This window comes from Aegilops tauschii, chromosome 7 (assembly GCF_002575655.3).
Source record: "Aegilops tauschii subsp. strangulata cultivar AL8/78 chromosome 7, Aet v6.0, whole genome shotgun sequence".
Taxonomy (NCBI): domain Eukaryota; kingdom Viridiplantae; phylum Streptophyta; class Magnoliopsida; order Poales; family Poaceae; genus Aegilops; species Aegilops tauschii.
This window is the reverse complement of record NC_053041.3, coordinates 571830696-571902784: the sequence shown is the minus strand read 5'-3', so window position 1 is coordinate 571902784 and position 72089 is coordinate 571830696. Positions and strand designations below refer to the sequence as shown.

Sequence of the window (72089 nt, the reverse complement as noted above, 5' to 3'; positions counted from 1 at the left end):
ATAGGAGTTCCTTACGGTTACGCGGGGAAGATAAGCAGATACCTAGACTCAGCGAAGCAGAAGTTCAGCGGGATGAAGTCTCACGACTGTCACGTGCTGATGACGCAGATACTTCCAGTTGCAATCCGTGGGATCATGGACGCGCACGTCCGTGAAACGCTATTTGGCCTATGCAACTTTTTCGACGTCATCTCTCGGAAGTCGGTTGGCGTGAGGCAACTCAGAAGGCTACAGGAAGAGATCGTGGTGATACTATGCGAGCTTGAGATGTACTTCCCGCCCGCATTCTTCGACGTTATGGTGCATCTGCTGGTCCATATCGTGGAGGATATCATCCAACTCGGGCCGACGTTCCTGCACAGCATGATGCCGTTCGAAAGGATGAATGGTGTCATCAAAGGATACGTTCGCAACATGTCACGTCCAGAGGGAAGCATAGCCAGGGGCTTTCTGACCGAAGAGTGCAGCTCCTACTGCACGAATTATCTAGGCATCGAGAACCCCGTTGGTCTGCCGGTCAACAGGCACCTCGGCAGGCTCGCTGGATGGGGTCACCGTGAGGGTCACCGCGAAATGCATGTCGACTTCGAGGGTCGACTCGACGACTTTGAAAGAGCAAACCTAGTCGCGCTACAACACATAGACGTGGTCGATCCTTGGGTGGTAGAGCACAAAACCTTTATTGAGAAGACGTACAATGACCGAGGCCAACAGAGGATGGACGGAGATATAATGAAAGAGCACAACTCATGTTTCATGCGTTGGTTCAAGCAGAAGCTTCTGTCGTACCCTTTACATGAGGATTCTTCCGCGGAAGAACAACTCATATTCACCTTGTCACAGGGCGCCGAGCACAACCTGATGACCTATGAGGCGTACAATATCAACGGCTACACATTCTACACCGAGGACAAGGACATGAAGAGCGATGGTTATCAGAACTCCGGGGTAACGATGGAATCCTACACCGGTAACGACAAGGACAGATACTACGGAAGGATCGAGCAGATCTGGGAGCTGAGCTACGCTGGAGAGAAGGTCCCAATGTTCCGTGTCAGATGGGCCAAGAGCGTCATAAAAGAAGACCGGTATTTCACCACCATGGTTATACCCGAAGCCAAATCCAAGACCGCGGGCGCGAACGTCACCGGGAAAAATGAGCCATGGGTACTGGCTTCCCAAGTGGACCAATGCTTCTTCATTACCGACCCGTCAAAGCCCAGTCGTGTTGTCGTGAGGAGAGGCAAAAGGAAGATCATCGGAATGGATGGAGTCGCCAATGAGTAAGACTTCGACAAGTACGGCGACCCGAAGATGGAACATGACGACGACGATGAAGTATCAGCATACACCACAAGAAGAAGCAGGACCACCCTACCTAAAGGACGTCCGTTCAAGAGAAGAACTCCATTTACGAAAAATAAGGGCAAGAAGATTGTGAACAGATAGCTAGCTAAGATCGATTGTATTTAAATTGTAGCCTTCATTTCTCGATTGTATTTCATGGGCACTTTTTGAACTCATGAATATTTTTAAATTTCATGGGCACTTTTTGAATTCATGAATATTTTTTCAAATTTGATGATACTAATGGAGTTCATATTGATGATATTTTCAAATAACAAATTTGATGATATTTTATCATATTCATAAAAAAATTATTACTGTTTTTATAAAAAATTATTACTGTTTTTATAAAAATATATTAAAAACATACTAATGGCGCACCGCTAGGGGGTGCGCCACTGCTATAAAAAAACATACTAATGGTGCACCGCTCGGGGGTGCGCCATTAGTACTTCCCCCTAGCTCTAACTCGCCCGACCCCTTCGTCCCTCCCTCTCGCCAGATCCACTCCCCCCCCCCCCCGCACGCTGCCCCGACCCACGACGCCGCCGCCCCCGCGCCCCCCACCACTGCAGCTCCGCCATCGCCGACGCCTCCGCGACCTCGCCGTCGCCGACAGCCTCCCCGCGTCGGCCCCTGCCCTGCGCCGCCTCTACCTCAGTCCGGGCACGGGGTGCAGGACGACGACCGCCGCCGGCCCGCGAAGCACGTGGCCGCCGGCCTCCCCACGACCAACCGAGGCGCCCAGGAGGACCGCCGCCGTCTTCCTCTTCGACTACGAGGACCCGGACGAGCTCGGACGCCCTCGAGCCATCCCTTCGTCGCCGCCGCCGCCGCCGACCCCGACCCCAACCCCGACCGCGACCCCTCCGGCGACCGGCTACGCCCGCCCAGGTACCTCTCCTCCTTCCTCCTTCCTCCCTCCCAAGGTTAAGTCAGTTTCCCCTCTTCTACAACTTTGTCTGCCTCCAGAAAATTAAAAACCGAACACAAAATTCAGTGATAGTTTCAGACCATCCGGAGTCACAAATCATAAAATAGACTTTGTTGGAATTCGTTGATTTCATGAGAACTGAATTTATGTTAATTAGTCAGAAGTCATAGCATTATGCAAATAAACTTTGCCGAAATTGGAGCAGCTCTCTTATGAAGTTCTGGTGAAGGGCAGCAAAAACTCTGCATTCAGTTTTCAGTCATAGGAAAACAAAGTTATCCACAAAGTGTTTTTCTGTTTAACATTTTGATGGAGTACAATTGTTACAGTACAATCAGAATAGTGTATGATTGTGCCTAAAGTAGATAATCTAAAGATACAGACAAAATAATTAGGGGAGCATGTGTGAATCTCTGACAGCAATACAAACTAAGATTCAATTAAGACTAATTAACTGCATTTGATGTCACTATATTCTCTGAATAACTTCAGTTATGATCTGTACTGGAAAACTTCAGTTAACACTCATTTTTCAGTTAACTCCTTACAGTTTAGATCATATTTTGATTGTCAATAATAGTGGACTTTTAAGGCTTTTTTAGAGGCAATACTAGTGGATTTTAGGCTTTTTACAGGCAATAATAGTGGAATTTTAGGCTTTTTTGGAGGAGTGTGTTTCATGCTGGCCTACAGTGATGAATTAGTCAGAGGATTATGCCTTAGGATTGTGCCAAAGTTATCCATTGTATCTATTTGCTTGTCCTTCAAATAGGGGCAAGACTGTTACAGAAAAATTCTTGCAAGCATATTGTGATTTACTTGCAAGCATATTGTGCCTTAGTTACAGAAAAATTACTTGCAAGCATATCGTAACTATTTTCACTCTGCCTGAAGGTTTTTGACTACAGAATCTGTGGTGACCCACACTCTGTTGGTTCACAGGGTGCTAGAGCTGCACTTAACTTGCTAAAATCATCCCCTTGTTCTTACTGGTTATAGAAATTCATTGCTTGTCCTATGTTTTCTGTCAGGGTATTGTTCAGGAAGCTTCCTTGAGTTTGTGTCCTTTAATTTGTAAATCTGCAGTTCTAGCCACATTTAGGATAAGTTGTTGTATATACTGTCATGAAGTTCAGCAAGAACAGGGCATCAACAGGCATGGATTAAGCTGTTTCTTTGCTGTAACATACTGTATATCACTCCACAATGAAATACGGTACATATTGATGTGCTTTGTAAAACTTGTTCATGTACTGAACTACTAATGCCTTGTGATGCTCTGAATTACTTGTGATGCCTCTGAATTACTTGTGATCACATTGAGAAAGACTTGTAAAGATGATGATCATCTTTTACAGAAAACAATTTCTGTAAACACGTCAGTAACTTTGCTAGTTTGCTAGGTTTTGTCTCCGACCATCGTCTCGTGATGATTTTGCAGGTACCCCGAGAGGCCCTTGAGTTTGCTGGAATGTCAATTAACTTCCGTTCCGGCAAATTTGGGTACTCCATATGTCCTATTTTCAGCAAAGGTCATGCTGAAATTTTCCGTGAATTTTAGCATGACTTTGCTAAAAAATAGGACATATTGGGTACTTGTGACTAATGCATGGGCCGGGGTCTTAGTACTTAATTAAGTAGGATCAACTGCCCCTTTATTCTTGCTGCATTAAACCATAGGTGGCAATAGAGCCAAGTGATTAGGCCCAACTTAGAATTCTCCTTCCCAGCTTAGCTTTTAGGGTGCCTTGGCGTCGACAAACCCTAAATTACAAAACCTTGGCTTTTAGGGTGCCTCGGTGTCGATAAGAACCTAAATGATGAAAGCTTAGGCATTTAGGGTGCCTCGGCGTCGACAAACCCTAAATGATAAAAGCTTAGCTTTTAGGATGCCTCGGTGTCGACAAACCCTAAATGATGAGACCATGATCTTGTTCCTTGACAATAACCAACTTTTTGACCAAACTTTTTTCCTATTTAGAGCGAAACATGGCCCACAACGATGAGGCCGGCAGTTCGGGCGGCAAGCAATTCTGGGAGCTGTCCCAGGAGCTGGAGGAAGAACCTCACCGCTATGAGGACGCCGCGGAAGACACCGATCCTGACTACACAACCCCTAGTGGCGTCGGGGATGACACCACTGATGGTGCCGCCGAGGATGCCACCACTGATGATGGCGGCGCACGCACAGATGGCAGCCAACCGAAGAGGCAATGGAAGGACCGGCGCCCGAGCGTGCTCGGCACCGTCAAGGAGGAATTTACTGAAGTGAACTCAGACGGGCATCCAACGGCTCCCAAAGAATTAGTCAAGGGGTACTCGGTTCAGCTCGGGTGCATTCTCCGGAGCACCGTCTCGATCAACACCGAGAACCTGAGGCATAAGGACTGAGGGAATTTGCGCAGCCTCCTCTTCACGAAGCTGCACGAACGATACAAGTTCCCCGCTGACTTTGCAAACACACGCCTCTCAGGGAATAAAGTGAACAGTGCCGCCCTCACGAGGATGACCACGGCCCTGTCTACTTGGAGAAGCACAGTGAAGGCAATGATTGAAAAAGGTGATAATTATGAGAAGATCAAGGCGAAATATCCTTTGATCAGCGAAGATGACTACAAGGAGTTCAAGATCAAGTGCGAGAGCACCGCAACCTCCGAATCAAGTCAGTGGGGGAAAGAAATGAGGCAGTTGAACTTAGGGGTCCACCAACTCGGTCCTGGCGGTTATGGAGTGGCGGAGCCTATATGGGACAAGGAGGACGCGGAGCGTGCCGAGCAAGGCCTACCGCCCCGCTTCGAGAAATACCGTGACAAGCAGACCAGGAACTTTGTCAGGGCCCGGTACAAGGAGGACCCGATAACAAAGGAGCTTACCACGGATCCGAAGACCAGGGCGCTTGAGCTTGTTCTGGTAAGGAATACACCCCCGCGTAATTAGCTCCATATGGTTGCATTCTAATTAATGAAGCCAAATTTCTAAATGGTTCACATTCCTTCCGCAAGAGGCTGAAAGCAGTAGCGCGGGGTCGTCTCAGAGCTCCCCTTTCGACACCCCTTTAAATAGGGCGTTGAACGTAATGAAAAACAAGGATAAGCTCAGTAAGCCGTCGTCAGCTGGTCGTGTGGCCGGCAAAGACTTGTCCACAAAATGGTTGTCATACTATACCGCTGGTGGCGAAAGGAGAAAAAGACCAGCTTGGAAAGCCAGTCGCGCGAGGTTCAAGAACTCAAGGCACAAGTGGCGCGGATTCCGGAGATTGTCCAAGAGCAAGTGCAACAACAACTGGGAACGACGCTCACCGCCATGGTGCCTACCTTGATTCAGGGGCTGACGACGTGGATTGTGGGCGGCCAACAGGGGCCTCCCCCGGTTCCCAGCTTCACGGCCAGCAACTCGCACAACGCGCAGGCGGCGCCATTGGTGTCTCCGGTGGAGGCGGTATTCGTGTCTCCGGCGCCGGCACGGGCATTGGAGCTTAATGCACCCGGGTGTACGCCGGCCGGCACCTTGCCAGCAAGCGGCCCCTCCGTCAGTTGCACGCCCGCCGTTGGCGGTGCCTCGACATTAGCCGAGCTCGACGGCATCACGGTAACTAAGCCTCTCGGCCATTGACTTCATCTCCTTGCCTTTGACTGGGCATCCCTGACGCCCTACATGTTTTCGCAGGGCGCCGCCGACGTTCCTTGCACTCTCCTGCACTTCGTGGGCGGCGAGTTGGTCGATGTCGCCAAGGGCAGAATCGTTCAACCGGGCAACCGTGTGTTCCACGGTAATCCGATGCCACCCACCTTGTATAGGGTTGAACTGGTTCGGGTGCTGCCAGGCTGCGACGAGTTGTTACCTCCGATTCGACCCACTGGGGCCGACGAAGATGATGTGACGACCCTCAGCGCCTGCGTAAGCTAGCCCCTGCTTTGGCCGAAGAGCCAGATTCGTTTGGGGGCGGGGGACACCACCCCACAGACAATACCGCCAGTCGTGCCAGCGCCAAGCCATGGCAAGAACGCCGCAACGCTACCGGACATGCCGGACATCCCTATGGCACAGGATCCGGACATGCATATGGCACAGGATCCGGACGACGACGACGGTACATTTACCAACGTTGATAAGTACTTTGCCGAACATGGGTATGGTGACGAGTTCTGCGGGCCTCCTTCTCAAGAACCCAACCCTGAAAAAGACAACCGCGATCTAGCTGGTACGGCGGAGAAACCCAATTGCAACAGGCGTCGTCTGGCGTTCAGTTCTCAGGAGACGCCTCCAGCTACCGCCTTCACCGAGCCTCAGATAGCTGAGGTGCGAAATATTATCAGCCCCAACACGCTCAAGAAGGCGGTCTGTGAGCAGAACTCGATCCCATTACAGCAGATCAAGAAGAAGGGACGGAAACGAATGACTAACAAGGGCGCCGGTGCGAGCCAGCCGGCACCGAGTACGATCCGTGCTCAGGACGGGCCACCTTCACCTAAGGATATCTTGAGGAGGGTGCATGTGGCGGGTAGGGCGATGCTACCGATAAATATGCTCAATGCTCCAACCGGTGCTATGCGGAGTCTGCATGACAGTGTTCTTTCTTTGGAGAAGCGGCATCTCAGAGAGAATGATGTGGCATACCCGGTTTTCGTGGCCAAGGTGCCAGAGGGCAAGGGCTTTGTGGATAGCGCCGTCGGGGGTACGATCGTCCTGCGGTTTGATGATATCTTTGCTATGTTTAACCTTCATCCGCTGCACTACACCTTCGTTCGGCTGTTTTCGCTGAGTATGGAGATGTGGATCATTAGAGACAAGACCCCGGACATTGTGATAGTCGACCCCTTCTACATGCGTGCCAAGATCTTGGGCAGCGCTGGGGACCGGCAAGTCGCGAGTTCACACCTCGAAGGCGTCATTCTGGCAAACCCAGATAAGGATAACTTCCTCGTGCCTTACTTTCCTGAGTAAGTCATCCCCTAACCGCCCCGTAACATATGATTTCTTAGATTTCGATCGTTTTTTTTCTAACATTCCGAGTTCTGTGCAGTGACACACATTGCACACTCATCCTCTTAAGCCCGAAATATTCCATGGCCACGTATTTCGACCCGGACCGTGACTCCAAGATAGACTACACAAATATCAAGAAAGTTCTTTATGATGCTCTCCCCGGCTACGCCGCATCTGGAGGCACCTTTAAGAGGCCAGTTTGTAGGTACGGCAGGCGATCGTACGGGACCATAATCACCTTCTGCTACCAAATAATCTCAAAGATTGGGCCGCAAGCTTGGCGGCAATCCAGGACGCGGACGTCCGACAAGAATTCTTTCGCATCCAGTCGGAGTTTGCAAAAATCATCCATCAAGATGTCCTTCGTACCTCGGGGCAGTTCTACCTCAAATATCAACCGTCCAACAGTGAGATAGACACAACACTACAAATGCAGGCTGACAACGCCCGCGACTTCATGACCATCACGAAAGACGGCGGCTTCATCCACGCTCCGTTCCCATGAGTCGAGTCGAAAATAGTGATGCTATGTGTAGTTCTGAAACATCAATTAGCTCATGTTGTAATTAAACTTTAATGGACTTGTATGTCTCTTTGGTTTGGACGGTCATTCAACTTAGATGTAATCGATGCTATTTATTAGTAGGACCATGAATCGTGCTATTAATGTCTTGCTTTTCTCTTCCGATCCTTTTGTTGCATACTTATATATTGCTTATGTATTGTCTGTTGTTTGGCTAGTGCATAGAGATGCCGTCGTATGTCGTGTACAAGGGTAAGGTTCCCGGAGTCTACGACGACTGGGAGGAGTGTCGGAGACAGGTTCACCGTTTCAGCGGTAACAGTTACAAAGGGTACACCACTAGGGCGGAGGCGGAATCTAGATACGCGCGCTATCTAGCGGGAGAGAGGAGGGAGCGTTGGAGGAACCGGATGAAGACCTGTTTCATCGCGATGATGCTCATCGTGATGACCGCAGCTCTCTTCTATGTGATGGTAGTTTAGATGATCGATATCGACTTGTAAGGTGAAGACAAACTCGTTACTCGCGGTCTCGAGACTTGTAATGTTCTACCTTTGGTCGGTCTTTTGAATTCGGAGACTAATATGATGAATTGTATTCGGAGACTAATCTTCTATTGTATTCGATGAATCTGTTGTTGCTGTGTGGTGCTGTCTATATTCTGTACAATAATATATTTTGTAACCTGTGCAAATATCAGAAAAGAAAAGAAAAAATCCCTAATATTCATACTAATGGCGCATCATCCCAACGTGCGCCATTAGTATGCCAAATGATACTACTGGCGCATCACCCCACAGTGCGCCATTAGTATGGCAAAGCACATGTGTAAATATCGCCCCCTGGGAGGCACACTAATGGCGCATGTTGGTCTATACTAATGGCGCACGGCGTGATGCGCCATTAGTATACCAGATACTAATGGCGCACCAGTGGTGCGCCATTAGTATTTAATACTAGTGGCGTGGTACTAGTGGCGCACCAGTAGTGCGCCATTAGTAGGCAAAACTGGTGCGCCACTAGTAGGCATTTTCCTAGTAGTGCATGCATACGAGTATAAGGCATGTCTACCTTCTCTGTTTTACAGAATAGAGAACCAAGACTCAAGACAATAACAAAGTCATTAAACAAAGGCTCTGGAACACCTGTGAGTCTGACTCATACCTTCTCCAGCGGTGTCCCTGTCGGCTCAGGTTTTGCACACTCATCAAACTCAAGGATACACTTGCTCCCGGGCACCCTATTAAGTCCACACTTAAGCAAGTGATTAAGATCCTCTCTCCTAGGGAACTCAACCTGTAAACCTAATCCTCCAACATGACAGGTGACCAGTGAAAAGACTCAGACACCAGCCATCTGAGTTGCTGACATACCTGTTCCTCTGTCAAAGTCCCTTTAGTAACCCTGACCAGACCAAATTTCGAACTCTTCGACATGGTGGTCACCAAGATCGTACGTGGAGTTTCGAAGAATATAAGCTTGGTGTTACACACACCATAAATATTAACGACAAGTGTGGGTACCAGAAGCAACGGTCAGATGAGTGACCAGGCTTCAGGCAAATGTCACACAACACCGTCGTGCAATCAATGACAAAGTGGCCAGGCAACCCACAACGATAGCAGGTCATCTTTTCTTTCTTGCGTGCCGCCTTATTAGCCCTCATGTTTTCAGCTTTGTCGCTACCTTTGTCGCTCATCCGATCTCTGTCATCGGTATGCATCGTGACCGGCACAGGCACCGCCACCATCGCAGCGTCAAGCAGAGACGCCGTGGAAGAAGAAGCAGCGGAAGTGGCTCCCACCGTGTTTGCCGCCCCACCGTCTGCCTTCGCCGGTTTGATTTGTTGGTTGTTTCGGATACACCTTTGGAGGAAAAGGGCGACGTGGAGGAGGGTTTCTGCCATCCCCTCCCCGGCCACCCCTTTGCCGATAATGAGGTCCTGTTGCTCCCTCAACAAACTCGCCGGGAGGAGGATTAAAATTACGCTGCCACTGGTTGCTGCCGTATCCTCTACCGCCTCCATCATTCCATTGGTTCCAACTGTTCCGGTAGCCCTGATAACCACCGTCGTTACCACGTCCAAGTCCATAGTTGCCACGGCCGTTGTCACCCCGTCCGTGTCCCTGTCCATAGTCACCGCGGCCTCCGCCACCGTGAACAACTCCGTCACCGTCCCTGTCCATAGTCACCGCGGCCTCCGCCACCGTCAACAACTCCGGAATCAGCTCTGCCCGCGCCGCCGGGTGCGCCTCGACCACCGCCAGATCCCACATGTGCAGCGGCGCTCTGCCCACCATCAGCGGCCCCGCGGCCCGTGCCGTCGCTGCCGCGAGGTGCAGCAGGGGGCTGTGGAGGCTGCGCTGCCCGGGGAGGCTGCTGGGGACCGCCACGTCCATCCATCGCCGGCGGGACTCGCCGTGCTCGGCCGATCAGAGCAGGGAAGCCAAACGTCGCCCCCGACGAACCCTAGTCTGTCTCTCGTCGAAAGAATCAGCAGTATGATCTGCTGCGATCGCTATCGAGGAGAAGCCAGACTCAGGCGTAGCGTAACCGTATCGGCCCGGGCCGTATACCCGGTCGATTCCGGCCCATCCACATGTCGCTCACTTTGGGCCGTATACCCAAGCGGATTGTTTGAAAAAAAACTACCACTTTAGGGGTTTTGGTCCACGGAACTACCACTTTTTAAAAAGTGACCGAAAACTATCAAAAATTCTTAATTTTGTGACTAAAAACTACCACTTTCAGATAATAGCCAGTTTAAACGATTTAAACAAGTTGACTGTTCAGTTGACCGTTATTACAGGTGGGACCCACACATCATTCTTCTTCCTCCTCTCTCCATCTTTTTTGGCATTTTCACAAATAGCTTCTGTGCATCCCGACTCCCCGGCGGTCATCGCCGGAGGCTAGAGGGAGGCCGGAGCCGTGGTGCTGCTGCTCCTTGCCGCTGACCACGAGTTCCAGCTCGAAGGGAGGCCTTCTTCCCGGGCACACGGGGTGCCTCCCGGGCGAACACGAGCCGGTGTGCCGCGTCCAGCTGCACGCTCGCCGCCGTTGCCACCTCCACCATGGCCGCCAGCTCCTTGCTGCCCGGCGAGGCGTCCTCCATCGCGGCGAGCCCTTGCTGCTTGTCGGTCGTCCTCCACCCTCCGTCAGGTCCGGCCCGACCGCGACCAGCCACCGCCCCTCCGTCAGGTCCGGCCCGACCGCGACCAGCCACCGCCCCGTCGTTCGTTGGGTTGCTTCAGATCTCCTCCTCCACACTCCACCACGCCAACCCCTAGCCCGCGGCCTCGCCGCCCGCCTCTCTCCCGTCCAACTCGGTCTCCTGCCCAGCTCGCGGGGCATGGCCTCCTGATGAGTAGGATCTGACCCGCCCGCCGGCGCCGCTGCTGGGATCGGGATCGGGATTGGGATCTCGCGCAGGAGGGACGGGATGGAGGTCTTCGGCCCCGTCATGCTCCGGAAGCTAGACGGTGGTGAGCCGGAGGCCGAGGACGACCTGGACGGCGGCGAGATGGGGGGACGGGTCCGGCGGCGTCGATCTGCAGCGCGGGTGGCGCAATGGCGAGTCCCCCCCGGCATTGACTTTTCAGCCACATCAGCCCTGACGGGTGGGCCAGTTTTGTCAGTTTTCTGTTTAAATCGTCTAAAACCATCATCAACTGAAACTGGTAGTTTTTAGGGACAAATTAAGAAATTTTTGGTAGTTTTCGGTCAAAATTTTCAAAGTGATAGTTCTGTGGGACGCCGACCCCAATTGTGATAGTTTTTTGTCAAACACTCTACCCAAGCGAGGCCGGCCCACCCGCCGAGGACGGCCTAGCCGCGCCTAAGAGCAAATTCAAACGTTCTGTCCTCGTGGATCTGAACCCGATCGCCGGATCCAGCAAGGAAGACGCCGCCGGCGGCGCCTGCCTCCGATCAGCCACCGCCCGTCGCCCCTTCTTCTTCCGGACTACCTTGGTCCAAGAATCTGTCTGACCAAATCGAATAAAGTGAGTTTTGGTAAACATACCTTGGGCAAAGGATCCTTCCATGGCCGGACTGCCGACGCCGCCGTCCTCCGATGTACGACTCACCGGATCATCTCAATCTTCTCCCTGAAGGCAGTCCATCCCTTGCCGGATCGCCCGGAGGCAACACCTCTTCGGCGATCGTCGCCACCTCCTCCCAAGCCCAATCAATGGACACTGCAATGAGCTAGCAAATGATAAAGCCGCTCTCATGATTTTGGTTGTCAATCAAACTAGTATAGGCTGAGCAACTGAAGTATCTGTATAAGAAGTTAAGAACTACCATATGGTTAAAGATTAGAAAGAAGGAGAAGAAGGCTTGTTTAAATAAGAAGCCCAAGTAGAAGGTAGACAAATAATGATGGGTAGTTAATTTAGACTTCATTTGTTCAAAAAAATCATACTTCAAGCATAAAGATGGACGTGGGCACTGGGATTTGTAATGGCTACTCGGCAGCACTAGCACATGGGCACATTGCACATGACCCATATCCTTCGGATCATAACTTAGGGGCCAAGTCCTATATCAAGACATCATGGTATCAGTTACCAGTCAAGCAATAAAAGAAAATCTCATGAATGAAGCAATATAAATCATACTGCGCCTCATATTTCAAGACAGAGAGAACACTTCTTTCAGTGTGTTGATCTCCCTCATTCATGCATCTTCTCTATCCTATGTTCTACTCCCAAATCTGCTACGAAAAGAAACAAAGCATTTTCCTCTTCAGCATTGATCCCAAGAATCAGTTTAGCATAGCACTAGCGATCTATAAATCTGGGAGTAGGAGACATTTGGTTTTAATAACCTGTTTTGTACATGACAAAAAATGTGAGGAGCTCAGGATCATTATGGGTCTTGCGCCCACGCAAGACTGTCCAGATCCAGATAAACAGCACAACAGCTAACCAGTTCGGGGTTCAGGATGATACGGCCTACAGCTGCATTTATGTCTATTTCGTACGATTCAGAAAGCGAAAAACAAATTGTATGATATGGTCTTATCTTATCATGCTAGTTGTACAATTCAGTACTGTCTATATTTATTTTTCTATCAAAAGCATGGCAGAGGTTATTGTTTTACTATACCAGAGTGGAAAAAAAGAAGCCTTCTACATACTCACTTTGGAAAAGCGATGAAAAGTACATTTTGCAATCATAAAGCGTGTCAGTCACGAAAATGGTTCTCGGAATATTAATAGTTGTGACAATGTTGCTGCATATATACCGCATATCCAAGAAAAAATTTAAAGAATGATACAATTCATTCAAAATTTAAAGAATATTAATAGTTGGGACAATGGTTCTCAGAAACGTGTACTTTACAGTCTTGAAGTATTGGCTTAGCTTAGCTTTGCAGATCAACATCACACAAGTACTATCATGTGCAGAAAAGTTTTCGGATTTTTTGGCGCAACATAAATTTAAAGAATTATAAAATTCATTCAAAATTTAAAATTTGACAAATTTATGTTTCATCAAAAAGAATCATAAACAGTTTATACAATGAGTGACACTTATGTATAGTTGATCTGCAAAGTTTCTGTTGAGGAACGTAGTAATTTAAAAAAAATTCCTACGCACACGCAAGATCATGATGATGCATAGCAACGAGAGGGGAGAGTGTTGTCCACGTACCCTCGTAGACCGAAAGAGGAAGCGTTAGCACAACGCGGTTGATGTAGTCGTACGTCTTCACGATCCGACCGATCAAGTACCGAACGCACGGCACCTCCGAGTTCAGGACACGTTCAGCCCAATGACGTCCCTCGAACTCCGATCCAGCCGAGTGTTGAGGGAGAGTTTCGTCAGCACGACGGCGTGGTGACGATGATGATCTTCTACCGACGCAGGGCTTCGCCTAAGCACCGCTACAGTATTATCGAGGTGGACTATGGTGGAGGGGGGCACCGCACACGGCTAAAAGATCAAATCAATTGTTGCGTCTCTAGGGCGCCCCCTGCCCCCGTATATAATGGAGCAAGGGGGGAGGTGCGGCCGGCCAGGAGGAGGCGCGCCAGGAGGAGTCCTACTCCCGCCGGGAGTAGGACTCCCTCCCTTCCTTGTTGGATTAGGAGAAGGGGGAAAGAGGAGGGAGAGAGGAAGGAAAGGGGGGGCGCCGCCCCCCTCTCCTTGTCCTATTCGGACTAGAGGGGGAGGGGCGCGCGGCCCTGCCCTAGCCGCCTCTCCTCTTCTCCACTAAGGCCCACTATGGCCCATTAAGCCCGAGGGGGTTCCGGTAACCCCTCGGTACTCCGGTAAAATCCCGATTTCACCCGGAACACTTCCGATATCCAAATATAAGCTTCCAATATATCAATCTTCATGTCTCGACCATTTCGAGACTCCTCGTCATGTCCGTGATCACATCCGGAACTCCGAACAACCTTAGGTACATCAAAACTCATAAACTCATAATATAACCATCATCGAAACTTTAAGCGTGCGGACCCTACGGGTTCGAGAACTATGTAGACATGACCGAGACACGTCTCCGGTCAATAACCAATAGCGGAACCTGGATGCTCATATTGGCTCCCACATATTCTACGAAGATCTTTATCGGTCAGACCGCATAACAACATACGTTGTTCCCTTTGTCATCGGTATGTTACTTGCCCGAGATTCGATCGTCGGTATCTCAATACCTAGTTCAATCTCGTTACCGGCAAGTCTCTTTACTCGTTCCGTAATATATCATCCCGCAACTAACTCATTAGTTGCAATGCTTGCAAGGCTTATAGTGATGTGCATTACCGAGTGGGCCCAGAGATACCTCTCCGACAATCGGAGTGACAAATCCTAATCTCGAAATACGCCAACCCAACAAGTACCTTTGGACACACATGTAGAGCACATTTATAATCACCCAGTTACGTTGTGACGTTTGGTAGCACACAAAGTGTTCCTCTAGTAAATGGGAGTTGCATAATCTCATAGTCATAGGAACATGTATAAGTCATGAAGAAAGCAATAGCAACATACTAAATGATCAAGTGCTAAGCTAACAGAATGGGTCAAGTCAATCACATCATTCTCCTAATGAAGTGATCCCGTTAATCAAATGACAACTCATGTCTATGGTTAGGAAACATAACCATCTTTAATTAACGAGCTAGTCAAGTAGAGGCATACTAATGACACTCTGTTTGTCTATGTATTCACACATGTATTATGTTTCCGGTTAATACAATTCTAGCATGAATAATATGTTGGGGATCGTAGCAGAAATTTAAAATTTTCTACGCATCACCAAGATCAATCTATGGAGTCATCTAGCAACGAGAGAGATGAGTGCATCTACATACCCTTGTAGATCGCGAGCGGAAGCGTTCAAGTGAACGGGGTTGATGGAGTCGTACTCGTCGTGATCCAACTCACCGATGACCAAGCGCCGAACGGACGGCACCTCCGCGTTCAACACACGTACGGAGCAGCGACGTCTCCTCCTTCTTGATCCAGCAAGGGGGAAGGAGAGGTTGATGGAGATCCAGCAGCACGATGGTGTGGTGGTGGAAGTAGCGGGATTCCGACAGGGCTTCGCTGAGCGCTGCGGGAGGAGGGAGATGTGTCATGGGAGGGAGAGGGAGGCGCCAGGGGCTGTGGTGCGGCTGCCCTCCCTCCCCCCTCCTATATATAGGCCTCCTGGGGGCGCCGGCCCTGGGAGATCTGATCTCCAGGGGGGCGGTGGCCAAGGGGTAGCTTCCCCCCCAAGCCAAGTGGGGGACGCCCCCACCCCTAGGGTTTCCAACCCTAGGCGCAGGGGGAGGCCCAAGGGGGGCGCACCAGCCCACCAGGGGATGGTTCCCCTCCCACTTCAGCCCATGGGGCCCTCCGGGATAGGTGGCCCCACCCGGTGGACCCCCGGGACCCTTCCGGTGGTCCCGGTACAATACCGGTAACCCCCGAAACATTCCCGGTGGCTGAAACTGGACTTCCTATATATAATTCTTCACCTCCGGACCATTCCAGAACTCCTCGTGACGTCCCGGATCTCATCCGGGACTCCGTACAACTTTCGGGTTACCGCATACTAATATCTCTACAACCCTAGCGTCACTGAACCTTAAGTGTGTAGACCCTACGGGTTCGGGAGACACGCAGACATGACCGAGACGACTCTCCGGTCAATAACCAACAGCGGGATCTGGATACCCATGTTGGCTCCCACATGTTCCACGATGATCTCATCGGATGAACCACGATGTCGAGGATTCAATCAATCCCGTATACAATTCCCTTTGTCAATCGGTACATTACTTGCCCGAGATTCGATCGTCGGTATCCCAATACCTTGTTCAATCTCGTTACCGGCAAGTCACTTTACTCGTACCGTAATGCATGATCCCGTGACCAACCACTTGGCCACTTTGAGCTCATTATGATGATGCATTACCGAGTGGGCCCAGAGATACCTCTCCGTAATACGGAGTGACAAATCCCAGTCTCGATCCGTGTCAACCCAACAGACACTTTCAAAGATACCTGTAGTGTACCTTTATAGTCACCCAGCTACGTTGTGACGTTTGGTACACCCAAAGCACTCCTACGGCATCCGCGAGTTACACGATCTCATGGTCTAAGGAAATGATACTTGACATTGGAAAAGCTCTAGCAAACGAACTACACGATCTTTGTGCTATGCTTAGGATTGGGTCTTGTCCATCACATCATTCTCCTAATGATGTGATCCCGTTATCATTGACATCCAATGTCCATAGTCAGGAAACCATGACTATCTGTTGATCAACGAGTTAGTCAACTAGAGGCTCACTAGGGACATGTTGTGGTCTATGTATTCACACATGTATTACGATTTCCGGATAACACAATTATAGCATGAACAATAGACAATTATGATGAACAAGGAAATATAATAATAACCATTTTATTATTGCCTCTAGGGCATATTTCCAACAGTCTCCCACTTGCACTAGAGTCAATAATCTAGTTACATTGTGATGAATCGAACACCCATAGAGTTCTGGTGTTGATCATGTTTTGCTCTAGGGAGAGGTTTAGTCAACGGATCTGCTACATTCAGGTCCGTATGTACTTTACAAATATCTATGTCTCCATTTTGAACACTTTCACGAATGGAGTTGAAGCGACGCTTGATATGCCTGGTCTTCCTGTGAAACCTGGGCTCCTGGGCAAGGGCAATAGCTCCAGTGTTGTCACAGAAGAGAGTCATCGGGCCCGACGCATTGGGAATCACCCCTAGGTCAATAATGAACTCCTTCATCTAGATTTCTTCTTGCGCTGCCTCTGAGGCCGCCATGTACTCTGCTTCACAAGTAGATCCTGCCACGACGCTTTGCTTGCAACTGCACCAGCTTACTGCCCCTCCATTCAAAATATACACGTATCCGGTTTGTGACTTCGAGTCATCCAGATCTGTGTCGAAGCTAGCGTCGACGTAACCCTTTACGACGAGCTCTTCGTCACCTCCATATACGAGAAACATATCCTTAGTCCTTTTCAGGTATTTTAGGATATTCTTGACCGCTGTCCAGTGTTCCATGCCGGGATTACTTTGGTACCTTCCTACCAAACTTACGGCAAGGTTTACATCAGGTCTGGTACACAGCATGGCATACATAATAGACCCTATGGCCGAGGCATAGGGGATGACACTCATCTTTTCTCTATCTTCTGCCGTGGTCGGGCATTGAGCCGTGCTCAATTGCACACCTTGCAATACAGGCAAGAACCCCTTCTTGGACTGATCCATATTGAACTTCTTCAATATCTTGTCAAGGTACGTACTTTGTGAAAGACCAATGAGGCGTCTTGATCTATCTCTATAGATCTTGATGCCTAATATATAAGCAACTTCTCCAAGGTCCTTCATTGAAAAACACTTATTCAAATAGGCCTTTATACTTTCCAAGAATTCTATATCATTTCCCATCAATAGTATGTCATCCACATATAATAAGAGAAATGCTACAGAGCTCCCACTCACTTTCTTGTAAACACAGGCTTCTCCATAAGTCTGTGTAAACCCAAACGCTTTGATCATCTCATCAAATCGAATGTTCCAACTCCGAGATGCTTGCACCGGCCCATAGATGGAGCGCTGGAGCTTGCATACCTTGTTAGCATTCTTAGGATCGACAAAACCTTCCGGCTGCATCATATACAATTCTTCCTTAAGAAAGCCGTTAAGGAATGCCGTTTTGACGTCCATTTGCCATATCTCATAATCATAGAATGCGGCAATTGCTAACATGATTTGGACGGACTTTAGCTTCGCTACGGGTGAGAAAGTCTCATCGTAGTCAACCCCTTGAACTTGTCGATAACCCTTAGCGACAAGTCGAGCCTTATAGTGGTCACGTTACCATCCGCGTCTGTCTTCTTCTTAAAGATCCATTTATTTTCTATGGCTCGCCGATCATCGGGCAAGTCAGTCAAAGTCCATACTTCGTTTTCATACATGGATCCTATCTCGGATTGCATGGCTTCAAGCCATTTGTTGGAATCCGGGCCCGCCATCGCTTCTTCATAGTTCGAAGGTTCACCGTTGTCTAACAACATGATTTCCATGATAGGGTTGCTGTACCACTCTGGTGCGGAACGTGTCCTTGTGGACCTACGAAGTTCAGCAGCAACTTGATCTGAAGCTTCATGATCATCATCATTAACTTCCTCCCCAGTTGGTGCAGGCACCACAGGAACATCTTCCCGCGCTGCGCTACTTTCTGGTTCGGAAGGGGTGACTATCACCTCATCAAGTTCCACTTTCCTCCCGCTCACTTCTTTCGAGAGAAACTCTTTCTCCAGAAAGGACCCGTTCTTGGCAACAAAGATTTTGCCTTCGGATCTGAGGTAGAAGGTATACCCAATGGTTTCCTTAGGGAATCCTATGAAGACGCATTTTTCCGACTTGGGTTCGAGCTTTTCAGGTTGAAGTTTCTTGACATAAGCATCGCATCCCCAAACTTTTAGAAACGACAGCTTAGGTTTCTTCCCAAACCATAATTCATACGGTGTCGTCTCAACGGATTTCGACGGAGCCCTATTTAAAGTGAATGCGGCAGTCTCTAAAGCATAGCCCCAAAATGAGAGCGGTAGATCGGTAAGAGACATCATAGATCGCACCATATCCAATAGAGTGCGATTACGACGTTCGGACACACCATTTCGCTGAGGTGTTCCAGGCGGCGTGAGTTGTGAAACTATTCCACATGTCCTCAAGTGTGTGCCAAATTCGTCACTCAAATATTCTCCTCCACGATCTGATCGTAAGAACTTTATTTTCCTGTCATGTTGATTCTCAACCTCACTCTGAAATTCCTTGAACTTTTCAAAGGTTTCAGACTTGTGTTTCATTAGGTAGACATACCCATATCTACTCAAGTCATCAGTGAGAGTGAGAACATAACGATAGCCACCGCGAGCCTCAACACTCATTGGACCGCACACATCAGTATGTATGATTTCCAATAAGTTGGTTGCTCACTCCATTGTTCCGGAGAACGGAGTCTTGGTCATCTTACCCATGAGGCATGGTTCGCACGTGTCAAATGATTCGTAATCAAGAGACTCCAAAAGTCCATCTGCATGGAGCTTCTTCATGCGTTTGACACCAATGTGACCAAGACGGCAGTGCCACAAGTATGTGGGACTATCATTATCATCCTTACATCTTTTGGTATTCACACTATGAATATGTGTAACATTACGTTAAAGATTCATTAAGAATAAACCATTAACCAGCGGGGCATGACCATAAAACATATCTCTCATATAAATAGAACAACCATTATTCTCGGATTTAAATGAGTGGCCATCTCGAATTAAACGAGATCCTGATACACTGTTCATGCTCAAAGCTGGCACTAAATAACAATTATTGAGGCTTAAAACTAATCCCGTAGGTAGATGTAGAGGTAGCGTGCCGACGGCGATCACATCGACCTTGGAACCATTCCCGACGCACATCGTCACCTCGTCCTTCGCCAGTCTCCGCTTATTCCGCAGCTCCTGTTTTGAGTTACAAATATGAGCAACTGCACCGGTATCAAATACCCAGGAGCTACTACGAGTACTGGTAAGGTACACATCAATTACATGTATATCACATATACCTTGGGTGTTGCCGGCCTTCTTGTCCGCTAAGTATTTGGGGTAGTTCCGCTTCCAGTGACCACTTCCCTTGCAATAAAAGCACTCAGTCTCAGGCTTGGGTCCATTCTTTGGCTTCTTCCCGGCAACCGGCTTACCGGGCGCGGCAACTCCCTTGCCGTCCTTCTTGAAGTTCTTCTTACCCTTGCCTTTCTTGAACTTAGTGGTTTTATTCACCATCAACACTTGATGTTCCTTTCTGATCTCCACCTCCGCTGATTTCAGCATTGAATATACCTCAGGAATGGTCTTTTCCATCCCCTGCATATTGAAGTTCATCACAAAGCTCTTGTAGCTTGGTGGTAGCGACTGAAGGATTCTGTCAATGACCGCGTCATCCGGGAGATTAACTCCCAGCTGAGTCAAGCGGTTGTGCAACCCAGACATTTTGAGTATGTGCTCACTGACAGAACTGTTTTCCTCCATCTTACAACTGAAGAACTTGTTGGAGACTTCATATCTCTCGACCCGGGCATGAGCTTGGAAAACCATTTTCAGCTCTTCAAACATCTCATATGCTCCGTGTTGCTCAAAACGCTTTTGGAGCCCCGGTTCTAAGCTGTAAAGCATGCCGCACTGAACGAGGGAGTAATCATCAGCACGTGACTGCCAAGCGTTCATAACGTCTTGGTTCTCTGGGATGGGTGCTTCACCTAGCGGTGCTTCTAGGACATAATCTTTCTTGGCAGCTATGAGGATGATCCTCAGGTTCCGGACCCAGTCCGTATAGTTGCTGCCATCATCTTTCAGCTTGGTTTTCTCTAGGAACGCGTTGAAGTTGAGGGCAACGTGGGCCATTTGATCTACAAGACATATTGTAAAGATTTTAGACTAAGTTCATGATAATTAAGTTCATCTAATCAAATTATTCAATGAACTCCCACTCAGATAGACATCCCTCCAGTCATCTAAGTGAAACATGATCCGAGTCAACTAGGCCGTGTCCGATCATCACGTGAGACGGACTAGTCAACATCGGTGAACATCTTCATGTTGATCGTATCTTCTATACGACTCATGCTCGACCTTTCGGTCTTCCGTGTTTCGAGGCCATGTCTGTACATGCTAGGCTCGTCAAGTCAACCTAAGTGTATTGCGTGTGTAAATCTGGCTTACACCCGTTGTATTCGAACGTTAGAATCTATCACACCCGATCATCACGTGGTGCTTCGAAACAACGAACCTTCGCAATGGTGCACAGTTAGGGGGAACACTTTCTTGAAATTATTGCGAGGGATCATCTTATTTAAGCTACCGTCGTTCTAAGCAAATAAGATGTAAAACATGATAAACATCACATGCAATCAAATAGTGACATGATATGGCCAATATCATTTTGCTCCTTTTGATCTCCATCTTCGGGGCGCCATGATCATCTTCGTCACCGGCATGACACCATGATCTCCATCATCGTGTCTTCATGAAGTTGTCACGGCAATGATTACTTCTACTTCTATGGCTAACGTGTTTAGCAATAAAGTAAAGTAATTTACATGGCGTTATTCAATGACTCGCAGGTCATACAAAAAATAAAGACAACTCCTATTGCTCCTGCCGGTTGTCATACTCATCAACATGCAAGTCGTGATTCCTATTACAAGAACATGATCAATCTCATACATCACATATATCTCATTCATCACATCCTTTTGGCCATATCACATCACAAGGCATATGCTGCAAAAACAAGTTAGACGTCCTCTAATTGTTGTTGCATGTTTTTACGTGGCTTCTATAGGTTTCTAGCAAGAACGTTTCTTACCTACGTAAAACCACAACGTGATATGCCAATTTCTATTTACCCTTCATAAGGACCCTTTTCATCGAATCCGTTCCGGCTAAAGTGGGAGAGACAGACACCCGCTAGCCACCTTATGCAACTAGTGCATGTCAGTCGGTGGAACCTGTCTCACGTAAGCGTACGTGTAAGGTCGGTCCGGGCCGCTTCATCCCACAATGCCGCCGAAACAAGATAAGACTAGTAGTGGCAAGAAAATTGACAACATCTACGCCCACAACAAGTTTGTGTTCTACTCGTGCATAGAAACTACGCATAGGCCTGGCTCATGATGCCACTGTTGGGGATCGTAGCAGAAATTTAAAATTTTCTATGCATCACCAAGATCAATCTATGGAGTCATTTAGCAACGCATCTACATACCCTTGTAGATTGTGAGCGGAAGCATTCAAGTGAACGCGGTTGATGGAGTCGTACTCGTCGTGATCCAAATCACCGATGACCAAGCGTCGAACGGACGGCACCTCCGCGTTCAACACACGTACGGAGCAGCGACGTCTCCTCCTTCTTGATCCAGCAAGGGGTAAGGAGAGGTTGATGGAGATCCAGCAGCACGATGGCGTGGTGGTGGAAGTAGCGGGATTCCGACAGGGCTTCGCCGAGCGCTGCGGCAGGAGGGAGATGTGTCACGGGAGGGAGAGGGAGGCGCCAGGGGCTGTGGTGCGGCTGCCCTCCCTCCCCCCTCCTATATATAGGCCTCCTGGGGGGCGCCGGCCCTGGGAGATCTGCTCTCCAGGGGGGCGGCGGCCAAGGGGTGGCTTCCCCCCAAGCCAAGTGGGGGACGCCCCCACCCCTAGGGTTTCCAACCCTAGGCGCAGGGGGAGGCCCAAGGGGGGCGCACCAGCCCACCAGGGGATGGTTCCCCTCCCACTTCAGCCCATGGGGCCCTCCGGGATAGGTGGCCCCACCCGGTGGACCCCCGGGACCCTTCCGGTGGTCCCGGTACAATACCGGTAACCCCCGAAACTTTCCCGGTGGCCGAAAGTGGACTTCCTATATATAATTCTTCACCTCCGGACCATTCCGGAACTCCTCGTGCCGTCCGGGATCTCATCCGGGACTCCAAACAACTTTCGGGTTACCGCATACTAATATCTCTACAACCCTAGCGTCACCGAACCTTAAGTGTGTAGACCCTACGGGTTCGGGAGACACGCAGACATGACCGAGACGACTCTCCGGTCAATAACCAACAACGGAATCTGGATACCCATGTTGGCTCCCACATGTTCCACGATGATCTCATCGGATGAACCACGATGTCAAGGATTCAATCAATCCCGTATACAATTCCCTTTGTCAATCGGTACGTTACTTGCCCGAGATTCGATCGTCGGTATCCCAATACCTTGTTCAATCTCGTTACCGGCAAGTCACTTTACTCGTACTGTAATGCATGATCCCGTGACCAACCACTTGGTCACTTTGAGCTCATTATGATGATGCATTACCGAGTGGGCCCAGAGATACCTCTCCGTCATACGGAGTGACAAATCCCAGTCTCGATCCGTGTCAACCCAACAGACACTTTCAGAGATACCTGTAGTGTACCTTTATAGTCACCCAGTTACGTTGTGACGTTTGGTACACCCAAAGCACTCCTACGGCATCCGGGAGTTACACGATCTCATGGTCTAAGGAAATGATACTTGACATTGGAAAAGCTCTAGCAAACGAACTACACGATCTTTGTGCTATGCTTAGGATTGGGTCTTGTCCATCACATCATTCTCCTAATGATGTGATCCCGTTATCAATGACATCCAATGTCCATAGTCAGGAAACCATGACTATCTGTTGATCAACGAGTTAGTCAACTAGAGGCTCACTAGGGACATGTTGTGGTCTATGTATTCACACATGTATTACGATTTCCGGATAACACAATTATAGCATGAACAATAGACAATTATGATGAACAAGGAAATATAATAATAACCATTTTATTATTGCCTCTAGGGCATATTTCCAACATAATAAACATTTATCATGAAATAAGGAAATAAATAATAACTTATTATTGCCTCTAGGGCATATTTCCTTCAGTCTCCCACTTGCACTAGAGTCAATAATCTAGATCACATCGCCATGTGATTTAACATCAATAGTTCACATGTGATTAACACCAATAGTTCACATCGTCATGTGACCAACACCCAAAGGGTTTACTAGAGTCAATAATCTAGTTCACATTGCTATGTGATTAACACCCAAAGAGTACTAAGGTGTGATCATGTTTTGCTTGTGAGAGAAGTTTAGTCAACGGGTCTGCCATATTCAGATCCGTATGTATTTTGCAAATTTCTATGTCTACAATGCTCTGCACGGAGCTACTTTAGCTAATTGCTCCCACTTTCAATATGTATCCAGATTGAGACTTAGAGTCATTTGGATCAGTGTCAAAACTTGCATTGACGTAACCCTTTACGATGAACCTTTTGTCACCTCCATAATCGAGAAACATATTCTTAGTCCACTAAGGATAAATTTGACCGATGTCCAGTGATCTACTCCTAGATCACTATTGTACTCCCTTGCTAAACTCAGTGTAGGGTATACAATAGATCTGGTATATAGCATGGCATACTTTATAGAACCTATGGCTGAGGCATAGGGAATGACTTTCATTCTCTTTCTATTTTTTGCCGTGGTCGGGTATTGAGTCTTACTCGATTTCACACCTTGTAAAACAGGCAAGAACTCTTTCTTTGACTGTTCCATTTTGAACTACTTCAAAATCTTGTCAATTTATGTACTTATTGAAAAAACTTATCAAGCGTCTTGATCTATCTCTATAGATCTTGATGCTCAATATGCACGCAGCTTCACCGAGGTCTTTCTTTGAAAACCTCCTTTCAAACACTCCTTTATGCTTTCCAGAAAATTCTATATCATTTTCGATCATCGATATGTCATTCACATATACTTATCAGAAAGGCTGTAGTGCTCCCACTCACTTTCTTGTAAATACAAGCTTCACCACGAGTCTGTATAAAACTATATGCTTTGATCAACTCATCAAAGCGTATATTCCAACTCCGAGATGTTTGCACCAGTCCATAGATGGATCGCTGGAGCTTGCACATTTTGTTAGCACCTTTAGGATCGACAAAACCTTCTGGTTGCATCATATACAACTTTTCTTTAAGAAATCCATTAAGGAATGTAGTTTTGACATCCATTTGCCAGATTTCATAAAATGTGGCAATTTGCTAACATGATTCGGACAGACTTAAGCATCGCTACGAGTGAGAAAATCTCATCGTAGTCAACACCTTGAACTTTGTCAAAAACCTTTTTCGACAAATCTAGCTTTGTAGATAGTAACACTACTATCAGCGTATGTCTTCCTCTTGAAGATCCATTTATTTTCTATGGCTTGCCGATCATCGAGCAAGTCAACCAAAGTCCACACTTTGTTCTCATACATGGATCCCATCTCAGATATCATGGCCTCAAGCCATTTCGCGGAATCTGGGCTCATCATCGCTTCTCATAGTTCGTAAGTTCATCATGGTCAAGTAACATGACCTCCAGAATAGGATTACCGTACCACTCTGGTGTGGATCTCACTCTGGATGACCTACGATGTTTGGTAGTAACTTGATCTAAAGTTACATGATCATCATCATTAGCTTCCTCACTGATTGGTGTAGGAGTCACAGGAACAGATTTCTGTGATGAACTACTTTCCAATAAGGGAGCAGGTACAGTTACCTCATCAAGTTCTACTTTCCTCCCACTCACTTCTTTCGAGAGAAACTCCTTCTCTAGAAAGGATCCATTCTTAGCAACGAATATCTTGCCTTCGGATCTGTGATAGAAGGTGTACCCAACTGTCTCCTTTGGGTATCCTATGAAGACACATTTCTCCGATTTGGGTTTCAGCTTATCAGGATGAAACTTTTTCACATAAGCATCGCAACCCCAAACTTTAAGTAACAACAACTTTGGTTTCTTGCCAAACCACAGTTCATAAGGCGTCGTCTCAACGAATTTCAATGGTGCCCTATTTAACGTGAATATAGCTGTCTCAAATGCATAGCCCCAAAATGATAGTGGTAAACTGGTAAGAGACATCATAGATTGCACCACATCTAATAAAGTACGGTTACGATGTTCGGACACACCATTACGCTGTGGTGTTCCAGGTGGCATGAGTTTGTGAAACTATTCCACATTGTTTTAATATTCGTCTCCGCGATCAGATCTTAGAAACTTTATTTTCTTGTTACGATGATTTATTCACTTCACTCTGAAATTCTTTGAACTTTTCAAATGTTTCAGACTTATGTTTCATCAAGTAGATATACCCATATCTACTTAAATCATCTGTGAAGGTCTGAAAATAACGATACTTGCCACGAGCCTCAATATTCATCGGACCACATACATCAGTATGTATGATTTCCAACAAATCTGTTGCTCGCTCCATTGTTCCGAAGAACGGCGTTTTAGTCATCTTGCCCAAGAGGCATGGTTCGCAAGCATCAAGTGATTCATAATCAAGTGATTCAATAAGCCCATCAGCATGGAGTTTCTTCATGCGCTTTACACCAATATGACCTAAACGGCAGTGCCACAAATAAGTTGCACTATCATTATTAACTTTGCATATTTTGGCTTCAATATTATGAATATGTGTATCACTACGATCGAGATCCAACAAACCATTTTCATTGGGTGTGTAACCATAGAAGGTTTTATTCATGTAAACAGAACAACAATTATTCTCTAACTTAAATGAATAACCGTATTGCAATAAACATGATCAAATCATATTCATGCTCAACGCAAACACCAAATAACACTTATTTAAGTTCCACACTAATCCCGAAAGTATAGGGAGTGTGCGATGATGATCATATCAATCTTGGAACCACTTCCAACACACATCATCATTTCACCCTTAACTAGTCTCTGTTCATTCTGCAACTCCCGTTTCGAGTTACTAATCTTAGCAACTGAACTAGTATCAAATACTGAGGGGTTGCTATAAACACTAGTAAAGTACACATCAATAACATGTATATTAAATATACCTTTGTTCACTTTGCCATCCTTCTTATTCGCCAAATACTTGGGGTAATTCCGCTTCCAGTGACCAGTCCCTTTGCAGTAGAAGCACTTAGTTTCAGGCTTAGGTCCAGACTTGGGCTTCTTCTTGAGCAGCAACTTGCTTGCCGTTCTTCTTGAAGTTCCCCTTCTTCCCTTTGCCCTTTTTCTTGAAACTAGTGGTCTTGTCAACCATCAACACTTGATGCTTTTCTTGATTTCTACCTTCGTCGATTTCAACATCACGAAGAGCTTGGGAATCATTTCCGTTATCCCTTGCATATTATAGTTCATCACGAAGTTCTAGTAACTTGGTGATAGTGACTAGAGAACACTGTCAATCACTATCTTATCTGGAAGATTAACTCCCACTTGATTCAAGTGATTGTAGTACTCAGACATTCTGAGCACATGCTCACTAGCTGAGCAATTCTCCTCCATCTTGTAGGCAAAGTACTATCAGAGGTCTCATACCTCTCGACACGAGCATGAGTATGAAATACGAATTTCAACTCTTGGAACATCTTATATGCCGTTAAGCATGGTGCACTAAACTATCAAGTATTCATCATATCGAGCTTGCCAAACATTCATAACGTTTGCATCTGCTCCTGCAATCGGTCTGTCACCTAGTGGTGCATCAAGGACATAATTCTTCTGTGCACCAATGAGGATAAACCTCAGATCACGGACCAAGTCCGCATCGTTGCTACTATCATCTTTCAACATATTTTTCTCTAGGAACATATCAATAAATAATAATAAACGGGGAGCAACATCGCGAGCTATTGATCTACAACATAGATATGCTAATACTACCAGGACTAAGTTCATGATAAATTTAAGTTCAATTAATCATATTACTTAAGAACTCCCACTTAGATAGACATCCCTCTAATCCTCTAAGTGATCACGTAATCCATATCAGCTAAACCATGTCCGATCATCACGTGAGATGGAGTAGTTTCAATGGTGAACATCACTATGTTGATCATATCTACTATATGATTCACGCTCGACCTTTTGGTCTCAGTGTTCCGAGGCCATATCTGCATATGCCAGGCTCGTCAAGTTTAACCTGAGTATTCTGCGTGTGCAAAACTGGCTTGCACCCGTTGTAGATGGACATAGAGCTTATCACACCCGATCATCACGTGGTGTCTGGGCACGACGAACTTTGGCAACGGTGCATACTCAGGGAGAACACTTTTATCTTGAAATTTAGTGAGAGATCATCTTATAATGCTACCGTCAATCAAAGCAAGATAAGATGCATAAAAGATAAACATCACATGCAATCAATATAAGTGATACGATATGGTCATCATCATCTTGTGCTTGTGATCTCCATCTCCGAAGCACCGTCATGATCACCATCGTCACCGGCGCGACACATTGATCTCCATCGTAGCATCGTTGTCGTCTCGCCAATCTTATGCTTCTACGACTATCGCTACCGCTTAGTGATAAAGTAAAGCATTATAGGGCGATTGCATTGCATACAATAAAGCGACAACCATATGGCTCCTGCCAGTTGCCGATAACTCGGTTACAAAACATGATCATCTCATACAATAAAATTTAGCATCATGCTTTGACCATATCACATCACAACATGCCCTGCAAAAACAAGTTAGACGTCCTCTACTTTGTTGTTGCAAGTTTTACGTGGCTGCTACGGGCTGAGCAAGAACCGTTCTTACCTACGCATCAAAACCACAACGATAGTTTGTCAAGTTGGTGTTGTTTTAACCTTCGCAAGGACCGGGCGTAGCCACACTTGGTTCAACTAAAGTTGGAGAAACTGACACCCTCCAGCCACCTGTGTACAAAGCACGTCGATAGAACCAGTCTCGCGTAAGCGTACGCGTAATATCGGTCCGGGCCGCTTCATCCAACAATACCATCGAACCAAAGTGTGACATGCTGGTAAGCAGTATGACTTATATCGCCCACAACTCACTTGTGTTCTACTCGTGCATATTACATCAACGCATAAAACCTGGCTCTGATACCACTGTTGGGGAACGTAGTAATTTAAAAAAAATTCCTACGCACACGCAAGATCATGGTGATGCATAGCAACGAGAGGGGAGAGTGTTGTCCACGTACCCTCGTAGACCAAAAGCGGAAGCGTTAGCACAACGCGGTTGATGTAGTCGTACGTCTTAACGATCCGACCGATCAAGTACCGAACGCACAGCACCTCCGAGTTCAGCACACGTTCAGCCCGATGACGTCCCTCGAACTCCGATCCAGCCGAGTGTTGAGGGAGAGTTTCGTCAGCACGATGGCGTGGTGACGATGATGATGTTCTACCAACGCAGGGCTTCGCCTAAGCACCGCTACAGTATTATCGAGGTGGACTATGGTGGAGGGGGGCACCGCACACGGCTAAAAGATCAAATCAATTGTTGTGTCTCTAGGGTGCCCCCCTGCCCCCGTATATACAGGAGCAAGGGGGGGAGGTGCTGAAGGAAATATGCCCTAGAGGCAATAATAAAGTTATTATTTATTTCCTTATATCATGATAAATGTTTATTATTCATGCTAGAATTGTATTAACTGGAAACTTGATACATGTGTGAATACATAGACAAACAGAGTGTCACTAGTATGCCTCTACTTGACTAGCTCGTTGATCAAAGATGGTTATGTTTCCTAGCCATAGACATGAGTTGTCATTTGATTAACGGGATCACATCATTAGGAGAATGATGTGATTGACTTGACCCATTCCGTTAGCTTAGCACTCGATCGTTTAGTATGTTGCTATTGCTTTCTTCATGACTTATACATGTTCCTATGACTATGAGATTATGCAACTCCGTTTACCGGAGGAACACTTTGTGTGCTACCAAACGTCACAACGTAACTGGGTGATTATAAAGGTGCTCTACAGGTGCTTCCAAAGGTACTTGTTGGGTTGGCGTATTTCGAGATTAGGATTTGTCACTCCGATTGTCGGAGAGGTATCTCTGGGCCCACTCAGTAATGCACATCACTATAAGCCTTGCAAGCATTGTAACTAATGAGTTAGTTGAGGGATGATGTATTACGGAACGAGTAAAGAGACTTGCCGGTAACGAGATTGAACTAGGTATTAAGATACCGACGATCGAATCTCGGGCAAGTAACATACCGATGACAAAGGGAACAACGTATGTTGTTATGCGGTCTGACCGATAAAGATCTTCGTAGAATATGTGGGAGCCAATATGAGCATCCAGGTTCCGCTATTGGTTATTGACCGGAGAGGTGTCTCGGTCATGTCTACATAGTTCTCGAACCCGTAGGGTCCGCACGCTTAACGTTACGATGGCAGTTATATTATGAGTTTATATGTTTTGATGTACCGAAGGTTGTTCGGAGTCCCGGATGTGATCACGGACATAACGAGGAGTCTCGAAATGGTCGAGACATAAAGATTGATATATTGGAAGCCTATGTTTGGATATCGGAAGTGTTCCGGGTGAAATCGGGATTTTTCCGGAGTACCGGGAGGTTACCGGAACCCCCGGTAACTTAATGGGCCTTAGTGGGCCTAGGTGGAAGAGAGGAGAGGAGGCCAGGGCAGGGCCGCACGCCCCTTCCCCCCAGTCCGAATAGGACAAGGAGAGGGGGGCGGCGCCCCCCCTTTCCTTCCTCCCCTCCACCTCTTCCCCCTCTCTCTCCTAGTCCAACATGGAAAAGGGGGGAGTCCTAATCCCGGTAGGAGTAGGACTCCTCCTGGCGCGTCTCTCCCCTTTGGCCGGCCGAACCCCCCCCCCCCCCTGCTCCTTTATATACGGGGGCAAGGGGGCACCTCTGAACACACAATTGATCATTGATCTCTTAGCCGTGTGCGGTGCCTCCCTCCACCATATTACACCTCGATAATATCGTAGCAGTGCTTAGGCGAAGCCCTGCGTCGGTAGAACATCATCATTGTCACCACGCCGTCGTGCTGACGAAACTCTCCCTCAACACTCGGCTGGATCAGAGTTCGAGGGACGTCATCGAGCTGAACGTGTGCTGAACTCGGAGGTGCCGTGCGTTCGGTACTTGATCGATCGGATCTTGAAGACCACTCTTCCCTCTCGTTGCTATGCATCACCATGATCTTGCGTGTGCGTAGGAAATTTTTTGAAATTACTACGTTCCCCAACAGTGGCATCCGAGCCAGGTTTTATGCGTTGATGCTATATGCACGAGTAGAACACAAGTGAGTTGTGGGCGATATAAGTCATACTGCTTACCAGCATGTCATACTTTGGTTCGGCGGTATTGTGAGATGAAGCGGCCCGGACCAACATTACGCGTACGCTTACGCGAGACTGGTTTCACCGTTGCGAGCACTCGTTGCTTAAAGGTGACTGGCGGGTGTCTGTCTCTCTCACTTTAGTTGAACCGAGTGTGGCTACGCCCGGTCCTTGCGAAGGTTAAAACAGCACCAACTTGACAAACTATCGTTGTGGTTTTGATGCGTAGGTAAGAACGGTTCTTGCTAAGCCAGTAGTAGCCACGTAAAACATGCAACAACAAAGTAGAGGACGTCTAACTTGTTTTTGCAGGGCATGTTGTGATGTGATATGGTCAAGACATGATGCTGAATTTTATTGTATGAGATGATCATGTTTTGTAACCGAGTTATCGGCAACTGGCAGGAGCCATATGGTTGTCGCTTTATTGTATGCAATGCAATCGCCATGTAATTGTTTTACTTTATCACTAAGCGGTAGTGATAGTCGTAGAAGCAATAGTTGGCGAGACGACAACGATGCTACGATGGAGATCAATGTGTCGCGCCGGTGACGATGGTGATCATGACGGTGCTTCGGAGATGGAGATCACAAGCACAAGATGATGATGGCCATATCATATCACTTATATTTGATTGCATGTGATGCTTATCTTTTATGCATCTTATCTTGCTTTGATTGACGGTAGCATTATAAGATGATCTCTCACTAAATTTCAAGATAAAAGTGTTCTCCCTGAGTATGCACCGTTGCCAAAGTTCGTCGTGCCCAGACACCACGTGATGATCGGGTGTGATAAGCTCTACGTCCATCTACAACGGGTGCAAGCCAGTTTTGCACACGCAGAATACTCAGGTTAAACTTGATGAGCCTAGCATATGCAGATATGGCCTCGGAACACTGAGACCGAAAGGTCGAGCGTGAATCATATAGTAGATATGATCAACATAGTGATGTTCACCATTGAAAGCTACTCCATTTCATGTGATGATCGGTTATGGTTTAGTTGATATGGATCACGTGATCACTTAGAGGATTAGAGAGATGTCTATCTAAGTGGGAGTTCTTAAGTAATATGATTAATTGAACTTAAATTTATCATGAACTTAGTCCTGATAGTATTTTGCAAATTATGTTGTAGATCAATAGCTCGCGTTGTTGCTTCCCTGTGTTTATTTTTGATATGTTCCTAGAGAAAAATTATGTTGAAAGATGTTACTAGCAAAGATGCGGATTGGATCCGTGATCTGAGGATTATCCTCATTGCTGCACTGAAGAATTATGTCCTTGATGCACCGCTAGGTGACAGACCTATTACAGGAGCAGATGCAGACGTTATGAACGTTTGGCTAGCTCAATATGATGACTACTTGATAGTTTAGTGCACCATGCTTAACGGCTTAGAATCGGGACTTCAAAGACGTTTTGAACGTCATGGACCATATGAGATGTTCCAGGAGTTGAAGTTAATATTTCAAGAAAATACCCGAGTTGAGAGGTATGAAGTCTCCAACAAGTTCTATAGCTAAAAGATGGAGGAGAATAGCTCAAGCAGTGAGCATGTGCTCAGATTGTCTGGGTACTACAATCGCTTGAATCAAGTGGGAGTTAATCTTCTAAATAAAATAGTGATTGACAGAATTCTCTAGTCACCATCACCAAGTTAGTAGAACTTCGTGATGAACTATAGTATGCAAGGGATGACGAAAGTAATTCCCGAGCTCTTCGTGATGCTGAAATCGACGAAGGTAGAAATCAAGAAAAACATCAAGTGTTGATGGTTGACGAGACCACTAGTTTCAAGAAAAGGGCAAAGGGAAGAAGGGGAACTTCAAGAAGAACGGCAAGCAAGTTGCTGCTCAAGTGAAGAAGCCTAAGTCTGGTCCTAAGCCTGAGACTAAGTGCTTCTACTACAAAGGGACTGGTCACTGGAAGCGGAACTACCCCAACTATTTGGTGGATAAGAAGGATGGCAAAGTGAACAAAGGTATATTGGATATACATGTTATTGATGTGTACTTTACTAGTGTTTATAGCAACCCCTTATTTGATACTGGTTCAGTTGCTAAGAGTAGTAACTCGAAACTGGAGTTGCAGAATAAACAGAGACTAGTAAAAGGCGAGGTGACGATGTGTGTTGGAAGTAGTTCCAAGATTGATATGATCATCATCGCACACTCCCTATACTTTCGGGATTAGTGTTGAAACTAAATAAGTGTTATTTGGTGTTTGCGTTGAGCATGAATATGATTTGATCATGTTTGTTGCAATACGGTTATTCATTTAAATTAGAGAATAATTGTTGTTCTGTTTACATGAATAAAACCTTATATGGTCATACACCCAATAAAATGGTTTGTTGAATCTCGATCGTAGTGATACACATATTCATAATAATGAAGCCAAAAGATGCAAAGTTAATAATGATAGTGCAACTTATTTGTGGCACTACCGTTTAGGTCATATTGGTGTAAAGCGCATGAAGAAACTCCATACTGATGGGATTTTGGGATCACTTGATTATGAATCACTTGATGCTTGCGAACCGTGCCTCATGGGCAAGATGACTAAAACGCCGTTCTCCAGAACTATGGAGAGAGCAACAGATTTGTTGGAAATCATACATACAGATATATGTGGTCCGATGAATATTGAGGCTCGTAGCAGGTATCATTATTTTCTGACCTTCATAGATGATTTGAGCAGATATGGGTATATCTACTTAATGAAATAGAAGTCTGAAACATTTGAAAAGTTCATATAATTTCAGAGTGAAGCGGAAAATCATCGTAACAAGAAAATAAAGTTTCTACGATCTGATCGTGGAGAAGAGTATTTGAGTTACGAGTTTGGCCTTCAGTTAAAACAATGTGAAATAGTTTCACTACTCACGCCACCTGGAACACCACGGTGTAATGGTGTGTCCGAACATCGTAACCGTACTTTATTAGATATGGTGCGATATATGATGTCTCTTACCGATCTACCACTATCGTTTTGGGGTTATGCATTAGAGACAGCTGCATTCACGTTAAATAGGGTACCATCTAAATCCGTTGAGACGACATCTTATGAACTGTGGTTTGGCAAGAAACCAAAGTTGTCGTTTCTTAAAGTTTGGGGTTGCGATGCTTATGTGAAAAGGTTTCATCCTGATAAGCTCAAACCCAAATCGGAGAAATGTGTCTTCATAGGATACCCAAAGGAGACAGTTGGGTACACCTTCTATCACAGATCCGAAGGCAAGACATTCGTTGCTAAGAATGGATCCTTTCTAGAGAAGGAGTTTCTCTCGAAAGAAGTGAGTGGGAGGAAAGTAGAACTTGATGAGGTAACTGTACCTCATCGCTTATTGGAAAGTAGTTCATCACAGAAACCGGTTCCTGTGACACCTACACCAATTAGTGAGGAAGTTAATGATGATGATCATGAAACTTCAGATCAAGTTGTTACTGAACCTCGTAGGTCAACCAGAGTAAGATCCGCACCAGAGTGGTACGGTAATCCTGTTCTGGAGGTTATGTTACTAGACCATGACGAACCTACGAACTATGAAGAAGCGATGGTGAGCCCAGATTCCGCAAAATGGCTTGAGGCCATGAAATCTGAGATGGGATCCATGTATGAGAACAAAGTATGGACTTTGATTGACTTGCCCAATGATCGGCGAGCCATAAAAAATAAATGGATCTTCAAGAGGAAGACAGACGCTGATAGTAGTGTTACTATCTACAAAGCTAGACTTGTCGGAAAAGGTTTTTGACAAAGTTCAAAGTGTTGAATACGATGAGATTTTCTCACTCGCAGCGATGCTTAAGTCTGTCCGAATCATGTTAGCAATTGCCACATTTTATGAAATCTGGCAAATGGATAAACAAAACTGCATTCCTTAATGGATTCATTAAAGAAGAGTTGTATATGATGCAACCAGAAGGTTTTGTCAATCCTAAAGGTGCTGACAAAATATGCAAACTCCAGCGATCCATCTATGGACTGGTGCAAGCCTCTCGGAGTTGGAATATACGCTTTGATAAGTTGATCAAAGCATATAGTTTTATACAGACTTGCGGTGAAGCCTGTATTTACAAGAAAGTGAGTGGGAGCACTACAGCATTTCTGATAAGTATATGTGAATGACATATTGTTGATCGGAAATAATGTAGAATTATTCTGCAAAGCATAAAGGAGTGTTTGAAAGGAGTTTTTCAAAGAAAGACCTCGGTGAAGCTGCTTACATATTGAGCATCAAGATCTATAGAGATAGATCAAGACGCTTGATAAGTTTTTTCAATGAGTACATACCTTAATAAGATTTTGAAGTAGTTCAAAATGGAACAGTCAAAGAAAGAGTTTCTTGCCTGTGTTACAAGGTGTGAAATTGAGTAAGACTCAAAGCCCGACCACGGCAGAAGATAGAAAAAGAAAGAGAATGAAAGTCATTCCCTATGCCTCGGCCATAGGTTCTATAAAGTATGCCATGCTGTGTACCAGATCTATTGTATACCCTACACTGATTTTGGCAATGGAGTACAATAGTGATCTAGGAGTAGATCACTGGACAGCGGTCAAAATTATCCTTACTGGAATAAGGATATGTTTCTCGATTATGGAAGTGACAAAAGGTTCGTCGTAAAGGGTTACGTCGATGCAAGTTTTGACACTAATCTAGATGACTCTAAGTCTCGGTCTAGATACATATTGAAAGAGGGAGCAATTAGCTAGAGTAGCTCCGTGCAGAGCATTGTAGACATAGAAATTTGCAAAATACTTACGGATCTGAATGTGACAGACCCGTTGACTAAAATTATCTCACAAGCAAAACATGATCACACCTTAGTACTTTGGGTGCTAATCACATAAGCGATGTGAACTAGATTACTGACTCTAGTAAACCCTTTGGGTGATGGTCACATGACAATGTGAACTATGGGTGTTAATCACATGGTGATGTGAACTATTAATGTTAAATCACATGGCGATGTGAACTAGATTATTGACTCTAGTGCAAGTGGGAGACTGAAGGAAATATGCCCTAGAGGCAATAATAAAGTTATTATTTATTTCCTTATATCATGATAAATGTTTATTATTCATGCTAGAATTGTATTAACTGGAAACTTGATACATGTGTGAATACATAGACAAACAGAGTGTCACTAGTATGCCTCTACTTGACTAGCTCGTTGATCAAAGATGGTTATGTTTCCTAGACATAGACATGAGTTGTCATTTGATTAACGGGATCACATCATTAGGAGAATGATGTGATTGACTTGACCCATTCCGTTAGCTTAGCACTCGATCGTTTAGTATGTTGCTATTGCTTTCTTCATGACTTATACATGTTCCTATGACTATGAGATTATGCAACTCCCGTTTACCGGAGGAACACTTTGTGTGCTACCAAACGTCACAACGTAACTGGGTGATTATAAAGGTGCTCTACAGGTGCTTCCAAAGGTACTTGTTGGGTTGGCGTATTTCGAGATTAGGATTTGTCACTCCCATTGTCGGAGAGGTATCTCCGGGCCCACTCAGTAATGCACATCACTATAAGCCTTGCAAGCATTGTAACTAATGAGTTAGTTGCGGGATGATGTATTACGGAACGAGTAAAGAGACTTGCCGGTAACGAGATTGAACTAGGTATTAAGATACCGACGATCGAATCTCGGGCAAGTAACATACCGATGACAAAGGGAACAACGTATGTTGTTATGCGGTCTGACCGATAAAGATCTTCGTAGAATATGTGGGAGCCAATATGAGCATCCAGGTTCCGCTATTGGTTATTGACAGGAGAGGTGTCTCGGTCATGTCTACATAGTTCTCGAACCCGTAGGGTCCGCACGCTTAACGTTACGATGACAGTTATATTACGAGTTTATATGTTTTGATGTACCGAAGGTTGTTCGGAGTCCTGGATGTGATCACGGACATAACGAGGAGTCTCGAAATGGTCGAGACATAAAGATTGATATATTGGAAGCCTATGTTTGGATATCGGAAGTGTTCCGGGTGAAATCGGGATTTTTCCGGAGTACCGGGAGGTTACCGGAACCCCCCGGTAATTTAATGGGCCTTAGTGGGCCTAGGTGGAAGAGAGGAGAGGAGGCCAGGGCAGGGCCGCACGCCCCTTCCCCCCAGTCCGAATAGGACAAGGAGAGGGGGGCGGCGCCCCCCCTTTCCTTCCTCCCATCCACCTCTTCCCCCTCTCTCTCCTAGTCCAACATGGAAAAGGGGGGAGTCCTACTCCCGGTAGGAGTAGGACTCCTCCTGGCGCGCCTCTCCCCTTTGGCCGGCCGAACCCCCCCTTGCTCCTTTATATACGGGGGCAAGGGGGCACCTCTGAACACACAATTGATCATTGATCTCTTAGCCGTGTGCGGTGCCCCCCTCCACCATATTACACCTCGATAATATCGTAGTGGTGCTTAGGCGAAGCTCTGCGTCGGTAGAACATCATCATTGTCACCACGCCGTCGTGCTGACGAAACTCTCCCTCAACACTCGGCTGGATCGGAGTTCGAGGGACGTCATCGAGCCGAACGTGTGCTGAACTCGGAGGTGCCGTGCATTCGGTACTTGATCGGTCGGATCGTGAAGACGTACGACTACATCAACCGCGTTGTGTTAACGCTTCCGCTTTCGGTCTACGAGGGTACGTGGACAACACTCTTCCCTCTCGTTGCTATGCATCACCATGATCTTGCGTGTGCGTAGGAAATTTTTTGAAATTACTACGTTCCCCAACAGGTGCGGCTGGCCAGGAGGAGGCGCGCCAGGAGGAGTCCTACTCCCGCCGGGAGTAGGACTCCCTCCCTTCCTAGTTGGATTAGGAGAAGGGGAAAAGAGGAGGGAGAGAGGAAGGAAAGGGGGGCGCCCCCCCCCCTCTCCTTGTCCTATTTGGACTAGAGGGGGAGGGGCGCGCGGCCCTGCCCTAGCCGCCTCTCCTCTTCTACACTAAGGCCCACTATGGCCATTAAGCCCCCGGGAGGTTCCGGTAACCCCTCGGTACTCCGGTAAAATCCCGATTTCATCCGGAACACTTCCGATATCCAAATATAAGCTTCCAATATATCAATCTTCATGTCTCGACCATTTCGAGACTCCTCGTCATGTCCGTGATCACATCCGGGACTCCGAACATCCTTCGGTACATCAAAACTCATAAACTCATAATATAACCGTCATCGAAACTTTAAGCGTGCGGACCCTACGGGTTCGAGAACTATGTAGACATGACCGAGACACGTCTCCGGTCAATAACCAATAGCAGAACCTGGATGCTCATATTGGCTCCCACATATTCTACGAAGATCTTTATCGGTCAGACCGCATAACAACATACGTTGTTCCCTTTGTCATCGGTATGTTACTTGCCCGAGATTCGATCGTCGGTATCTCAATACCTAGTTCAATCTCGTTACCGACAAGTCTCTTTACTCGTTCCGTAATACATCATCCCACAACTAACTCATTAGTTGCAATGCTTGCAAGGCTTATAGTGATGTGCATTACCGAGTGGGCCCAAAGATACCTCTCCAACAATCGGAGTGACAAATCCTAATCTCGAAATACGCCAACCCAACAAGTACCTTTGGAGACACCTGTAGAGCACATTTATAATCACCCAGTTACGTTGTAACGTTTGGTAGCACACAAAGTGTTCCTCTGGTAAACGGGAGTTGCATAATCTTATAGTCATAGGAACATGTATAAGTCATGAAGAAAGCAATAGCAACATACTAAACGATCAAGTGCTAAGCTAACGGAATTGGTCAAGTCAATCACATCATTCTCCTAATGATGTGATCCCGTTAATCAAATGACAACTCATGTCTATGGTTAGAAAACATAACCATCTTTAATTAACGAGCTAGTCAAGTAGAGGCATACTAGTGACACTCTGTTTGTCTATGTATTCACACGTGTATTATGTTTCCGGTTAATACAATTCTAGCATGAATAATAAACATTTATCATGAAATAAGGAAATAAATAATAACTTTATTATTGCCTCTAGGGCATATTTCCTTCAGTTTCAAGGTTAAATGTTCTTTTGTTTGGAAGAAACAAAAAAGACAAAAAAAATAAGGATAGCATGAATCTTGACGCAAAGTAAAGGATCTAAACAGGGAAAATACGAAGGAGAACCTGCTCACGCCACCCCCCTCAATCTCACCATTGAGTGGTCATCAATAGCCCTCCATAACTAGTATCATCAAGAATTTTTATTGTGTATAACTATCACAGCCTCCTCGTATATCACTTGTATTTGCATTTAAAGTGGGTCCTCCTCACGTCATCATTAAAAGAATCCTGCACTTTCTGCAATCTCCTGCAGCACGACCAGGAGCAAATTAATTGCATTGTGAGAATTTAGCCAACCACCACGCATATAGTCAGTGCCTCAAATAACCACCACGCATAGTATTGTTTTTTGAACCAAGACTTGTTTGAGCCGAAATACTTCCAATAATTAACCACCTTGTTTTTCTCTAATTAAGGATCAGACGGCTAATAGTAGTACATCTGAGGGGGTGTTTGGTTCAGGGACTTTTTAGTCCCAGAGACTAGAAAAAGTCCCTAAAAAGTCCCTAGGAACCAAACGGGAGGGACTTTTTCTACATGGACTAGAAAAAGACTCTATTAGAGAGTCTTTTTTGATTAGTCCCTGGGACTAGAAAAAGTCCTAGGATTTGTGAACCAAACACCCCCTGAAATACTTCCATTTTCCGAAACATTCTTGAGCAGGAATATTTTCACTAATTATGGCATTAGGCGGCATATGCAGTGGATTGAGCCGCATGCAGTGGAATGGGGTCATTTAGTCGAGGCATTAACCCCGTAAGACAAGCGGCAAGCAAGCTTGCTTGTTGACTGATTAAGCGGCATCAAATGGCATGTTAAATGGTGCCTTGAAGACGGAGACAGGGTGCCGCTTTTGATTGACTGCGCATTTATTTGTGTGACGTTGTGCTGCCTTAACTGACCGTATTTCTCTGTATACTGATTTATGTAAAGATTAAAAGCTCTTTTAACTAATAAAAACACTACTTTATCTGCACATCTCAAAGCACATGCAGACGGGCAGGATACAAGGGGCGCACGCCGCCCGGAGCCAAAAGTGCGCTTCCATCTAAACAGAGGGTACACTAGTATGGCGGTACAAAAATACACACTCGTCAGTTTAGTAGCAGCACTATTCACTAGCAATCTGTTAATTTGGGATTAGGAGGCAATTTTATTTTGGTAACCTGTTATGTAGAGGACTAGAAAGAGGAGTGAGCTGAGCTGAGCTGGGAATCAGTTATGGAGCTTGCGCCCACGCAGGATTGCCCAGATCCGGATGAACAGATGCAATGATGAACAGACGCAACAGCTAAAGGCAACTCTAAACGATCCCCTAAAAATAAAGGAGAATTCGGTGGAGACATGGAGTAAACCTTCAGTGAAGTATTATTATCTCATTAAGTTTTGGTCGGATCTAGCCGATCCTTTATATATAACAAAGTAAAAATTCAATTTGCATAAGTTCAACCTAGTTTTGAGTTAAACAACCCAAATTGAAGACATTGTCTTGACAACTTAAACAACCGAAATTGAACACATTGTCTAGACAACTTAAACAACCAAAATTTAAACCTAAAGTTAAACTTAAAACTAAACTACTCTTCATCATCATCCTCATCATCATGGTAGAGGTCAAGCCAATCTTGCCTCCACATTCCACCGCCCATTGGGTCCGGGCCGGTGTTGTCGTCACCGGAGTCGAGGAAGATGCGCCACCACTCTTCAACATCGAACTCCTCCTTGTTCTTGCCTCCGCCATGCTTGCCAACATTGTCGCTGCCTTGCTATCCTCGTCGTCAGAGATGACGATGACCTCCCTGTCGACCGCACGCTCCACAAAGATCGTAGGCTCCGCCTCCACGAGTTTGGGGTGCTGGCGGCAGAGGACTGCCATGTACTCCTCGTTGGTGGCCTGCGCCGCGATGCGCTCCCTCGCCTCCCGGTCCTCGCGAGCCATCGCCGAATTCACCAACCCGGCGGCGGTGGGACGAGCTCGACAGGGGCCTTCGGCCACAGGAAGTTGATTTCCTCCACCCACGTCCCCCATGCTCGCTTGCTGACGCTGAGGTATTTCCTCTGTGGCTGCCATGGCGAAGGAATGTCGGAGAGGAGATGCCGCAGCGACTTGAGGAGGCCCCGCTTGAAGAAGAAGGCGGGCTTGGGGCGCGGATCCGCGTTGCGGATCGGCACCAGGAGCGCCAGCCATAAGGTCCGGCCATTGAGAGGAGGGGAGCATCGAGGAACAATGGGAGGGGGATCACCGGCAACGGGTATGGGAGAGGAGGAGAGGCAGTGGAGGTGGAGAGAGAGGCGGGTATTTTTTTACTCAGTCGTCGAGCTGTAGAGTAAAAATAGGGACGGGATGCATGGCCGAGGATATTTTTTCCTACAGTAATGGCTATTGGAGATCGGCTTGGTCCTGATTAGAGTAAAACCGGGTGTTTACTCCTATAACCTGTTACTGGGGATCAGTTCGAGTTGCTCTAACCGTTAGCTGTTCAGTATGATATTGTGTGCACCGCATTTACGGGATGCATGGCCGAGGATATTTTTTCCTACAGTAATGGCTATTGGAGATCGGCTTGGTCCCGATTAGAGTAAAACCGGGTGTTTACTCCTATAACCTGTTATTGGGGTTCAGTTCGAGTTGCCCTAACCAGTTAGGGGTTCGGGATGATATTGTGTGCACCGCATTTACGGCCGTTTGGTAGGATTCAGAAACTGGAGCAACAAATTATACCCACTAACAGGAACCCCCCTCACAAAACGTATAAAGGGCAATAGGGTCATTTCACAAATTATACCCACTTTTGTATGTATCTGGACGTATACGCCGTATGTTTCTGCAGAAGATCCGATACTGGCCCGGCCCACCAACAGGAACTGAGCAGGCACAACGAATAGGCCGGCCCACTAACAGGAACCGAGCAGGCGCAACTCAAAATCACAAAAATCAAGAAGACAAGGATTCGAACTTGCGACCACAGTGTTGTGTTATAGTGCTGCTAGCCACTGGACAAGCCACCTACCTGATACGTGAATCAGCGCACGCATTTTATAAACATTTAGAAGCGGCACATTTAATTTTCGAACGCTTCACCGAAAATTGTCAATTTTGTAATAACGAATACTTTTTAGATTCTGTGATTTTTTTAACATAAACATTTTCGAAATTCCAAAACAAAATTGAAAACACGAACATTTTTTGAAATCCATGAACTTTTATTAATGCATGATTTTCTTTCTAAATCTGTGAAAAATATTTGAAAATGAGAACATTCTTTTGGAAATTTGGAGCACATTTTGAAATTATGAACATATAAAAAAATGAGAACAAAAATCAAAATTCTGATTTTTTTTAAGTGTTCACATAAGCAAATTCCAAAGGAAACTTAAAACCAAAATGCGAAAAATAGAAAAAAAAAACTATAGCTGAAAAAAATACGACAAATCGGTTTAGGAACCTTTTAGATAGTTCCCAAAACAAGCCAGGAACCTTCCAGAAGATTCACAATATTGTGGCTCGAACGCTCAGATGGGCCGGCCCATTCAACGATTGTGTGTGTGATTGCCCGGTTTTTTGCCACAACATGTGGCAAATAGGAAATTCCGTACATTCGGGGAGTGACATCAAATAGACGGCACCATGCACAGAAGGCCACCTGACTGAGCCACCCCATTTCGTGTGCGGAAATAGGAAAAAGCTCACTGAGAAAAGAATGGCAGTGCATGGGATCGAACAATGTAACTCCCACTGCTGACCACTTGTCGGTAGCCACACAAGCTGAAAGGTTTCCATATCTAACTAGGTAACACGGACTATAAGAACCATCCATCAGCGACCGGTTTACTGTAGAGAACCAGTCTTTTTCCCACTATTTCTTTTTATTTTTTATTTGCTATTTGTTTCTTTTTCATTTTTTTAATTTTTTTTTTCTTTTCCAAAAACTGCTTATGCTTTCAAAATTTTGTTCACTTTAAAAAAATCATAATATTAGCATTTTAAAAAATTGTATGAATTTTTTTAAAATGTTCATGACTTCCAAAATTTCTCAGAATGCCAAAACACAAATGTTTTCTAAAAAGAGCGAACAAAATTTTGAAAGCACGTCAAAAGCCCAAAGGGCCCCGTTTGGAAGCACGTTCTTTTTGATAAATTTTGCATTTTCTGGAGTTTCTTGGTAAAAAGGACAATAAATGGCCAGGCATGTCGAAAATCGTTCAAACATTGATGGATGCCTACCAAGGCATGCCAACCTACTCGTAAAAGTTGGGGTCATTTCAAAAATGTTCAAAAATAGACCATGTTCAATGTAGGGTGTCCAAGTAGAACAGAATGCTCCGTCTGAGAGCATGTTCAACGGAGGGTATTCGGGTTTGCCAGAAGGTTTCGTCAGAGAGCGTGTTGTTTCTCGACATCCTTGAAATGTATTCAATTTTTTTGACGGTCTTGTATGACCAATTCAAGTCACCATGCCAAGTTATTTTGATTTTTGATAAATTTTGCATTTTTGGAGTTTTTTCGGTTAAAAAAGACTGATAAATGGTCAGCGTCGGAACTTGCATACGGTGTCAAAAATCGTTCAAACATGACATGGATATCTACCATGGGCATCCCACCAGATTGCAAAAGTTGGGGTCATTTCAAGGATGTCCAATAATAGACCATGTTGAACAAAGTGTGTTCGGGTAGACGAGACGGCTCCATTTGAGAGCATGTTGTTTCTCGATAGCCTTGAAATAGAACCAATATTTTTACATGGCCTTATATGACCAATTCAAGGCACCATGCCAAGTTGTTTTGATTTTTTTTATAAATTTTGCATTTTCTGAAGTTTTCTTGGTAAAAAAGGACAGATAAATGGTCGGACGTGTCGCAACGTCCATATAGTGTTTGAAATCATTCAAACTTGACATGCATGGTTAGCATGAGCATTCCCACCTACTTGCAAAAGGTGTGGTCATTTCAGATGTCCAAAAATAGACCATGTTCAACTGAGGGTGTCCGTGTAGGGCAGAAGTCTCTGTCTCATCGCATGTTCTTTCTAGACATCCTTGTGATGGCCCCAATTTTTTCCATGCCTTTTTATGACCAATTCAAGGTACTATGCCAATTTTTTTGAATTTTTTACTAGTCTTACATTTTCTGGAGTTTTACTTTTTTGTTGCCTCTACACATGCTGGGTTTGGGAACCTTCTAGATGGTTCCAGGTCGGTTTTTACCGGTTTGGATACCTTCTAGAAGGTTCATGAATCCGTTTTTTGTCTTTTTCTTATTTTTTTCTTTTTCAAAATCGTAAAGTTCAAACAAGGTTCAATGCATTTATTTGTTCATATTTTCCAAAAATGTTTGAATATTTCAAATAATGGTCGCTTTTCAAGGAAGGTAAGAGTTTCAAAATTGTTTGCGTTTTGAAAAATTGTTCGGAATTTCATTTTTCTCTCAATTATCAGAATTGTTTAGAGTTTCAGAATTTGTTCCACTTTTCGACAAAATTGTTTGCATTTGTTTAATGTTTAAAAAAATCGCATTCAAAATTCCAAACGATGTTCAAATCGGTTACGTTCAAATTTGTTTTGCATTAAGAAAAGTCACATTCAAAATTCCTAAAACCTTTAAATCTGTCCCTGATCATACTACCTCCGTCTGTGATTTGAAGGCCAGCTAGCCGAAGCGGCAGTAGCAAGAAATCCACAATGGTTAATTTATAGCGTTGGGTAGAGCTGTAATCTTGGGAGGCAGTTAATGCCGATGGCTCAAGACACAATTGCCTTGCATGCATTGGCTCTTTTTTCTCCTTGAGTGGATGCATTGGCTGGTCCTCTAATATAGGACGTCGCTTCTGCACGCGAAAAAAATATTTCAAAGTGTGGAAAAATTTCAAACAAAATTCTGGCGCATACATCTCAACATCATGTGTGCACGTCAAGTTTCGAAGAAAATCAACATTTTTTGTGGCTCGTGTACAAAATACAAAATGATGTCTTGTGAAAATTATTTTTTAACACCGGATTTTGTCTTTTTCACACACGACACACAAGCTGTCGGTTTCTCGCGAAACGACTTTGTGAGCCTGTAAAATATCGAGATGTACGCCTCAGGTTTTTGTTTGGAATTTTTTGACATTTTAAAATATGTTTAAAACACATTTTTAAAACCAGGAGCACGCGCTCCCACGTGCCAAAAAACCACTCTCGTCGCTTATATTACTTAATTAATTAATCCAGCCATTGCTCCTGCATGCCGGCTCGTTGCAACGCCAGAGAAAGTTTCGTCTTTCTGGAGCACTCAAGCCTGGTTGCCCTTGAAATCCTGGACGGTGGTAATAGTTCTCTAAGACACGTTGCAATTTAGCCAACAGAGAGCTTGCTTGATCAAGTGGTTGGGCAGTTTCGGTGAGAGCAGAAGGTCTTGTGTTCGAATCCCACTACATGCTGATTACATAAATGTAATTTGCAAAAAGACTATTCTTTCTTAAAAGAAATGTAAAAGGACCATCCTACCCTTTATTATGAAGAGGTATGGAAAGATATGTGTTTAGGGGGTTGTACGGAAGCAGAAGTGATGATATAATCATATCTCATCATGCTAGTTGGACAATTCAGTACTAATTTTTTTGTTTAATTTGTCTACCAAAGGACGGGCAGAGTTTTATTTTTTGGTATAGTGCCAGAGTGGCCGGGGTCACTGGGAGAAAATAAAAGCGAATAAAAGTACATTCTACACTCAGAAGATGTGTCGATCCTGAAAATGATTCTCAGAATGTTAATATTTGGGACAACATTGCTGCATATATACACACCGGAGACAGAATTCAAATGACCGCAGAAAAAGGATTCTGAATCCTACAGGTGTCAAGCATACCGCTGTTATCTACTTCAGTGTATGCTACCAATGATCTGCGTAGAAGTTCTGTGGACAAGAGCCCATTTACGCGCCTGTTGTCATAGCTAAGTCCGAATTTGAACTTAAGCAGGTACGTTTGTCCCCATGTCTCCCAAGCCGAATCAATGGACAGTGCAACGAGCTAGCAAACGATAATACCAGTCTCATCATTTTGGGCTCTATAGGCTGAGCAACTGAAGTATTTGTATAAGAAGTTAAGAACTACCATATGGTTAAAGATTAGAAGGAAAAATAAGAAGAAGAAGGCTTGTTTAAATAAGAAGCCCAAGTGGAGGGTAGGCAAATAATGATGGGCAGTTAATCATACTTCAAGCATAAGACCGTAAAGCCAGTAAAAATGGACGTGGGCACTAACATTTGTAATGGCTAGTTTATTCATACTTCAAGCATATATGACCTTAAAGCGAGTAAAAATTAACATGGGTCCTAGGGCTTGTAATTAATGGCTACTTGGCAGCACTAGCACATGGCCCTGGGCAAGTTGCATAAAAATTTGAAAATGTGCCTTCCAGGGCAAGTCTCCTTCGCGGGACTGTTTCAGAGTAAGAGGGGGTAGAGACGGCAGCATGTGGAATGTAGAGAAAAACTGCTTGAACCAGCCGTCTGGAGCAACACTGAACTAACTGGCGGGAAAACCGACTACCTGACTAGTCTCTTCCCATTACTCTCAAAGATTAGAGAAGAGGCATACACCGTCATCCTGAGATTCATATGGATGGCTGCGGGGACATTTACTGTTCTCAAGCTAAACACAGAAGCAGGGAAATTGTAAAAGAAAAAATATTACTTAAGCATACGTACAATAGTCATTGTAATACCAAGTGATAGAATTACTGTTAGAGATCAAACCCATATACTTTGGATTATTACCTTGGTGTCAAACTCCTATATAGGAGACATCATGTGTATCAATCATCATTCAAGAAATAAAAGAATGGAATAGCGTATCAACCAAGCAATAAAAATGAAACCGCGCCTTAATATTTCGAGATGGAGAAAGAGTGCTTTTCGACATGGTATCTCCCTCATTCGTCTTCTCTGGCCTATGTTCTACTCCCAAATCTCTTGGGCCATCTTCATGGCGGTAGTTACCGATTTTGTCACGTTCTTTCCTTGTGATCCCCGAAAGAAGAAGCAGAATATTTTCCTCCTTAGCGCTGATCCCATGAATAAGTTTAGTAATGCACTAGCCACTAGCAATCTGCTTTTGGGACTAAGCGACATACTTGATTTCTGTAACCTGTTTTGTGGAGAACCAGAAAGGGGAGTGAGCTGAGCTGAGAATCAGTTATGGGTCTTTCGCCACTGCAAGACTGTCCAGATCCAGATAAACAGCGCAACAACTAACCAGTTCGGGGTTCAGGATGATACTGTCCGCACCGTGTTTACGTCTGTTTGGTAGGATTCAGAAACTGGAGAAATAAATTGTATGATATGACCACGTTGCTGGATATATATATATATATATATATATATATATATATATATATATATATATATATATATATATATATATATATATATATATATATATATATATATATATATCAGAGACAGAATTCAAATGACCTTAAAAAATATGGATCTCCCTCATGGCCTCATTCATGCATCTTCTCTAACCTATGTTCTACTCCCAAATCTCCTTACGCTGTGCCGTTTCGGCCATCTCCATAGCGATAGTTATAGTTTGTTCCAGTCCTTGTGATCCCAAAAAGAAACAGAGCATTTTCGTCTTCAGCATTGAATCAGTTTAGCACCAGCGATCTGTAAATCTGGGAGTAGGAGACATTTGGTTCTAGTAGCCTTTTTTGCACATGATCGTTTATGTGTCTTGCGCCCACGCAAGACTGTCCAGATCCAGATAAACAGCACAACAGCTAACCAGTTCGGGGTTCAGCATCATACGTTCTACAGCTGAATTTACGTCTGTTTGGTACGACTCGGAAACCGAAAAACAAATTGTATGACATGGTCATATCTTATCATGCTAGTGGGACAATTCAGTGCTGTCTATTTTTTTTTCTATCAAAGGCATGGCAGAGTTTTTTTTCCTACAGTACCGGAGTTGAAAAAAAAGAAGCCATCTACATACTCACTTTGGAAAAGTGATGAAAAGTACATTTTGCAATCATAAGGCGTGTCGGTCAAGAAAACGATTCTCGGAATATTAATGTAAAGTTGGGACAATGTTGCTGCATATATACCGCATATCCGAGACGGAATTCAAATGACCGCAAAAAAAATGGATTTATGAATCCTATAAGTGTCAAGTATGCCGCTGTTATCTACTTCAGTATATGCTACGTATCTTGGCTGTGTAAGAAGAACCTGGGGCTGTGTCACCAGAAATGAAAGATCCTCTTCTATGCTGAAGAGACCGAGTGCGCAGATCCGGTGGCCCGAGTATCTTTTTCGCTCAATCTCCGTTTCATCACCTTCTTGATCTCCTCCTCCTTCGTGTCCGCAAACTGTATCAGTTCCTTGAAGCTGCCAAGGCGCGTCGGCTTTGGCTTCTCTGGCCGTATTTGAGCAATGGTGGCAGTGGTGACGGCAGCAGCAGAGTCGCTTGGCTCACTGGGAGGTTCGGAGCTGGAGTACCTGCTATACTGCCAGCAGATCCTTGCGAAGTAAACCATGAGAGCAAAGACGCATATCAGAGCACACAGCAGGAAAAGGCCCCAGAAGCTTCCGAGACCAAGCCTGACTGCTCCCAACCCACTGTCATCATCGCCGCAGGTCGGATCTGTGAGCCACTCGTCGTGAATTCTCTGGAGCTGGCCACTCTCTGAAAGTTGAAGGATGGCGGTTGATAGGTCTGCAGCAAGGGGAGAATCTCTCTGGAATGCCTGTAAAGAAGGGGAAAAAAAAAGAGCAGATATAATTCTCCCCTTTACAAAAGTGTAACTGTAAATACATAACGATTCATTGGATGCTGAACATACAAATCCCCATCCCTCCTTCGTGAACTCCTGACCGACTATTCTGAAGTTGCAGTGGGTTGACAGGAAGATCTCAACGCATGGCATCTCGTCAACAACTGCAGCAACACCGCCGTCTTTCGGCCCACGATTAAGGGCATTGGCGTACTCCTCAACCGTGCTCAGTGGTACTAACCGGGATTCGGGAATATTCAGCTCGTCAATCAGGTAATTTCGGACAAATTTTCCAGCCGGGTATCCGATAGGTAAAGCGCTAGCAACCAAATTGTCGAGTCCAGTTATTCCAGTTGCTAGCTGCTGTACTGTGAGGATCGACGTCAAGCTAGCAGTGTAACTTGAATTGATGATCAGCACGACAAACAACCATATTATCAGCACGAAACGCCCAAGAGCACTTACGGTGTTCTCCCCTGAGGTGAGTTTTTTCAGTAAGACATTTTCATCCAGATGGGAAAAGAATACAAAACAGGAGTTAAACATAATATCATGTGATGCATTTAGTGAACTTACTGTGTGCAAAGAACATCGTTGAGAAACTAAACCTGAAAGAGAAGCATGAACTGTCAGTTAACTTCTTATAGCTAACATTTAGAAAAATTACAAAGATACAAAAATCATAAAGTTACAAAACAATTGGTGAGAACAAAGTAAATAAAAGAAACAAAAATAACCACTTTGGCTCTCTTCATTATTACTGAATTCTTATTCGAGCCAGATTGAAAACCTATGATAGAACAGATCCTTGGAGTAGCAAAGGAACTTACCAAAATATTGTCAGGATTTGTCGTCGTGGAGAGCCTCGAAACTCCTCATTAGAACGATGTTCAAGAATCCAAACAACCACTCCCACAAAAATGAAAAGAGTGCCTGTTACACACCACATCTCTAGTGTGAAAGGTTTAAAGAAAGCCCAGGCATTTGAATTTGCTTTTCTCACTGGCGCTACAATCACAAGCCCTGCTTCGATATAAGGCTGTGTGAATTCTGCAATCTTCGTTCTATTTCTCACAATAGCAAAGTCACCTACAGCTGCATCAAGGGCCTAGAGAAAAAACAAAAAAATCAGATGATGAGAAGCAAAATAATCAAAGAAGCAGAGCAAAGCATGCAAACATACATTGGTGGCAATCCTACTAATAATGTCGTCATAGTTAGGATTCTTTGAACCATCCCCAATTGTTATGAACTGGCAAGGAACTGGGTACGGAAGAAGTTTAATTGCTGCGTTGAATATATCAACACTGTAACCCGTCACATTATCAGGGCCCTTGCCAACTGAAACCAACTCCCTAAAACTTGGTTTATTTGGAACACCAACTCTCAGAGGCTGGCCATTGTTAGGGAAAACCCACCCTCTCGGCTTAGTAGTTGTGTCGCCTGGCCACACCACACTATGCAACTGTTGGGCACTTGTGGACGTATTCGGTGGCTTCCGATACAAAATTTCGGGAGAAGAAACAGAAAGACCAGAGTAATTACTCCAATGGCCAATCAAACGGGACCCAGTACCACCAACGTTAAGGATATCATAAGCTGGGCGCACCAAATTGCGGTCTGCATTAAACTGAACCAGACCTGTTAGCCCTGTCATGTTTGTGAGCAAAAGTTGCTGTAGCAACTGATCACCACCATCAAATATCTTAAGTTTTGATAGACGCAAACTGCTTCCATTTGAATTGTGCAACCTTGGATCTGCAGAGAAAGTAATTTGCTGCCCACTATTGAGATATTCATTGATAGCACGGGCAACAACCCAAACTGAGTCATAAGCATAAAAACCGTACGAATTCATGCCAGAAGCAATGCTCCTATTATTAGCTGCATTATTCCATTTAGCTACGAACTTCCTCTTGGCATCAGAATCAGGAGTGTGCTGGCGAAGAACAATTAATCCTTGTATATAACTCATGGCTTTAGGATCTCCAGGCCCTGAGGAGTCCAGGACAGCAGCTAACCAATCTGTTACTATCCAGACATAGCCAGTGCCCATCATCTGGAGTTTGTTCGCTATAGCAAATATTCTCATCCCTGCATCAGGATTGACATGCACAACAAACACCCTTGATTCCATCATGTTTGCTCTAAACAGTACATCATTGATCAAATCTGTGTCCGAGTTTGGAGGAATGGCTGCTTTATGTGAAATTCTTGCCCGCTTTGCTCCAAGTGCATCACCGAGGACTGACACCCCGCCTCGGCCATAATCATCATCCACAAATATAGCAGTCACCTCTTTCCATTGAAAGTAATCAATAATGCTAGCAACAGCATGCATTTGGAAGTAGTCACTTATGGTGCTCCTTAAAAAGTAAGGATACTCCGATGCAGATAGGGTTGGATCAGTTGCTGCAAATGATAGAAGTGGAACATGTAGCTCATTAACAACATGTGAGATGACATGGCCTATTCCAGAAGATTGAGGGCCAATGACAGCAACCACGTTTTTCTCCATTAGCTGCAGTGCTGCAACAAAGTACCGTTTTATGAATCAGTTCATAGGCTATTGAAGCAATTAGCAACTGTCTTACTTACAATAACTGGAGGTATGAGGCAAGGAAAATTGCATTAGGAAAATGACTATGAATTATCTCGGGAACAAGAGAAATAGTATGTACATATTTATATGAATTTAATCTGCTAAATAGGTGTTACCAGTTCTAGGGCCTTAATAGGCTGGTCTATGGAAGTGTCTGATAAAGTGTGTTACTAACAGCACCAATCATTTATCAATGGAAGAAAAGTATGTAGTGGCAGGACGTAGATTTTAAACTCTTCATCCAAAAACATAGGTCGGATGGGGACATAAAAGGGAGGTGGCTATCCATACTGAATGCATTTAGAAAATACTGTATATGCTAGGCCACGCAGGTCCATGGGTTTAATGACTAGTGATTGACGAACCGAAGCTAAATTTCTAAATCAGCTACTATAAGAGCCTTCTAAATTTGTGCTAGTACTTGACTATTGTTCAGAAAAATTTATTCCAACAATATGAGAAAATTAGTTATGGTACAAAACATATGGTGACAAATCTGTCACTCTGATGCGGTGATGTCCACACATGCCACAAAGAGAATAAGGAATCTCGCATGATAAGAAAGTGAAGAATTGGATGCTCTTTAATACATGTTTCTTGCACCTTAAGGGATGCTGTAGTTAGTATCACAAGTTATGCCATTTTTTGATCCATGGTACCAGTATGCTTTTTGTCTGTTCCTCTTTTGTTGCCAAAATAATCAGGTTAGCACAATTCTCAAGAAAGGGCACGATCCTCATAGAAGTTTAGAGCAACAGTACTTTAAGCACAGTTGGTTTCTCCATATCCCAATCAAGCCATTACTGAATCATCTCATGGAACATGAGCCAGAAAATTATTGTATTAAACTAAGTGAAATATACAAGGAGTGGGCCACCCCTATAAAAAAAGGCAGTATGAGACATACTATCCAAGGAATCTTGGCCTAATTCAGAGTTCAGACTAAGACATCAATGCACTGAGATATAGTGATATTACAGTGCAGCTCAACTGTTTCTTTGCTAGTCAACAATTAATTCACCCAAATTTATGACGCCTAATTTAAGAAGTGAATCTCAGACAGAAAGACAACGGCTATTAACGAAACAAAGTATGATTGGAAGAATAACGAAGATTATTGTGTAAAAATAAATAAATAAAGTAACAGGTTTCTTCATATATGCACCAGAAGGCCTGGATCAAAGAAACTAAGCAAAGCTACTCATCAACTCTGACGTGTAAGTTCTGTCATTTTGTAACAAGTGGCGACTACTTTTGCTCTTTATTTACGGGAGCAGATTGAGATGCAATAATTTACAAGGCCCACGGCACTTTGAACAGATATGCTGGACAGATTGTGGTGCCCTCGTGGCCTCATCTTTGCCACTACTAATAGTAGCTCATGCTGAGATCTCAATAAAGAAAAGGAAAAATGAAGCTGTTGTTAAACAATTGAGCACTTCTCAGATTAGTTATCTTGGGTCATGGCAAATCCCTTCTACGTGCGAATGTTATTTCTGGGCCGATTGAGAAATAATTATTTCTATGTTACCAGTAAGAACAATTTGACGCAAATACGAGAACCGTGCAAGCTATCGATGTCGACCCGGAAAGAACTGATTCTAACTCAATGGAGCTATCGTAGCTCGCAGTAGAAAAACTTTCTTTCTCATGTGCAACTACTAAAGCAGGAATTTTCTTTCTCCATCAACAACTTCACTTTGTAACCAGTTGGAGTAAAGCAGCACATGCTTCCAATCAGATAATTACAGATATGGGTAGTGGAAAAGTCACCGAATCACTCGAATTAGCCAGGAATTGGGGTCGTGAAAGGTAAGTTCCAATCAAATCCGTTACTTATATGTGGGGAAGAAACTCATCTGTTCAACGCTAGTGCTAAAAACAGAGTAATAATAGTCTACAGAAAACAGAGTATAAATAAAAGAAGTAACGAAATAACAAACCTTCGATAGTTCCAAGAAACCCGCTGCAGTTGGTGTCCTGGCTGATCAAATTCAGGGTGGTTCCGGCGAGCACGGTGCGGTCCGCGTTGACGTCGTCGACGGCGAGCTCGATGGCGAGCCGCGCCGCGCGGCCAATGGTGGATTCGTACGTGAAGAGCGCGCCGACGGACACCGTCCTCGGCCGCCGAATCCCCCGCTGCGCCGCCGCCGCCGCCGCGCAAAGCGCCAGGCACAGGACCAGCAGCCTGCCAGCGCCCATTGCCCCCCTCCCCAAAGGCGCCACCCGGAAGCGCGCGCGGCGCTAGAGCGCGGCCCTGCCCGAGAAGCGGAGCCCCGGGGCGGCTCGCATCAGCCCGCGGCGGGAATGGGCGGGGCAAATCGCAGGAGGGCCGAGGGGCGGTAGAGTAGGACGAGGCGGTTGGATCAAGAAGAGCTCAGAAAGACGCTGGCTTTGAGGCGGGCGCGCGCGCGAGGGGTGGGGAAGAAGAGGACGAGCTGGGGCAGAGCTCTCCCCGTCTCCCTCTGCTCCTCCGCCCTGGGCCTGGGAGGGTGAAAGAGAGCTTGACGGCGGCGTGGGAATCGTCGATTAGCAGGGAGTCCAACGGGACTGACAACGGCGCAGGGATGTAGCGTGTTGTATGGTGCGTGGTGCGCTGCCGCAGGCGCTGCGGCGTCGGCGTGTATGCGCGCGTGTGTGCATCACATGGAGAAACGGAAAGGGAGAGGAGGCGGAGACACTCGGACAGCTACTGTTGGATGGCGACGGGGGCAGGGGAAGGAATTCATTCCTCCTCCTTCCCGCGGCATTCCTCGCCGCTAGAGATATTTCTGGGGGTGATCGGGGCGGTTATCCACGAAAATCACCTGAGATCCATCCATCCGGTGGCCTCAAGACCCAGGAAGGGTCTGGTCATGGAGAATTTTGTTTTATTGTACTAGTGTTCATGTGGTTGAATTTGTTCATTTTTCTTTCTAGATATATACATGGCGGCGTCGCTTGTTATTAGGGTGCGGCAGAGAAGAGCGTCGTCGCGCTTTGGGGTGGTCGGGGGGCGACATACTTGGCACCCATGCTGCCCAGATCCGATGCACTCCGGGGGGAACATGGCGAGCATTATGGAGATTGGTAGGCCGCGCGAGGGATGCCACTCGTAGGCGGCCGTCTCGTCGGCGTGTTGTGAAGTGGATGGCACGATTGTCGGATCATCGACTCCGAGATGGTAGAAGCGGAGTGTATCCAATATCCTTTTTGTGTACATCTGTTGTAACCACACTAACGTCGAACACAATGTGAGGTTCTATGTTGATGCGTGATCTATGTATTGGCCTCTATTTCTGGACCATTGACTTGGATAGAGGTGATAATTAGTCTAGATCGGAGCGTCAAAGCTCTGAGTGGAGATTTGGCTGCGGCCTCAATTTGCTTAGGTGGCGATGGCACCCTTGGGTGTTGTTTTCTCCTTAGGGGTACTGTTGTGGACCTTCGATTTTCTCCCGACACTAGATTCTTGAACTTTTCATGTGAAAACCCAAGACTCATGTATGTGTGATATCCTGCTTTGCATATGATGAAGCTAGTTGCGATTTTCGTACGATGATATCCTAGCCCTACAGCAAACAAGGATAAAACCGCTCCTTTGGATTGGAGATGGTCCAAACTAAACCTATGGATGGGCAGCCTGGCCCAACATCTTGAACCCAAAGCCTAACGGCGGGGCCGGGCTCGGGTTCCACTTTTGGCCCGAACCGTATGCCCAAAAGAAGCGGCAACTTAAAATAGAATTTTTAATAGAATATAGTTATAATATTGTACTTATATACCAAAATGATTGAAATAAGAACTCCCTCTAATCCATAATAAATGCCACGGTTTTGAACTACTAGTAAAGTTTAACCTTAGTTCAATACGAAAGTGCACCAATTGTTCTAGGCCGGGGTGGGTCAGGCTTCGGTTTTGGTGCTTGGAATTTTCGAAGCCCGTCCCAAGAAATGCCCTGGTCTGGTCCAAACTTATCTGCTTTCGCGGGCTAGCGACTAAAGTCATAAAACAATTAAGGGTAAAATCTTAGAACAGTTGAGTGATGAAAAGACATACTTATCTCTTCGAGATATTAACCGTGTCTTTTTCTTGGCTTGACCCACTAGAACCACATCAACAGTGACATATGAACCATCTAATCATCAGCAAAATCCGTTTTTATATTTTTCACAAAAGCAGAAGCTTATGCTTTTGTGACATCTCTGAGCCGTCTAATACAACGAGAGTAAGCGGCAGGGATGTCACCAGCAGAAAATTCCATTTGTCCCACGTCTCAAATTCATTGCTAGCACTGTCCAACGTTATTGTCTCCTATATATACCAAAAGATTTGTTGATGTATCGAGAGAAAACACAGAGACGATTGGACGCCAGAGAAGTCGCACCTCCAGATTTTTTATATCTATTATTACGTGCATCATACTCATACAGTGACACCGCAGGTGACATGAGAGCTCTATGACATTTCCACAAATATCAACATTTCTGTTTCTTTTTCAAGGATGTAAAACAATTTTGTTCGAAAACTTCATAAAAGATAAGGAGCCAATAAGCTGTGCTTTTTTAAAAGATATATGTAATGCATGAAAACTCGGCCGATGTGGAATGCTATTTCGAACTCCAATAAGGTTTCAATTTGAGGGGAGTGAGAAACTCAATCTTCAGGCAGATAATAATTAGATGAAAGAAACGCACAAGATTCACACACATGCATGAGAGCAGAGGTTTCAGAAGTATTCATTTCTGCTAGTTTCTTTTCTAATTGCACTGTGTCTGAAGAATGGGAAACGTAACTTTAGGGAGACAATGTGATGCTGCTGCACTTTCTTTATGTCGTGCAGGGCAAGATTTTTGCAAAGAAACATCGAGCAACAGGATCAATTGACATGTTCTCCTTGTCAGGACTAGCGAGGGAATGGTATCCCGAAGGTGTTTTCGAGAATAAAGGTGACAACATTGCTTTTGCAGGGACCGTCTTGACATGAATCCATCTTTGTCTCGACTTTTCAAGTTGCAACAATGAAAGGTAGCTTCGATATTTTTCCCCCATTCTTGAAAACACTATTGATATATTCTTGAAAAAGGTAGCTTTGATATTATTCTTTCCAATTCAAGCACAGTTCTTGGTTAACACATGCTGTGAACAGAGTTTTAGTTTTGTGTGTTTGGAATGACGAGAGACAAAAAGGGCATGGTTATTGCAACATGGCTTTGTGCCAACTTGGGTCGACAAATGCTCGACAAGACCTCGACCGAATTCCACAAGAAATGAGATGGACTTTGTATCCATGGCGGTCATGGTGGTGATTTTACGTGGCAAGTGGCCACAGCCGATTCCACGCGGAAACATGGGCGTCCACCTGCCAACTAGTGCCTTTTGGCTCTGGTGTAGGGTACTAGCAATAGTGACTATGTAACAATCCAATTTCAATATTCTAGCCGGAGCACTTCATGTTCGGAGTGAAAACTCTTGTCGTGATCTTTATTGGTTGGACTCGAATTCTGCGTTGTTACCCTGTTGAAGATGTTGTCTACTTGTTGTTGTGTCTTTATTGGCTGATTTGAACAATGAGGATGAAAATCCTTGTCCAGGCCTCCTCCGGTCAGACGTGGCGACGATGGCGTGAGGACGTTTATCTCTTCTTCAAAGCGTTGCTGCAGAAGAAAGTCGACTTAGTCAAATGGATTAATTTCATATCTTATAATGGCCCGGCAGTTATTGTCTTTATTCTATATACTCTGCTTATTAATTAATAAGAATGGTGTGCACATTGCAATGATGCAGGGGCAAGGATTCTAAATTCTAACCTCGTTTTCAAAAATATCTTGCCCTAATTCTGTGAACACATTGTTCTCTTCAAGCTTTGATGTGATTTGAGTTTAACCGCACTATTTTTTTTCTTGACCCACAGCAATCACATCTTTAGCCGTCTAATCAGCAGGAAAAGTCTCTTTTGCAGATTCTCCCCAAAGCAAAAGACAGCTTATGGCTACAGGCTACGATAACACAACTGAGATTAGCACGGATATCACCAACCGAAAATCCCTTTTGTCCCACATCTCCCTTTCATTGCCACTGTCCAACGTCTTGTGGATGCGACGAGAGAAAACACAGAGAGGATTGGACACCAGAGAAGTGCGCATCACTAGGTTTATATATCTGTTGCATGCGTCACATAAGTTCCGTGAAGGAACAAGCGACATGAAAGCTCCACGGCATTTTCTACAAATATCAACATCTCTTTTTCTTTTAGAAGGATAAAACAATTTTGTGTGAAAACTTCTAAAAGGATAAATAATTTGGCTTTACGTTATGGATGCTACCATTATGTTTTAGTTCTTGGAGTTTTGGCGTCATGACGTTTGTAATGAACACTTAATGCATTGCATAAGTATTTCTTTTTGTAACATTGGAAGTTTTCTAAAAGTTATAAGCTCGAGAATCGTTAATGTATGGAGTTACGTTGAAGAGGATGGCCTGTTATTTCCTATATAAGAACTAGATGAAGTACAGAAGATTTATATGCATTCAAGAGAGGAGATGTTTCAGGAGTATTCAGTTCAGTTATTAGTTCTTTTCTAATTGCAGTGCAGCTGATGGACGGGAAACCTAACTTTAGGGAAACAAAGTGAATATGCTGCACGTTCTTTGCATCGTACAGGGTAAGATTAATTTGGCAGTTCAATTAGCACGGTCTCCTTGTCAGGATTAGTGAGGGAATAGCATCTCGTGGGCGCTTTCTTTGGAGAATAAAGGCAACCCCGTCGCTTTACATGGTCCGCCTTGGTATGAAGCAACCTAGCTCGGTCTCAGCCTTTGAAGTTGCAATCAACAATCTCATGGTAGACCTAGAGGAAAATGAAGGCCAGTCGACAGTACTGACACGACACGAACAATTTTCCTAAGCGGTATTCTATACGGTTAGAGCATGGATGGTTCGTTGGTTCTTGGTTAAGCTTGTGGCATGAGCATCACATCACACACGCGTGCACGCGTGAAAAATGCTCTGGAAAAAGCTTTTGTTTTGTGTGGATGACATGACGAGAGATGAAAAAAAGCACGGTGATTGCACATGGCTTTGTGCAGATGCTCGGGTCGCGCATGAATACTCTCACACCCCTTGAAATCTACAGGAACTCGACCAAATTGTCTAGTCGTGAAATCAATCATGTCATGAGGAATGAGATGGACTTTGCATGCTTATTTTGGGGGATACCAAGCTCATATTATATGATCATTATCATTCTGAATTCTCTTTGACGGACAACACATTTTGTTCCTCTTCATGTTGTTTTGCCATCGTATATTGCTACAATGCTACATTCAGGCCAGTGGCCAAGGACGACTTTTTTTAGGTGAGGAGGACTCCAAAGTATATGGAAATTTGGTACAAAACCAAACTAGTTTTCACACAAACAAAGCACATTAATTTATGAGTCATTTTACAGTGCATCCGGACGATATGGACCGTCCGTCGGAGCGAATTCGACGGTCCAGGTCCGATGCAATACGCTGATGTCACGTGTATTATATCAGACCCCGAGGGGCATTTTCGGGAGAAAAATATTTCGAACTGATCTGATTTTTCCTCCCAAATATTTCGAGGGTATTCTCGGTACGAATTTCAGGGCTATTTTCGGTTCGATATTTATCCCGTTCGCTAGGGTTTATTCCTCGCCGCCGCTACGGTTTTAATCCTCGCCGGCAGGATCTAGCCGCTCGTCGCGGCCCCTCCCTCCCTCGTCGCCGGCAGGATCTAGCCGCGCGTCGCGGCCCCTCCCTTCCTCCACCCCAATTCCCTCGCGATCTCGCACCACCTTTTCAACGAACACGAGAGGAGGCCCACTGCCCTCCCCGCGGCGGCTGCCGGCGAAGAGTCGGCGCCATCCCACCTCCCAGTCCTCCATGCGGGTGCCTATAGCCACAAGGTTATAGGCAACCTCTTTCCCACACCCCAATTGGTTGTTTGTGTCCTCTACATATCATTTCTCAGCCATGGCTGCAGCTTTGATCTCGTCATGCATCTCGTCCGATGGCAAGGTGGTTGGGTATGGATCATGTTCTGCGGGACTAGATGAAGCCGGCCGCCGGCCTCGACGGCCAGCCCCATTCGTCCGGCCCCGACTGCTTGATCTACGAACGTTCAATCGTTGCATTCAATATGTATTCTTTCAATTTGGCTATAGGTGAGATTTGGAGATCAACAGAGATGATAAGCTATTAATTTTGGAATGTACTATAAACAATTTATAGCTTATGTTGCTCAATATTTATGATGCTCGCTTCTTCTTGTGCAATTGCTGGACTGGGATCAACAGACTTGGCATGTGCTTTATATGAAACATTAGATTCACATGGGATATCCACCTTTTCAAGATTGCTGTTAAGTCTTATTATGATGTTTTAGCCTTGTTAAAGGGAGAGTAATGGTCCTCGCAAAAAGCAGAGAGAAAGGAATGAGCATTCGATTCTTCCATATGTTGCATTTCATTCTTCCGTGTTTAGTTATGTCCAACATTTGTTACATGCACACACTTGACAAGGTTAGTACTAGTAATTTTTCCTCTGTTTTGCAGGGCTATGACAGAACATGCTATGTGATTACCTGAGGCAGGATGGATGTACCATGGCCACACCACTGCGCTCCTGAAGGTGATCGCTTCAATTCATCGTTGCAGCACCTGCAGAGGCCCCCTATGGTACGTGCTTTTACTCTTGTTATCCTATGCTCTATTTTTTGGCTTTGCGGCCTGCCTACGAGACATAGCTGGGATTGCGTGTTGAATCAGGCAGTATTTTTGACTTCTATTGTGAGGCTATGCTCATGCTTTAATAAATTTTTCTCTCGTATGAAAATAGACATATCGTAATCCATTATTCTTCTAGGGTTGCCCCAGGCACCATTACTGTCACATGGTAGTAAAAAGCAAATATAGATTTCTACGAGATCCCGTAGAGACCAAATTTATTTCAAGCAAAATATAGTAACCAATATTATTGAAGTTTTACAACTTGACTCATGTGCAATGGACTAAGAACACGGCTAGGAAACCTTCTTCGGGACTAAAACCCAACCACACCCTACTCTATCGCTTTATGGCCAAGTGTACACTCCACATGTAAGAATGAACCACAATGCTGGACTAACTGCTTGCATCCTCGTCGTCTTCAACCGTAGCTGCATCCGATTGCCTAGCATGGTACTGCTTGAACCTAGTCTTGTATTTCATTTTGTTGTAGGGTGAATCGACAAGCACAACAGGTAGCTCTCTTCTGAATTTGTCGATGTAGGCCAGCATGCGAGGATATGTTAGTATCGTTCCATATGTTTTAGAAAATGACAGAATTTTAGGTGTTACTCTACGTACATCGTCATATTGCAACCTCAGTTTTACTCCTGTAAATAATTCGATGTTCTTCAGCATGTACAATGCACAACAAAAACTGCAACATTTTATGTTGTTAGATCAGCATTTCAGATATTAACAATCTAAAACAAAAACAAAAGCTAATATTGTTGACTGACGTCTCATCTGATTTTGGCAATTAATAGTCCGTATTGGCCATTGCGTCACGTTAATGTCTTCCCATGCATTGCTTTCAATCCCATTGACTCGCATCGCTGCTCTCAGATGTGCTTCCATCCCACATACATGCAAGCCCAATGGGATGAGAAGTTGCCTACGACTAATACTTACATACGATGTTAAATCCTTTCTTATAATTAAATATGTTGAAATTCTCACCACGTTATTTACTTCTCTGGGTATCATACAGTGGAAAAGTGAATCACGAACCTGAATCTCCTTCCTTCTGGGGTTTACGACCACAAGGAACCAGTGGGTGTTTAAACTATTCGTAGGTAGGAAAACCTGGAGTGCACAGATAATTAGATCAACATGCATAGTAATAAAGAAATCCGTTCTACGTCAGCTTAAAATACCATATCATGTTTCAGGTAGGTGGTGCCTTGTTTTGTTCCAGGAATGCCTGCCAAAGCGTCCTCGTAGCACTCCTCTATCCTACCATCTCTTTCGAGCTTAGCGACGCCGGCCACCCTCTCAATGTAAACCAGTTGGCCGTCCCTTGTGTCAATTGGTTGATCATGACGCATGAGCTGGATCGCAGCATCAACCACCTACAACAATAATCAAGTTAATTGTATTGTACAAAAATGAAACTTCATAAACTAATTTGTGAAATACTATCTTACTTCGTCACCCAACCATACGCCATCTTCAGATTCATCTTTATGGGTGAGGCATTGCAAATGCTTTGATAGCACGACAATGTCATCAACTAAGACCATTTGTTTTTCACGATTTGTAGTGTTGATCAGTGACGCCACGAAATCCTGTCGAACCACGTCTAGCTGGTCCCTTTGGGTTTCAGGAACTTCTGACCTCTTTTTTAAGTTGCTAGAGCCGATTTTCCTCTTTTTACTGTTCGTGTCCTCGGAATCATTTGTACACTCTGATGGAGTCTTGTTTTTTTCTTTTTTTCTTCTCAGTGTCGTACGAAGCATACTCGTCATTCTTAAATAATTGCAATACCACCCTTTTCTTTTCGCCCCCATGATTTGGTGGCGTCGATTCAACCACACTTACTTGTTGCTGCTTTTGAAAGGATTCATCATGGCTGTCATCATCTGTGAAGGCACGGGGCTCTTCCGGATCTCGCGATCCCGTAGCCTTCACAGAGTGCTGCTTACTCCATCTGTTGAACGGATTCTGTCAGACGAAATAAACCGCGTGTTAGCCTTTAGCAGATTCTTGCTCAATTATAGGTAAAATGTGCATCACCTGGAAATCTTCAAGGCTTGTGGTGGCTTTGGAATGCATTTGCTTATCAAAACTAGGAGCTCCCTGGATATCATTCACCTCTTTCAAAAGCTTATGAATACCACTGAGATCCTGTTTGATTTTGCAGCAGCTCTTTCGAATGCTTCATCCTGTACGTGGAAGATCAAATGTTATTTCTAAAACGACAATGATTGTTTCATAACTAAGTTAACATGCGTACGTCAAAATCTTCATCAAGGTTCTTCATGGGGGGCTCCATGTCATCATTTTTTATTCCCTGCTTACAATCGTGCTTAGCAGCGACCTCTGTGACATCCTTTTGTTTCCCCTGGTCAGAAGCCTGCTCAGCATTCTCAACAGAGGCCTCCATTGGGTGTGAAGGTGCCCCGAGGTCAGATAGATGTATGTCCTCCACTCCTGGAAATATTCCATCGTGTTTTTTCTTTAAAAAATACATGTTAGTCTGGGGTGTTTTGATAGTAAAGTAAATTAGAAAAAAACTTGTACACGTAAATTTCCAATTATATATACTAATCTCATAATTCTAGGCTTACCTTCAATTCTTTGATGAGGTCCTCCGTGAGCTTGCCATTTGTACGGGTATGCCTAAGGCACTCATCCATTTTCTTTTCAAGGGTGCACATCCTATGGTTTTGTTCTGTACCGGACTCCCGCACGAGGGAGGCAACTTCTTGCAAATCAGTCAATACACGTCCGACGAGTACCTTAATCTGAGACTTTGAAACAGTTAGAATCATATAACTTCATACTAGTTGGAATGTTACAATATATATTTGTTCCTTATGTAACTCATTTACCTGAGCGCCAGTCTTCGGTTTGGCCAGCGTACCATCTCGTGCTGGAAGGAAAGGCCTCATCAGGTCCTCAACATACTGCAGTTTAGTGTCGTTAGTATGATTTAGAAAATATATATGTTACATAATCCAGGCAATGTGCTGACATTTTACCTCTCCAACTCCCAGATAATTATTCTGGACTATATTGTCAACCTTTTTTGCCTTCTCCTCGCTCCAGTTCTGGATCAACGGCCTTAACCTTGATTCATATGAGATGCTAGAGTCCAATTGGTGCACTCTGAACTTCTCGTAGTACCATGTCTGCATGACAACAAAAGCAGTTTACAAACATTCCCATACATTATGTAATGTATGTTAGGTAACTGATAATTGTACTACTACGAATTACCTGTAGCAGTGGTAGATTCCCCTCCAGAATTGCCTCACCAGCTGTCCAAGATTTGTGCCCTTTATCGTCTCAACGTTTCTAAAAATCCCAATATATTTGTTATCCACATACTCCTCTTTTGTTCGGCATACATATTTGCCTATGGTGTACAAGACAAATGGCCTGACAAAATTTGGTGTGCTGTCGACTTTCATCTTGGCTAGCAATCCTTTGAAAGTTATTTTGGTGTCATTACGGTCTTTTAGTTTCTTCCACAACTCCATATTATCATCAAGATTTGAAGGGACGTGCTTCTTCCCATGGCAGGGCATGCCTGTTATATGCGCTACATCTTCTAGTGTGATCCTACATGGTCTCCCATTGATGATAAAGGCATCCTGCTCTGCATCATATGAATTAGCGATGGCCAGGCAGAGTACACGTCTAATTTTGATGCTAGGTGTCTTGAGAAGTCCACCCAGTCCTATCAACTGGATGTACATCCTTTGCTGCGTGTTTAATCCGTTTATGAACTCCTCATATGGCGGCAAAGAAGCATCCTGGGTTCAATGGATGTGCAAGTGTGATTAGATTCAGCATGGTATACAATTTAAACACTCATACAGATGACTACAGCTTACATATACCAACATAAAAATTGTGCTCTACGCTACTGCATGAGGTACAAGCATGCTGAGTTCCATGTATGTGCAAATACTATCATGTGATTCAGCTTGGTTATGTTTGAACGGTCATCTAAGGTAATCTCCATTGCAAGGCACTTATCTGAAATAAAATAAAGATTGGAAAATAAAAAATATCCAACCGTGGTCTCCTCAACTCTAGGCGCTAATCATGGTCAGTAGTATGGAATTAAAACATGGGTCATCGATGCCTTCCATAACTCGTGCGGAAGGAAAAAAAGAAGGCAAGCGCCCGCTGCACTAATTGGCATCGACAAGACCAGACGCTAAGATTTAGCCTGGAATTAATCACTGCCAATCTGGTAGGAAACAAATCCTAGCGCCCTCCCCTAACGCCCCCCAACTTAATTTGTTTAAAAACATGCTGAGTTACATGAATATGCAAACAACGAGTGGGGTCGCAGCAAGAGATCATGGGAGGAAGATCGTGGCACGAAAAATAGCAGTGGCTGAGATCGTGGGGAGTTACCAGAGGATTCATGTTTGGCTCCGTCGTTCGGTCTTGCTGGATTCCTGGGTTGCTCCGTCCTTTTGTCTTGCTGGTTTGGGCGGCGCAGAAGGACGAACTATGATCTACGAGGTTTCAAAGGATCCCTATTTATAGGGATCGTAACAAACCGGGCATATATCTACGTATATATTTCTTTGGTTGGAGGAAATCAAGGGAGGGGACCCACCTGGTTGAATATTAGGGGGGGCGTGGAGAGTTTAGCAAAGGTAAGTTATGGTTTAAAAAAACCAAGGTAAGTTGCGTAACAACACGTAGGTCTCCTGAGAATCACGATCATCAAAAAGATATCGTTCCCGTTTCTTTGAAAATCAGCCAAAAGAACTGGACCGCTTTTATTATTGCTTATAAGTAGTTCACTGGACCTCTTTTAGGATGAAAACTGGTTCTAAAGTCAACTAAGATTGAGTCTTCACACGTGAAGTATTTTACTCTCTTGTGAAGCTATTTTATTTCCCATCCGATCTGGCATGCTCATGCTCATACCTTTTTTCCTCGTATATGTGAGACCAAATTTTGTTAATAATACTGAATCATGTCCGGTGCTGCTCAAGATGGCACGACACCATGGTTTTCACTTCGGTGAGATTTCGATGAAATAACTGAACTTCATTCATTTCAGCACTCACTGCAATATTTGCCTTTCAGCCAAAATATTTCAGCCTCACTGAATTTCGGCCAAAATATTTCAGCACTCGCTGAAATTTTTCTGAAACTTCTAACTAGCGATGTTAAAAGAATTCTGAAACTTCTAACTAGCGATGTAATTGTTCTGAATCTTGTCCAGACTCCGACGACACTTAAATATAAATTTAAGAATTCAGTTAACCTTCCTAAGCTTCAAAAGTTCTGTTTGTAAAAAGCAAATATATGTTTCAGCGTCTCCCATGCAAACCAAATTTATTTCAAGAATAGTATTTGGAACCAGTACTGTGAAATATTACAACTTGATTAATCCACACTGGACTATGAACATGGCTAGGAAACCTTCTTTGGGACTAAAACCAAACCACACCCTACTCTACCGCTTCATAACCAAGTGTACACTCCAGATCTAAGAATCAACCACTGCTGGACTAACTGCTTGCATCTTCATGATCTTCAATCGCAGCTGCATCCGATAGGCTAGCATTGTACTTCTTCGGCCTGTTCATGGACTTAAATTTGTTGTAGGGCGAATTAAGAAGGACAACAGGCAGCTCTCTTCTATAATTGTCAATGTATGCCTGCATGGGAGGATATGTTAGTATCATTCCATATGTTTACAAAATTGACAGAATTTTAGGTGTTACTCTACGTACTTGGTCATAATGCAGCGTAAGATCTTCTCCCGTAAAGAATTTGATGTTCTTCAGCATGTAGAGTGCACAAGAAGAACTACAACAATTAATTCTGTTAGCACCATTTTCACGTATTAACAATGAAAAACATATTTAGAAGCTAATACTGTTGACTGACTTGTCATCTTGTCTTGGCACAGGAACATGCTTTACTGTCCATTAGGTCACGTTAATGTCTTGCCATGCATGGCTTTTTGGTCCATTGATTTGCAGCGATGCTCTCAGATGTGCTTCCACCCCACGTATCTGCCAAAGTCCATGGTATGAGAAGTTGCTCACGGTTCAAGGTTAGGTATGATGCTAAATGCTGTGTTATATTGAAAGACGTTTAAAATGTCACCACGTGAACCACTTGTGTGCTTACTATGTAGCTGAAAAGTGAGTCAAGAATCTGAATCTCCCTCCTTCTGGGGTTTACAACCACAAGGAACCAGTGGGTGTTTGCCATGTTCATAGGTAGAAAAACCTGGACAACAAAGATGATTACATCAACATGCATAATAATTAGAAAAATAAATGTGTTTATGTCATGGTTAGATGGTACCAGATCATGTCTGAGGTAGTTGTCTCCTTTTGTTGTTCCATGACTGCCCGCCAAAGCTGCCTCGTGGCAGTTTTGGATCAGCGTCCTTAACCTTGATGCATACGAGATGGTATAGTCCAATTGGTGCACCCTCCACTTCTCGTAGTACCACGTCTGCATTACAACAAAAACAGCTTAGAAAATTCTCCATAAAATTAAATGTATGGTATGTTAATAATGATTGTATTACTTGAAGCAGTGCTAGGTTGCCCTCCAGATTTGCTCCACCATTTACTAGTCCTTCCTTCCCATATCGTTGCACGTAGAACTTTCCAGCATGAAAATTAGTGCAAGTTTCATTACAAAGAGAGGCATTCACGACTAAAAACTGAAGGCATGCATGATCTCCCTTAAGTTTTGCTAAAGCACATCTAGATGTGCTCTAAGTATTGCTTATCTAAGTCCTATGTCATTGATTTTATGCTAAGATTCGTGCAAGCCTTTTTTTGTTCTTTTTTCTTTTCTTTCTAGACACACCCATATCCCTTCGGTATAATGGGATTGCATGCAGACTTGGGAAGGAGGGAGTATACAGAATACAAGGATCTCGATCGTTACCAGAGGATTCTCTCGATGGCGACCGACTCCATTGCCGTTCGCTTTCATCTTTTGCTTCGCCGGCTTCTCCGATGTCACCGACCTGGGAGCTACTTTGGGCGGCGTGCGGTGGTAATTCGGTGTAGTCATGGAAGGCTAGGTGTGGGGTGGAAGTATACGATCTATGCCGTGAAAAGCTTCGTATTTATAGGGGATTCTCTAACAACCGATCACAAGGAAATATTGGGAATTTGGGATCTCACGAAGAGGTAGTTTTAGATCACGTAATGTTTATTTATAGGGGATTCTCTAACAACCCACCACAAGGAAATATTGGGTAAAGCTCGAACCCAAGTCGGAAAAATGCGTCTTCATAGGATACCCGAAGGAAACCATTGGGTATACCTTCTACCTCAGATCCGAAGGCAAGATCTTCGTTGCCAAGAACGGGTCCTTTCTAAAGAAAGAGTTTCTCTCGAAAGAAGTAAGTGGGAGGAAAGTGGAACTTGATGAGATGACCCCTCTCGAACCAGAAAGTAGCGCAGCACAAGAAAATGTTTCTGTGGTGCCTGCACCGACTAGAGAGGAAGTTAATGATGACGATCATGATCAAGTTACCACTGAACTTCGTAGGCCCACAAGGACACGTTCCGCACCAGAGTGGTACGGCAACCCTGTCCTGGAAATCATGTTGTTGGACAACGGTGAACCTTCGAACTACGAAGAAGCAATGGCGGGTCCAGATTCCAACAAATGGCTTGAAGCCATGCAATTCGAGATAGGATCCATGTATGAAAACAAAGTGTGAACTTTGACAGACTTGCCCGATGATCGGCGAGCGATAGAAAATAAATGGATCTTTAAGAAGAAGACGGACACGGATGGAAATGTTACCATCTATAAAGCTCGACTTGTCGCTAAGGGTTATCGACAAGTTCAAGGAGTTGACTACGATGAGACCTTCTCACCCGTAGCGAAGCTGAAGTCCGTATGAAGCATGTTAGCAATTGCCGCATTCTATGATTACGAAATATGGCAAATGGACGTCAAAACGGCATTCCTTAACGGCTTCCTTAAGGAAGGATTGTATATGATGCAACCGGAAGGTTTTGTCGATCCTAAGAATGCTGACAAAGTATGCAAGCTCCAGCGCTCAATCTATGGGCTGGTGCAGGCATCTCGGAGTTGGAACATTCACTTTGATGAGATGATCAAAGCGTTTGGGTTTACATAGACTTATGGAGAAGCCTGTGTTTACAAGAAAGTGAGTGGGAGCTCTGTAGCATTTCTCATATTATATGTGGATGACATACTATTGATGGGAAATGATATAGAATTCTTGGAAAGTATAAAGGCCTACTTGAATAAGTGTTTTTCAATGAAGGACCTTGGAGAAGCTGCTTACATATTAGGCATCAAGATCTATAGAGATAGATCGAGACGCCTCATAGGTCTTTCACAAAGCACATACCTTGACAAGATATTGAAGAAGTTCAATATGGATCAGTCCAAGAAGGAGTTCTTGCCTGTATTGCAAGGTGTGAGATTGAGCACGGCTCAATGCCCGACCACGGCAGAAGATAGAGAAAAGATGAGTGTCATCCCCTATGCCTCGGCCATAAGATCTATTATGTATGCCATGCTGGGTTCCAGACCTGATGTAAACCTTGCCGTAAGTTTGGTAGGAAGGTACCAAAGTAATCCCGGCATGGAACACTGGACAGCGGTCAAGAACATCCTGAAGTACCTGAAAAGGACTAAGGATATGTTTCTCGTTTACGGAGGTGACGAAGAGCTCGTCGTAAAGGGTTACGTCGATGCTAGCTTCGACACAGATCTGGATGACTCTAAGTCACAAACCGGATACGTGTATATTTTGAATGGTGGGGTAGTCAGCTGGTGCAGTTGCAAGCAAAGCGTCGTGGCGGGATCTACATGTGTAGCGGAGTACATGGCAGCCTCGGAGGCAGCGCATGAAGCAATCTGGATGAAGGAGTTCATTATCGACCTAGGAGTTATTCCCAATGCGTCGGGCCCGATGACTCTCTTCTGTGACAACACTGGAGCTATTACCCTGGCCAAGGAGCCCAGGTTTCACAAGAAGACCAGGCATATCAAGCGTCGCTTCAACTCCATTCGTGAAAATGTTCAAGATGGAGAGATAGATATTTGTAAAGTGCATACGGACCTGAATGTCGCAGATCCGTTGACTAAACCTCTTCCACGAGCAAAACATGATCAACACCAGAACTCTATGGGTGTTCGATTCTTCACATGTAACTAGATTATTGACTCTAGTGCAAGTGGGAGACTATTGGAAATATGCCCTAGAGGCCATAATAAAATGGTTATTATTATATTTCCTTGTTCATGATAACTGTCTATTGTTCATGCTATAATTGTGTTATCCGGAAATCGTAATACATGTGTGAATACATAGACCACAACATGTCCCTAGTGAGCCTCTAGTTGACTAGCTCGTTGATCAATAGATGGTTACGGTTTCCTGACCATGGACATTGGATGTCATTGATAACGGGATCACATCATTAGGAGAATGATGTGATGGACAAGACCCAATCCTAAGCATAGCACTAGATCGTGTAGTTCGTTTACTAAAGCTTTTCTAATGTGAAGTATCATTTCCTTAGACCATGAGATCATGCAAATCCCGGATGCCTTAGGAATGTTTGGGTGTACCAAACATCACAACGTAACTAGGTGGCTATAAAGGTGCACTACAAGTATCTCCGAAAGTGTCTGTTGGGTTGGCACGGATCGAGACTGGGATTTGTCACTCCGTATGACGGAGAGGTATCTCTGGGCCCACTCGGTAATGCATCATCATAATGAGCTCAGTGTGACCAAGTAGTTTGTCACGGGATCATGCATTACGGAACGAGTAAAGTGACTTGCCGGTAACGAGATTGAACGAGGTATTGGGATACCGACGATCGAATCTCGGGCAAGTAACGTACCGATTGATAAAGGGAATTGTATACGGGATTGCTTGAATCCTCGACATCATGGTTCATCCGATGAGATCATCGTGGAATGTGTGGGAGCCAACATTGGTATCCAGATCCCGCTGTTGGTTATTGGCTAGAGAGGTGTCTCGGTCATGTCTGCATGATTCCCGAACCCGTAGGGTCTACACACTTAAGGTTCGATGACGCTAGGGTTATAAGGAAGGTTTGTATGTGATTACCGAATGTTGTTCGGAGTCCCGGATGAGATCTCGGACGTCATGAGGAGTTCCAGAATGGTCCGGAGACGAAGATTTATATATGGGAAGTCCTTATTCGGTCGCTGGAAGTGTTCAGGGGTATATCGGTATTGTACCGGGACCACCGAAAGGGTTCTGGGGGTCCATCGGGAGGGTCCACCTACCCCGGAGGGCCCTATGGGCTGAATATAGAGGGGAACCAGCCCCTAGGTGGGCTGGGCGCCAAACCCCCCTAGGGCCCATGCGCCTAGGGTTGGGGAAAACCCTGGAGGGGGCGCCCCCCTTGGCTTGGGGGGCAAGCCTCCCCCTTTGGCCGCCGCCCCCCCTCTAGATCCATCTGGAGGGGGCCGGCCCCCTCTCCCTTGCCCCTATAAATAGAGGGGGGTGGGAGGGCAGCACCACCACATCCAAGGCGCAGCCCCTCCCCTCCCCAACACATCTCCTCCTCCGCGTGAGCTTGGCGAAGCCCTGCCGGAGAACTGCCACTCCACCACCACCACGCCGTCGTGCTACTGTTGGAGCCTTCTTCCTCAACCTCTCCCTCCTCCTTGCTGGATCAAGGCATGGGAGACGTCACCGGGCTGCACGTGTGTTGAACGCGGAGGCAGCGTTGTTCGGTGCTTGGATCGGATTCTGCCGCGATCTGAATCGCTACGTGTACGACTCCTCCAACCGCGTTCTTGCAACGCTTCCGCATCGCGATCTTCAAAGGTATGAAGATGCACTCCCCTCTCGTTGCTAGTAAACTCCATAGATTGATCTTGGTGATGCGTAGAAATTTTTTAATTTCTGCAACAATCCCCAACACAACATGCATAATGATTACAAAAATAAATGTGTTTATGTCATGGTTAGATGGTACCAGATCATGTCTGAGGTAGTTGTCTCCTTTTGTTGTTCCATGACTGCCCGCCAAAGCGGCCTCGTGGCAGTTCTCTACCTTACCATCTCTTTCGAGCATAGCGACGCCGGCCACCCTCTGAATGTAAACCAGTTGCCCGTCCCTTATGTCCTTAGGATGATCATGACGCATGATCTGAATCACAGCATCTACCAACTAAAACAAAATTAAAGTTAATTATACTGTGCAAAAGAAAATTGATAAAATAATTTGGCAAATATCTTACTTCGTCACCCAACCATTTGTCATCTAAAACTCCATCTGTCATGGTGAGGCATTGCAAATGCTTCTGTAGCAGAACAATGTCATCAATTACCACCAATTGTTTATCAAGATCTGAGGTGTTGACAATTTCGGCCACGTAATTCTGTCAAAACTTGTCAAGGTCGGTCTACAGCCTCGAAGCACCTGTGTCTGTATCTTTAAAAATGCTTGCACGGTTTTTCCTCTTTGTATTCTTTGTGTCCTTGGAATCGTTTGTAGACTCCGATGGAGTCCTGTTTTTCTTTCTCTTCTTATCACTATCGTACAGAACATAATCTTCATTGCACAATAATGAAGATGCCACTCTTTTTCGGATGCTCGTACGAGTTGGTAGCATGGAATCAACCACACTATCTTGTCGCTGCTTTGCTAAAGAATCATCATAGTTGTCCTCATCAACTTGGAAGACATGGGTCTCTTCCGGCTCCCTTATTGCCTTAGCCTTGGCAGACCGGTGTTCGCTTTTGGTACCTGCCTCTCCCCCCACCTCAATACTGACATCTTCATCATCTTGATCTCTTCTTTCCTCAGCCTTTCGCACATTCTCATTGTGCCCCAA

The 72089-nt window shown here is 44.9% G+C and overlaps 1 protein-coding gene across 3 annotated transcripts; it reads right to left on the bottom strand.

The window, feature by feature from the left end:
* Positions 1–48161: 48161 nt before the first annotated feature.
* Positions 48162–54303, bottom strand: LOC109769144 (glutamate receptor 3.5). 3 transcript variants are annotated; one of them, XM_020327891.4, is made up of 6 exons: positions 53442–54303; positions 50080–51425; positions 49727–50004; positions 49473–49504; positions 48966–49372; positions 48162–48869 (listed from the first exon to the last, which is right to left on the bottom strand). In XM_020327891.4, exons 1-6 carry the CDS (start codon positions 53698–53700, stop codon positions 48387–48389), a joined length of 2805 nt encoding a protein of 934 aa, XP_020183480.1. In that variant the 5' UTR covers positions 53701–54303; the 3' UTR covers positions 48162–48386. The 3 variants fall into 3 exon arrangements, 1 of the variants encoding a protein (XP_020183480.1); XR_012189720.1 differs by having other exon boundaries at positions 48254–48869; positions 48966–49367; positions 53442–54241; XR_012189719.1 differs by lacking the exon at positions 49473–49504 and having other exon boundaries at positions 49687–50004.
* Positions 54304–72089: the final 17786 nt, after the last annotated feature.

Bases quoted from the DNA above. Each gene is read 5' to 3' on its own strand.
- LOC109769144 (XM_020327891.4), bottom strand. From the start codon at position 53,700: ATGGGCGCTGGCAGGCTGCTGGTCCTGTGCCTGGCGCTTTGCGCGGCG. The intron at 50,005-50,079 runs GTATGTTTGCAT...TTTTTTCTCTAG, and splicing joins TTAGTAGGATTGCCACCAAT to GCCCTTGATGCAGCTGTAGG. The intron at 49,505-49,726 runs GTAAGTTCCTTT...CTTCTCTTTCAG, and splicing joins CAAATCCTGACAATATTTTG to GTTTAGTTTCTCAACGATGT.